Source organism: Sciurus carolinensis, chromosome X (assembly GCF_902686445.1).
Source record: "Sciurus carolinensis chromosome X, mSciCar1.2, whole genome shotgun sequence".
NCBI lineage: Eukaryota > Metazoa > Chordata > Mammalia > Rodentia > Sciuridae > Sciurus > Sciurus carolinensis.
In genome coordinates this window covers 58,670,658-58,742,746 of record NC_062232.1, presented here as the reverse complement: position 1 = coordinate 58,742,746, position 72,089 = coordinate 58,670,658, and the positions used below count along the sequence as shown (strand labels likewise).

The 72,089-nt window shown below is 35.6% G+C and overlaps 1 long non-coding RNA gene and 1 pseudogene across 1 annotated transcript; both read left to right on the top strand.

Annotated features, from left to right (window-relative positions):
- Positions 1–31,177: 31,177 nt before the first annotated feature.
- LOC124972358 (uncharacterized) lies at positions 31,178–39,706 on the top strand. The gene is made up of 3 exons (XR_007106452.1): positions 31,178–33,468; positions 37,543–37,656; positions 39,101–39,706. It is a non-coding gene; the product is annotated as an uncharacterized LOC124972358 (long non-coding RNA).
- Positions 39,707–66,508: 26,802 nt separating this feature from the next.
- On the top strand, positions 66,509–68,884 carry LOC124971512 (fragile X mental retardation syndrome-related protein 1-like; annotated as a pseudogene).
- The last annotated feature ends 3,205 nt before the right edge of the window (positions 68,885–72,089 follow it).

Sequence of the window (72,089 nt, the reverse complement as noted above, 5' to 3'; positions counted from 1 at the left end):
CTCTAGAAACCTGTCAATGTCTTTGAGATTTTCTATTTTGTTGGAATATAGATTTTCAAAGTAGTTTCTACTTATGGTTTGTATTTCAATAGTATCTGTCATGATACTTCCTTTTTCATCACGAATTTTAGTAATTTGAGTTTTCTCTCTCCTTCTCTTCATTAGTGTGACTAAGGGTTTATCAATTTTGTTTATTTTTTCAAAGAACCAACTTTTTGTTTTGTCAATATTTTGAACTATTTCTTTTGTTTCAGTTTCATTGATTTCAGCTCTGATTAGCTATTTCCTGTCTTCTACTACTTTTGGTGTTGATCTGTTCTTCTTTTTGTAGAGCTTTGAGCTGTAATGTGAAGTTGTTTATTCGTTGACTTTTTCTTCTTTTATTGAATGTGCTCCATGCAATGAATTTTCCTCTTGGTACTGCTTTCATAGCATCCCAGAGATTTTGATATGTTGTATCATTGTTCTTGTTTACCTCTAAGAATTTTTTTATCTCCTTGCTGATGTCTTCTGCTATTCATGTATCATCCAATAGCATATTATTTAGTCTCCAGGTATTGGAGTATTTTCTGTTTTTATTTATCATTGATTTCTAATTTCATTCCATTATAATGTGATAGAATACAAGGTAGTATCTCTTTTCGTATTTCCTAAGAGTAGCTTTGTGGCATAACATATGGTCTATTTTAGAGAAGGATTTATGTGCTGCTGAGAAGAAAGTGTATTCACTCATTGATGGATGAAATATTCTATATTGTCTGTTAATCTGAATTATTGTGTTATTGAGTCCTATGGTTTCGTTGTTCAATTTTTGTTTGGAAGATCTGTCTAATAGTGAGAGAGGTATGTTAAAGTCACCTAGTATTATCGTGCTGTCGTCTATATCGTTCCTGGAATTGAGAAGGATTTGTTGGACGTACATGGATGAGTCATTGTTTGGGGCATAAATATTTAGATTGTTATGTCTTGCTGATTTAAGCTCCCTTAAGCAGTATGAAATGTCCTTCTTTATCCCTTCTGATTAACTTTGACTTGAAGTTCACTTTATCTGATATGAGGATGGATACCCCTAGCTTTTTAACTGAGTCCCTGTGTGTGGTATGCTTTTTTCCATCCTTTCAACCTTTAGTCTGTGTGTATCTTTTCCTATGAGATGAGTCTCTTGAAGCAGCATATTGTTGGGTCTTTCTTTTAATCCACTCTGCCAGTCTATGTCTTTTGATTCATAGGCTTAGGCCATTAACATTCAGGGCTATTATTGAGATATGACTTGTATTCCCAGTCATTTTGTTTATTTTTGGTTTTTAACTTGGCTTGGTTTCTCCTTTAATCAGTATTTCTTTAGGGTAGTTCCTCCCTTTGCTGACTTACATGGTTGTTTTTCATTTCTTCCTCATGGAATATTTTGCTGAGAATATCATGTAGTGCAGGCTTTCTATTTGTAAATTCTTCTAACTTTTGTTTATCATGAAGGGATTTTATTTCATTGTCAAATCTGAAGGTAAGTTTTGCTGGTATAAGATTTTTGGTTGGCATTTGTGTTCTTTCAGAGCTTGAAATATATTGTTCCAGGTCCTTCTAGATTCTTTGTTTTGGGCCGAGAAATCTGCTGATATCCATATTGGTTTCCCCCTATATGTAATCTGATGTTTTTCTTAGCAACCTATAAAATTCTATCTTTATTTTGTACATTAGGTATTTTCATTATAATGTGCCTTGGTTTGGATCTGTTGTAATTTTGTACATTTGGTGTCCTGTAAGCCTCTTGTATTTGATTTTCCATTTCGTTCTTCAGATTTGGGAAATTTTCTGATATTATTTCATTGAATAGATTATTCATTCATTTGGTTTGTATCTCTGTGCCTTCCTCAATTCCAATAATTCTTAAATTTGGTCATTTCATGATAGCCTATAATTCTTGGTGGTTCTGTTCATGATTTCTTACCATCTTCTCTGGTTGACTTTATTTTCAATATTATATATTTTGTCTCAATTGCCTGAAGTTCTGTTTTCTAAGTGATCTAGTCTGTTGGTTATTCTTTCTATTGAGTTTTTAATTTGGTTTATTGTTTCCTTCATTTCAAGGATTTCTGTTTGTTTTTTTTTTCCGAATTTCTATCTCTTTATTTAAATGATCGTTTGCTTCCTGCATTTGCCCTTTTAACTGTTTATTGGTGTGATCATTCATTGCCTGCATTTGCTCTCTTATCTCATCCTTTGCTTCTTGGATCATTTTAATTATGTACATTTTGAACTCCCTTTCTGACATGTCTTCTGCAATGCCATCATTGGATTCTATTGATATAGCATGTAGGTTTTTTTGGGACAATTTCTTCCCTTGTTTTCTCATGTTATTCATGTATCTTCTCCTCTAGCAGTGTGAATCTGAGGTGTTGCAGTTTCCCCCCTATAGACTTATTGTATCCCTGCAGGTTTCCAATACCTGACCTTAAAGAGGGAGATCAATATTAGCAGCACACAATACAAACAATATGTATCCTTAACCCAAACAGTCCCTACTAAGATATTAACCTTATTGTCTTAATAAACAGAGATGATAAGTTCAGTTATTATCTACAGCATAAATAATAGGTTTGCAATAAGGACCACAATTTCTAATGATGGACAAAGAGGATGGGGAGGGGTATAGGGTGTAATGTTAAAGAGATAAGAAGTGAGTTTATAGAGGTACTAGGTTGTAGGAATAGTGAAAACAGAATTAAAAGAAGTTGGTTGTTAGCATGACAAAAGGGAGAAGGAGTCTTCAAGGAAACAGATAAGAGGAAAACAGTGAGAAAAATATTAATAAAAGAAAAGAAAAGTAGGTATAATAGGAATAATCATAATAATACTACTAATAAATTCTATAATAAAACTATACAGTACTTTTCAAACCTCCTAGTCTTCAGTAGTCTGATGCCTGAGAGGTACTTGATAATGCAGTGTCCCAAGAAGGGAGCTGCCCCACTAGGGATGGTGGCCTCCAGGTGGGGAATAATCCATGCTAGCAGGCAGAGCAATCCCGCATGTTGGTAGATGGTCAGTCGCAGTGTGGGCACTAGACCACATGGGACAAGACTGGGGGCTGGACTGGGGCTTTGCTGGAGACTTTGGGTGCTGGAGTTATATGTGGGCGCTGGGACGGGGGCTAGGCCAGATCAAGTCCTGGTCCCTTTTAATAATTTCAATCTTGTTAATCATATTCTCATTTTGTTCATATGTTGTGTTCCTAGTTCACTTTAGTTCTTTGTCCTTGATTTCCTTTAGTCTTTTGAATATATTTAAGATAATTAATTTAAAGTCTTTTCCCTTGTAAATTAATGCCTGGACAGTTTCAATTAATTTTTTTCTTTTGAATGGGCTCTATTTCTGTTTTTCTGCATGCTTTCTGATTTTTTGTTGAATAGGGGATATTCAAATATTAAGAAGCAATAACATTGGAATTCAAATTCTCCCCTTCCCCTCAGATTTTGTGTTCTAAGTGTTCGAAAGCTTAGCTTGTGTTCAACCCTGTTGTGACTGAAGTTCCTGAGCTTCTGTACCTTAAAAAGGAAAAAAAAAATCACCTTTCTTAGTCTTTGCAGATTAACTCTGTTCTGGGCACTCCTGTAATCCTTAATGAGACCATTCATAATTCTGTTCCACCTTCACTTCCTGATTACACTGGACATATAGAATGGCCAATGGTGAGAACTTAGGGTACTTTCAGTTCTTTTCTGAGCATGGTTACTGTCCTGAACAAATGTGTGGCTTTCTAAATTTTTCAGTGTACATGAACAATTTCTAATGCCTTAATTTATCAAAGAAGTTGACTTTTCCCCCCAGTATGGGTGGATTTTGTATATCTTACTTGTAATTTTAATATATGATGCTCTTGGTTTTCAATTGCCTTATAATACTTTCCAGAAACACCTGCTCCTTTTCTGTGGATTCACAGGTAAAAACAGAGCCAGTTGCCTTTTTTCACTCCTACACATATGCCCCAGACAGTTAAGAACAGAGAAAAACAGTAATTTGTGAAGAGGGTCTGCTTGACTCCCTGTAGAGCCAGAGACAGTGGTCCCATTCTAGGAAGATGGACACCCATCTTCAAGACCGCTGACAAGTTTATGGAGGGGATTTGGTGAGAGCAAGGGCAAATGAAAACATCAGAATTTTCCTGCCATTTTAAAACTGCCTTTTTCTTGATTCAGCATTTGCCGATTTGCTATAAAACTTCATTATTCAGGGTCTGACAGTTTCTGCATTTTTCCCTTTGATGTTTCTGTTTAGGGACAAGAGTTTGAAGCTGCCTACTGGCAGCTGTTGTCATTCCTAATCTCTGTTTAAAATTGATGTATTTATGTTTATATGTAAAATGATTATCAAAATGCTAGGACTTAAATATACCATTATATTTTATTTTCTCCACCATATTGTGGGTTATTTGAACTTTTTTAGAATTCCACCCTCCATATTACCTGTTTTAAGAAAGAATGAAGCCGGGTGTGGTGGTGCACACCTGTAGTCCCAGAGGCTTGGGAGGCTGAGGCAAGAGGATTGCAAGTTCAAAGCCAGCCTCAGCAACTTAGTGAGGGCCTGAACGACTCAGCGAGATGCTGTCTCTAAATAAAAATATTTTTTTTTAAAGAATGGCTGGAGGGATGGGGATATAGCTCAGTTGGTAGAGTGCTTGCCTCACAAGCACAAGGCCCTGGGTTCAAATCCCCAGCACTGCAAAAAACGAACAAACAAACAAACAAACAAAAAGAATGGCTGGATATGTAGCTCAGCAGTTAAATGTCCCTGGATTCAATCCCCAGTACAAAAACTAATAATAATAATACTGATTTTTCACTACCATGTTTTCCCAACCACATCTGCTCTAATATAAAAGAAGTTTTTTCACCTCTGTTTCTTTTTCAGCAATATTTAAGGAAGAAAAAACTGTTTCCTCTAAGCATCTTAGTGAGACTGCTGGAAATGTGGCTCAGTGGTTAATTACCCCTTGGTTCAATCCATGGTACAAAAAAAGGAAAAAAGTCAACAACAACTCTTCCAATTTTTAGTGCCAAAAGTTATATTGATCATGAAAGAAGTATTCCACACCTTTGGCCGTATCTTCTTTGAAAAGGAAGACATTTTTAAAGTCTATTCTTGTAGAAATCTCTGTACTTTTAGTCAAAATTAGCTTTTCATATCTGAACCTTTCCTAAATGTATATTTTAGGCCCAGAGAAGAAATATTTCAAATCAATATCTTCCATAACAAAGACCACGTTTAGATACATGTCGTTTCCCAACCATAGCTTCTTTGATTTTACATTGTTAATTATTGAACTTTTCCAAGTCTATACCTTTTAAAGTCATAACTTTACTTGTAATAAACATCTTCCCTTTCTCACCTTCTGCATGAAAGATACTTTGTTAATAAATGTCTTCTATCACCATATATTCATTGGAAATACTGGCTTCAATAATGAAAAATACCATCTGATTCTATGTGCTTATCAATAATAGCTGATTTGGTGATAAGTCTTCCATCTTGATTAATGACATAGCAATAACTATTCTGACATTAAAATAAGTTTTCCATGACCATGGTTTCCTCAACTGATGATTTCTTTCTTTTTAATTATTTTTTATTCTTACAGACTGCATTTTGATTCATTGTACACAAATGGGGTACATCTTTTCATTTCTATGGTTGTGCACGATGTAGATTTCTTAATTTAAGAAGTCTTCTAAGACTTTCTTCCTCATAAAAATTATTTTCATGAAAAAAATCTTTCACCTCCTTTTACTTCCCATCAAAATCTGTTCTTTTATGAGTTTTATCTACCAGCTTCATGTCTTCTATGGTCAGAGGAATGTTGGTGGAAAAGTACTCATCCAATTTAATATCTTTTCTTCCATCATGTTTTGAATATGAAAGATTTTCATCCACACATCATTTCATCTTCCTAAACCACAGCAGCTCTGGCAGTGACACATGCCTTCAAATTATCATCTTCCCTTACTATAATTGATTAGGTAATGAAATAAATTTTCCACTGTCATGTCTTCCCCAACAACAATTGCTTTGATGATGCAAATAACTTTCCATCTCCCTATCTGCCCCTTCCATAATGGCTTTGATGATATAATGTGTTTTCTACTTACCATGTTTTCTTTAACTGTATCTATCTTGGTCAAGAAAGAATTCCTCCAGCTTTGTGTGCTTCTCAACCTTTGCTTCTTGACCAAAAAGTGTCTCTCACCTCCAGATCCTCCTCTGCCATAAGTGGTCTAACAAAGAAAGGAATATCTTCTCTTTGTGCCTTCCCAAGGAAAAACTTCCTTGGAACTTTTTAAATTAATGTCTCCCTGTAATTATCTGCTTGGAAATTAACTAAGTGTTCCAACTCCATGCCTTTCCCAGGCATAAATGCCTTGATTTCCATGACCTACTCATCTATAGGAATCCTCTGGCAAAGGAATGCTTTCCATGCGATGCTTTCCATACCCAGAGCTGCCTTAATCATGAAACATATTCTCTGTAATCTAACTTTTCAGCTCTTTCTGCTTTGGTAATTCAAAAGGGTTCTTTCTCCAGTTTTTTCTATTCATTTATGCTATGGCCAAGAAAAAAAAATCTTTCAACTCCACCTCTTCCAAAGAGATCATGTTTTGTAAGTTGTGAACAAACTTTATAATTTCCATATCTTCACCATCTTTAGAAAAGAAAGAAATCTTTTAGTTACATGTTTTCCATAGCTGTATTTATTTTGGCCACAAAAGAAGTCTTCAATCCCCATGTTTCCATAAGTTATAGCTGCCTTGAATTCATAATATTTACTTCATATTCTTGTCTTTCCCAGGTAGTCTTGCTTTGATAATTATTGAAATCTTCCATTTCCATATCTTTGAAAACCATAGATTCTTTTCCTACAAATAACTCTTTGGTGATTTGTTTTGCCCAGTAATAACTTCTTTGGTAATGCAAGATTGTTTCCATCTTCCAGCCTGACTCACAAAATGTCATCTACAATCTGTATTTCCCGCCATAGATGATATTGTCAGGAAATATGATTTCCACCTGTTTATTTCTTAACCTTAGTACCTTGATTTATTAAAGCATTTCATATCAATATATTCCTCAGAACAACTACTCTGCCTGTTAAAGAGGTATTCCAATGCAGGGTCTTATATAATTATTAAGGACTTTGATTGCAAAACAGGTCACCCACTACAGTGTTTTCTCCACTTAGTTTTTGGATCATGGTAGAATTTTTCTATATCCCACAGCCACTCTGGCAATAAATGGAGTCCTCTGTATCTGTATCTTCCCCTATTATTGCCCCTTTGGTAATGAAAGAAATCATCCATCACTGTGTCTTCCTTAGCCATGTACACTCTTTAGAAGAAAGAGGTGTTCAACTTCTCTGTCTTCTCAAGCAGCGTATGGCTGTAGTTATGAATGTCTTTCAAATCCATTTCCTCATAAATTGAAACTGCTTGGTAATGAAGGATGTCTTCCATTGTCATGACTTCCAAATCCATATCTACCCTGCTCAAATAAATCTTCCTACATTTCATCTTCCACAGGCTTAGCAAAGTTGATCAGAAAAAAATTTCCTACCTCCGGCCAAGAAATAAATCCTGTACCTTCATGCTTTTCCCAGGCACATCTGCTTTGATAATGAAAGAAGTCATTCATTGCTCATGCCTTTCAAAGTCTTTGCTCTGGTTATGAAATAGATCTTTAAATACCGTATCTTTTACAGCTTCTCACATTAAAAAAAAAAACTTACAACCTCTTGTCTTTTCCAACTATAACTGACATTATCATGGAATTATTTTTCCACCATTAAGACTTCTCAGGTCATGGCTGCTTTGATCATAAGAGCAGACTTTCCACATTCCTTGCTATTTAGAATTTAAGAAGTTTTCTAAATCCCTGTCTGTCCAGCCATATCTATTTTTGTCACACTCAAAGTTTCCAATTCCCTATTTTTCTCAGCCATAAGTACTTTGGCAACCAAACAATTTGCCTAAATCTGTGATTCTCCCAGTCACATTTGCTTTGATCATGAATGAAATCTGTCTTATAATCACAAAAAAGTTCCCTCTATTTTTGCTAGGCACTTCTACCCGGGCCACTGAAAGATTTTCTGCTCATATGTCTTACATGGCCATAACTGCTTTTTGATAATGGAAGTCTTTTCATGTCTTTATCTTCCCTGACCCTACCTTATTTAGTCAAAGATGCATTTTTCCTTACCTTCTTCTGTTGTACCTGCTTTTTGAAAGTACTCTTTCACTTCTTTTCTTGCCACAGCTATTCTAGTCATTGAAGTCATCTCCTATTTCCATGTTTTCTCCAGAAATAATTGCTTTGGTCCTGAAATAGACTTTACAACATCATGTCTTTCCTAGTCTTCTTTGATCTGAAAAGAAAGAATTTTTTTTTGACCTTCATTCCATACAACTCCTCCAAGCATCTCTATTTTGTAGTTACTTTGGTTAAAAAGGAAGCCTTTCACCTCCCTCTTTGCTTCATTCATAAGTATATATTTTAGAAAATAATTTAGCTTTACCGTCTATGTCAGTAATTCTCAAAGTATGATCTGATATTCCCTAGGGGTTCTTGAGACCCTTTTAGGTAATCCACAGACTCTTTTAAAACTATGCATCTGTACAAAACCAGATTTTTTGTAGTTTTTTTTATATACCAAAATAACATTATACTATATTGAATATAGGAACAAATATGAGAATCTGTTAAGCCAGGCACTAAATAGATACATAAAATGTAGAGGAATTCCACTCTCCTTACTTTTTAAAGATAATATATTTATTTTTAATACAAATGTTGCTTACATTAACATGTAATGGGTTTGGAAGTTATTTTAAAGAAATTGATACTTAAATATTGTTTAAAACTTCAGCCTTCATTTCTACTTTCATAAATTCCAATAGACATAACTCATATAAACATCCATATTTTTTAAGAGTGTTGAAGGATTCTGAGAGCAAAATGTTTGGGAACTGTTGTTCCATGCCTTCCTTGACCATAGCTGTTGAATTTAAAAAATAATTCTTTATCTTCAAGATTGATATTGACCATACGTTCCTACTACCCTGTCTTTGCCAATCTGGACTACTTTATTCACTCAAAAGTCTTCTACTTTCATGTCAGACTTGACTGTGGCCAGACATTTCTATTTTTTAAACAAAGAATTGTTTCATTTCGCTGGCTTCAAAAGCCATAAGTACTTTGTTATAAGTCTTTGATTTGTAAGCCTTTATCAGTGAACATGATTCAGGAAAGAAATTTCTATTTCCTGGATTTCAATGGTCCAGGTTGCATTGTTCAGATGAAACAACTTTTTTTTACAAATATATTTTTTAGTTGTAGATTGACACAAATAACTTTATTTTATTTATTTATTTTTATGTGGTACTAAGGATGGAACTCAGGGTCTCATGTGTGCTAGGCAAGCACTCCCCCACTGGGCTACAACCCCAGCCCAAGGAAAAACAACTGTTCCAGGAAAAAAATTACCTCTTTTTCTACAATGGTTACATATACATAATTTATAAATTTTATCATTCTCTCACCCCATTTACCTTAGAGATACCTATTCTATTTAAGAAAGTTTTCCACTTCCTTATATGCTCTGGTTATAGCAACCTAACACAATTTATTTCAGTTTCTAGCTTTCACTGGAATAGCTAGTTTGTTTATGACAGATGTCTTCCAACCTTCTTCCCTGCCTGCTTCAGCCACAGTTACTTTATTAATGAAAAATTTCACATCATTATGTCTGTACTGGGCATAGACTCCTCTTCTTTTACATTAAAAAAAAAAGAATGGAACCAGTCTTCCTGTTCTGTCTCAACAGTAGTTAGTTTTCTCTCAAAATGGCATGGTTACTACATTCTTTTTTTGTTTCTTTGTTTGTTTGTTTTTTGACTTTGTGTGTGTGTGTGTGTGTGTATGTGTGTGTGTGATTTTTTTTTTTTTGCTACTGAGGATTGAATTCAGGGGCACTCAACCACTGAGACACATCCTCAGCCCCATTTTGTATTTTATTTAGAGACCACCATTGCTCACCATTGCTGAGGCTGGCTTTGAAATCATGATCCTCCTGCCTCAGCCTCCCTAAACTCTGGGCTTATAGGTGTGCACCACTGCACCCAGCTTCCATATCTTTCTTGACATAAGCATGTTGTCCAAAAGAATAGTCTTCTAGCCTTCATATCTGTCCAGCTGTTGTTACTTTTTCATTCAAGAAATCTTATAACTCATTTGAACCTGTCACAGAGAACCACCTGTTCATTAAAGAAACCTTTCTCTTTTTTAGTACCATCCATGGACAACATATGTAGAAATTACTTCCATTATATCCAACCTCTCTATCTTCATGAGCCACCACAGGCTTATCAACAAAAGAAACCTCTCCTTTCCATATTTTCAAGGGACTTATCTACATTATTTAGGAAAAAGAATTACATATCCATGTCACTTTGGAAATAAATTCTCCCTCTCTTCCCTTCTCTCCCACCCCACTCACATTTTTATACCTACTTGGCTGACACAATGATGACTCAGTATTGATGTAAGAAGTCTTTGTCTCCTTTCATGCTCTAGCCATAGATGCTTTGCTTTTAGAAGTTTCCATTTTGCCTCCTTGAAATGGTCACAGCTACTTTTCCCCCTAAGTAAGTCTCCTACCTTCCTGTAGAGGAATTATTGCAGAGTGGTTAGGAGCAGTGTATGTATGAATACTGTTTGGATTTGAATTATGGCTCTGTCACTTACTAGCTGTATAACCTTGATCAGTTCATTGAATTGCCTCAGGTCTCAGATTTCCTATTAATGGTCAAATTATGCATAAAAAAACCTTCTAATTACACAGTTACTCTGTCCATAAGAATTATATTTGTTCATCTCCTTTACCACATATGCTATGACTACTTCATTCATGAAAAAAATCTTCCACCATCATGGTATTCCTAACTATCACATATTGACTGGGGTGTCTATTGCATGTTTGAATCCTGCTGATGAAACCTTGCGTGTTTTATGTCTTTATGCCCTTTGTCAAAACTCTATAGGCAAGAAGAGCAGACCAACACCAAAAGTAGTACAAGTCAGGAAATAATTAAAATCAGAGCTGAAATCAACGAAATTGAAACAAAAGAAACAATAGAAAAAATTAACAAAATAAAGAGTTGGTTCTTTGAAAAAATAAACAAAATTGATAAACCCTTAGCCACACTAACAAAGAGAAAGAGAGAGAAAACTCAAATTAATAAAATTTGGAATGAACAAGGAAATATCACTATAGACACGAGTGAAATACAAAACATAATTAGAAGCTATTTTGAAAATCTATATTCCAACAAAACAGAAAACCTTGAAGACATGAACAAGTTTCTAGAGACATATGAATTACCTCAACTGAACCAGGAGGACATACACAATTTAAATAAATCAATTTCAAGCAAGGAAATAGAAGAGGTCATCAAAAGCCTACCAACAAAGAAAAGTCCAGGACCAGATGGGTTCTCAGCCGAGTTCTACAAAACCTTTAAAGAAGAGCTCATTCCAATACTCCTCAAAGTATTCCATGAAATAGAAGAGGAGGGAACCCTCCCAAACTCATTCTATGAAGCCAATATCACCCTGATACCTAAACCAGACAGAAACACATCAAGGAAAGAAAATTTCAGACCAATATCCTTAATGAACATCGATGCAAAAATTCTCAACAAAATTTCAGCAAATCGCATACAAAAATGTATTAAAAAGATAGTGCATCATGATCAAGTGGGTTTTATCCCAGTGATGCAAGGTTGGTTCAACATCAGGAAATCAATGAATGTCATTCACCATATCAACAGACTTAAAGTTAAGAATCACATGATTATTTTGATAGATGCAGAAAAAGCATTCGATAAAATACAGCACCCCTTCATGCTCAAAACACTAGAAAAAATAGGGATAGTGGGAACATTCCTTAACATTGTAAAGGCCATCTATGCTAAGCCCATGGCCAATATCATTCTAAATGGTGAAAAACTGAAAGCATTCCCCCTAAAAACTGGAACAAGGCAGGGATGCCCTTTTTCACCACTTCTATTCAACATCATCCTTGAAACTCTAGCCAGAGCAATTAGACAAACCAAAGAAATTAAAGGGATATGAATAGGAAAAGAAGAACTCAAACTATCCCTGTTCACTGATGACATGATTATATATTTAGAGGAACCCGGAAATACCACCAGAAAACTTTCAGAACTCATAAGTGCATTCAGTAATGTAGCAGGTTACAAGATCAATGCTCATAAATCCAATGCATTTTTACACATAAGTGATGAATCTTCAGAAGAGAAGTTAGGAAAACTACCCCATTCACAAAAGCCTAGAAAAAAATAAAATACTTGGAAATCAATCTCACAAAAGAGGTGAAAGACCTCTACAATGAGAACTACAGAACACTAAAGAAAGAAATGAAAGAAAATCTTAGAAGATGGAAAGATCTCCCATGTTCCTGGATAGGCAGAATTAATACTGTCAAAATGGTCATATTACCAAAAGTGCTATACAGATTCAATGCAATTCCAATTAAAATCCCAATGGCGTACCTTACAGAAATAGAGCAAGCAATTATGAAATTCATCTGGAAGAATAAGAAACCCAGAATAGCTAAAGAAATCCTTAGCAGAAAGAGCAAAGCAGGGGGTATTGCAATACCAGATCTTGAACTCTACTACAAAGCGATAGTAACAAAAATGGTATGGTATTGGCACCAAAATAGATGGGTAGATCAATGGTACAGAATAGAGGACATGGAAACAAACCCAAATAAGTACAATTTTCTCATACTAGACAAAGGGGCCAAAAATATGCAATGGAGAAAAGATAGCCTCTTCAACAAATGGTGCTGGGAAAACTGGAAATCCATATGCAGCAGAATGAAATTAAACCCCTATCTCTCACCCTGCACAAAACTCAACTCAAAATGGATCAAGGACCTCAGAATAAGACCAGAGACCCTTCATCTTACAGAAGAAAAAGTAGGTCCAAATCTTCAACATGTCGGCCTAGGATCAGACTTCCTTAACAGGACTCACATAGCACAAGAAATAAAAGCAAGAATCAACAACTGTGATACATTCAAACTAAAACGCTTTCTCTGAGCAAAGGAAACTATCAGTAATGTGAAAAGAAAGCCTACAAAATGGGAGAAAATCTTTGACACTCATACTTCACATAGAGCACTAATTTCTAGAATATATAAAGAACTCAAAAAACTCTACACCAAGAATACAAATAATCCAATCAACAAACGGGCTAAGGAAATGAACGACACTTCACAGAAGAAGATCTATAAGCAATCAACAGATATATGAAAAAATGTTCACCATCTTTAGTAATAAGAGAAATGCAATCAAAACTACTCTAAGATTCCATCTCACCCCGATTAGAATGGCGATTATCAAGAACACAAGCAACAATAGGTGTTGGCGAGGATGTGGGGAAAAAGGTACAATCATACATTGCTGGTGGGGTTGCAAATTAGTGCAGCCACTCTGGAAAGCAGTATGGAGATTCCTCAGAAATCTTGGAATGGAACCACCATTTGACCCAGCTATCCCACTCCTTGGGGACTTAAAATCAGCATACTACAGAGATACAGCCACATCAATGTTCATAACTGCTCAGTTCACAATAGCCAGATTGTGGAACCAACCTAGATGTCCTTCAATTGATGAATGGATAAAGAAACTGTGGTATATATATACAATGGAATATTACTCCGCCATAAAGAATGATAAAATATGGCATTTTTAGGCAAATGGATGAAATTGGAGAATATCATGCTAAGTGAGATAAGCCAATCTCAAAAAATCAAAGGACAAACAATCTCGCTAATAAGCAGATGATGACACATAATGGGGGGTGGGACGGGTTAGTGTTAGGGTTAGGTTTAGGGTTAGGGTTAGGGAGGGTGGCAAGAATGGAGGAAGGAAGGACTGTATAGAGGGAAAAGAGGGGTGGGAGGGGTGGGGGAAAGGGAAAAAATAACAATGAATCAAACAACATTACCCTATGTAAATTTATGATTACACAAATGATATGCCTTTACTCCATGTACAAACAGAGAAACAACATGTATCCCATTTTTTACAATAAAAAATTTAAAAAAAATTCTATAGGCTAATTTCTGTCAAACCAGGTACTAGAATATGACTCCTGCAATGTCTCCTAAGGATAATCTAACTGGGTTAATTATCTTATTACCATCATATTCTCTTTAAAAATAAATTTTATTATGTACATTTGAGATTTATAATATGATGTTATGGAATACATGTAGATAGATAGTAGAGTAATACTATAGTAAAATAAATTAATGTACACATCATCTCACATAGTTACTTTTTTGTGATAAGAGCAGCTAAAATCCACATATTTAATAGAAATCCCAACACAATACATTTTTACTAACTGTACTTCTCATAACTGTATATTAGATCTCTAGACTCACTCATTATCATTTGTTTGCACTTTGCTATTCCCTTTTAACAACTCACTGCATTTGACCACATTGAAGATTCCCTTCCAGATCAATTGTGATTGTCTTTACTGATACATCATTATATCTCCTAGTTACACCAATATCTTCACAGTATATAAAGAGACATATAAAGAACATGTTAATCAGTACAAAGTCATAGGCAAGGGGTCCCAAGTGGGAGACCCCTTTTATTCTGCTCCCTGCAGTTTTGCATTTATATCTATGCCAACTCATATGCATTTATTCCAGTTTTCTTGCTTTTTGATATGACTTTCCATCATATATCCTACTGATTGTATTGAACCAAAGAAGGAAAATCCAAGTATAACATGTAAGTGATGTTATAATCATGGTGAGGTAATGACCAATTCAACACCTGGTCCTTCAAAAGAGATGCAGATCACAAAAGCAATCAATGAAACTCCAGCAAGCTCAGGAATGCACCAGAATGCATTAAGGTTTTCTATGATTAAACATGGAAAAAGCAGCCTCTGCCTAAGAAAGGGGATCTTGGAGATATACATCCATCCCAATTCAACTGGATCAAACTTTCCAAAGGAACACAGGTTTTTAACTTGTAAATAATTACCTATGTGAGAGAATCACAGCCTTTGGGATTGGAGTGCCCTGTGTTTCTCCTTTGCTACCAAAGCAATAAACCTTTTTCCTTTTTCTCAAAACCATGTCCTGGTTTTGGGATTGGTAGTGGGGATAAGGACTGAGCTTTCAGCAACAAATTTGGTGACCCAGATGGGACCTGAGGGCAGCCCCCACTCCAGACTTCTTGGCCTGGCTTTCCAAGGAACCCATTTCCATGCTGAGGATTCAAGGTGCTGGAGAACTTGTTGAGAGTCAACTGCAGGATATTTAGGAGACATTCAGTTTGCCTCAAGTGGAACCAGAGGACCTGTTCCTTTGAGTAAAAAGAGGGACTGAGGGACCATGCCAGCAGCTGCTTGCGTTCCTTTGCTTTGGGGAACTCCTACCTTCTCTCCCTGAAGGGTATAGTTTGCTCTATTGTAGTGTATTTTTTTTTAAGATTTTTTTTTTCGCAGTACTGGGGATCGAACTCAGGGCCTTGTGCTTGTGAGGCAAGCACTCTACCAGCTGAGCTATCTCCCCAGCCCCATTATAGTGTATTTTGAGAAAAATGAAACTGAACTCAGTAAAGTCACAACAACTTTGGCCATTTGGTAAATCCCCCAATGTGCATGCCAAGACCCTTGATTCCATACACCTGGTTCTTCTTTGTGGGAACATCTGGTTCCTCTTTCTGGGCACATCTGTGGCACCACTGGTATAGGAGTCACAGTTAAATGGGACTCAGGGACCTAGGGGTATATACTCCCTTCTGATCTGTTCTAGGTTCTCATCTGTTTGTTGGCCTTGAGCTTGGGAATTCCCTCTGGTTCTCTGTTTTGTTTGTATCTGCTACTGACCCTTTTAAGACATGGCAGTACTGCATTGATTCTATATGTAGTGTCTTGGGAAAGATCTTGGATGGTCAATTTAAAAGTTTCCATCTGCCAGTCATGGTTTTGGGGCTCCTCTCTGGTTATCTCTCTGTTTCTTTTTGTACAATCTTGCAATTGGAGTTGATCTGTCAGAGGTAAAATGAGTTGAAGAAAGGGCCACCTATAAGCCTGTCTAAGATAGTGTTTTACTGTAATGATCTGGGTTTTTTAAATAGCTTTCTGGATTATTGTACAATCTTGTAGTTGGAGTTGGTCTGTCAAAGGTAAAGTAAGTGGAAGAAATTTGTACATGCATGTCTGTCTGTTTTAAAGGTTCCTGTCTGTCAGCCCTGGTTTCAGTGAGTCTCTCTTGTCTGTGTTTTTTGTATCTGTTACTAGCCCTTTAAGACATGGGCCATGCTGCATTGATCTTACTGGTAGACTCTTGAGCATGGAGATCTTGGCTGCATGGGCCATCTATAGGAATAAGCCTGTCTAAGAGAAAGATGGTTTATCATAACACCATCTGGACTTTGAATGATTTTTCTGGAATATTATATAATCTTGATGTTGAAGTTGGTCTCTCAGGGGTAAAGTATATGAGAGAGATTCTGTATGTACAGGCATTTATTCAGTTGCATGATAAGGGGTCTGAACCATCAGGAACTAAGTTGAAGGTGCCAAAAGGCCCTGCCTCTGGTGTGCAAGGATAGCAGGACACCAGAAGAAAGAGTTAAAAAGATTTAAATCTTTTAAACCCAGTGCTGGCACTCCGAGCACTGTTTCTTGGTCTGGCCCCAGGAAGCCACAGACTGTGGGTTAAAGACACCAGCCCTAAACTGGGGAAAAAAAATCCCCAAAGAGCTGCCTGGGCTATAAAAAATGGCCAAAGAGAACCTGGCCTCTGCCCTGCTTTCTAGCCCCTTTTGCCCCTGGGGTGTGGAGGCTGCTGGCCACAAAGAATATGGCAGCAGTTTCCAGCACTATCAGTTTATGACCTGGGAACAAGAGTAGTTTCCACTTTTAAGATCTAACAGGACATCCCATTTGGCCAGGGGATATTCATCACTGGGGCAAAGCAATTTTTGATATAATAGTATCCCATCAAACTCAATGCCTGGGCAGACTGGCAGGATAAATAACTGTACCAAGAAAAGAAAAAAGACAGAAACTAAGGCCAACTTGTGTTTTATAGGCAGTCTCTGCAATGGGATCTTCAAGGAAGCCTAAAGAAAAGGATGGAAAGGGCCTCCTCCATTGCATATCAATATGCATAGTGTAAGAAAAAGACCCAAAAGGATCTTCTAGATACAATTGACAGTGGGGATGTCAAAGTTGATGGCATTTTGCTAATGATAATGGAGACAGGTCAGGCTCAAAAATATCCTGTGCTCCCAACCCTTAAATGCAACCTGGGAGAAAAAAGATTAAGGCATAGCTTCTCTTTTTGTGTGTGTGTGTGTATGCTAGATTATCCAACCCTCACCTGGGATGAAATTTGTTGTATAAATTAAATGCACAGATAATATTCATAAGGTCTGTTTCAGAATATGAATTGAAGAAAAGGTCCAAAACTAGAAAAGATAAAAGAAAATTACAAGTATGAGAATATATATATATATTTTAGCATGGAAAATTGGAAGGTTAAAAAAAATGTTTCTGGATGAGAAAGTATTTTGTTTGGTAAAGTAATATTTTGGGGCTAAAGTCCAAAGGGAAAGAGGACAACACTAAGGATGTAAAGTTGTGAATGTTTAGTTAACTTGCAGAAGGTTTGTGGAAGGCAAATCCCAAAAAGTTTATGTATGTGATTAAATTGGCTATGATTAGGACAGTCAGTCAAAGTTGTTTGAACTTTAATGTACTGATATGAAGCAAAGTCTGAAACATTGATCTGGTCTTATCTATCAAGAATATTTTCTTGTATTTGTTAGGTTTTATTACTTGGGGAAACTAAGTCTTAAAGGATTTAGGACTTGTACCTATTTTAAAGTTTTAAGTGGTTACTTTGTATCTGATAAACAAACATTATTTAGGTTATAACAATATAGTTGACAACCTAAATATATATGACTAGGTATATGCTTATATCTGAGAACTATATCTGTCAAATCCTTGTGTAAGTGTTATGTAAAAGTATATAAAATGAAAGTTTATGTAAGTTTACTGGCAAGGTAACCAATAAGTGCTCTCTTTTATACATTGTATCTGACATAGAAGGACCACACTGTCATTTGAAGACCTGTCTTATATCTGTTTGCTTCAACTAAGTCAATTTCTGATCATTAACACTGTTTCCTAAATGTATAAGAGATTTAAGGGTATCCTTTGCTATTTTTTAACATGTAGACCTGTGGTTATTGTTACCATACACTCTGGATTCTAAATGATACTTTAAAGTTAAAATCAGTTAAATGTAAAGCATAGGAGAGCATTTTGCCAAGTTGGTGTCATCCAAACTAAAATTATCTATAGCAAAAGTCTTGGATTTGTACAGAAATAACAAATTTGGTTGATATTTATTCATGGAATTTGATATTTTATAGCTAAAGTAACCTGTTGTCCATAAGTTATATATAAAATTTTGTGTTTTTGGAAGATAATAAGGAGAACCTGATCTGTTTAAAGATGACAGTGTAAAACATGGAAGCATTCTGCCACTTTTTCCAAAAAAGAAAGTCAAAAAACTTTCTTAGCCTTTCTTTGATTCATGTTCCAGATGCAATGTTGTATTGTGTTATTTGTGAAGAGCCCCACCTTACCTGAGATAAGGCTCTGCCTCCCACCGTACTCCATGTTAAAATGGTTCCAAAATAAGCCAGGCTTCAGCTTATTTAAAGTTGTGTGCAAAAGATTAATTTTTGTTTTAAAGATTACTGTGATCTCAAACAGGGATATAATGTATAACTAAGTAAGTGTTCAAGATTATAAAAGTCATTTTCCTTGGTTTCTAACTATTAAACAAACTGAATGTGTTTTTGTTCTGTTAATTTCATTTTGCATTTTCCTTGTAGACTTTATAACTGTTTTGCAGTGGTACTGCTTCTTAAAACAAACAAACAAACAAACAAAAAACAACAACAACAACAACAAAATAAACCTGGGTTAATTTGAGATAATAATCCATCACCTACAGGATAGATAGTATATAATGTTGACTCCCAGAACTAATACTAACCACAATTAAATGAAAGGGATATCTGTAAAATTATAGATATTGAAGTTATAACCTGTTATTCCCTTTTAAGACTGATGAAACTGGCTTGCTGGGTGTTTAAAACCAAAATATTGGAGACCAAAGTCCAGGAAGTAAAGAGGCCAAGGAAAAAGCAGCCAACATTTTGACCCTTCCCCTCTAAGTTTAGTCAGAATGCAGAGAATGATGGGACCCCTTTCTGGTCCCTGTAACTCTGGTGAGTCCCCCGATCTGCTAATCAGGGAAATAGAGAGGACCCTACAGAAAAGGAAGCCAACCAGTGCACATTCTGCACTGGTTCATTGGAGGATCATTGGAGATGGAAATATCTCTGATGCTTCCAAGAGAAACCACGTATGGTCAGCCACACCTCAACCCATCCTGGCAAGTGGCACCACATGTGGAGGAAAGCTAAAGGAGCCAGGAGGCTTCACATGTGTCCCCAAGTGTGCTCTCTGAGGAATCTCAGCTGACTCTTAAGAGTAGATAGGCACAAGGTCAGTTTTGAGCAACTTGGTCTTAAACACCTGACAGGAGAGTATAGCCTAAAAGCACAGTCCTATGTGGGCATTTAAAAGGAAAAACAATGTTTTTTTATAACTTTAGATGTATACTTGTGTCAGCCCTACCAAAAGTAAGTAGAGCTGGAGGCTATAAAGGAAGGATTCATGTGTGAGAGTGCCTAATAATAACAATCACAAAATTACATGTTTGTCCTGTGTTAATTTGAGTCTGCTCTCAGACCTACAAATCTTTTTAACCTCCTGCATTGATAAACTCATCTGTTTTTCACTGATAACATTATGAATTACTGTCCTCATTGTTTTCAGAGACTGGCTGAAATGTTAATGGTTTCTGTGCTAATTATTTACAAAAATGTAATGCTTTGCTGTCTTTAGTGTTGTCTTAGCATGATCCCTGCCCTATGTATGCCTTGTCCAGTCATGTGTCATCTACCACTGTGGACCTGGACTGCTCTGATGCTGAAAGCCCCTATCTGTCTACCTCCCACCTGATAGAAAACAAGGACTTTGAGTTACTTACCCCAACTTCACCCCCTTTTACCAGAAAACAGTCTGGAGTTGTTGTAACCCATTTTTTCCATAGAAATGGAGTGTAGAAATTGACAGTGGGGAAATGTAATAGTGATCCACTTTATGCTGTGAATACAGCCCTTGCTGCTTTGCCACTGCAACTTATTTTTTAAATGGACATGTTTCTTTTTCTCTCCCTTCCTCCTTCCTAATCTCTCCCCCTCTCTAATCTCAGGGGAAAGAGGATTACTTTTCTTTCCCATCCTAGGCAGAGTTATCTGTCCTTGAGCACACATCCACCATAGGAATAAAGTAATCCAGACTTTGGGGATGGTACCAGAAGATCTCAGAAATGACTGTCTCCCAAGTTAACAAGTGAATTACAACTCCAGACAGAGAACACATGGAATGTAGCCTTGGAGTCACCTCTTTAAAAATATCCTGTTCCTGCCGATAGGCAGAATCACAGCCTTGGGGACAGGAGTCCCCTGTGCTTCTCCTTTGCTATGAAAGCAATAAAACTTATTTTTCCTTTTTCTCCAAAAGAGTCACCTATGTGATATGTTCATTTTTTGAGAATAATAATGCACCACTTCAGCTCAGATCTATAGTTCCTTGTCTCTAACATCCTGGTTCACTAAACCCCATTAAAAGTCACATTTTAGCTTCTGATCCTCAACTGAGGCCCACTTTAATGCTTGAGTTTCTTTGGACTTGTGTATCTGGCTTGACTTTGGTACTTTCCTTCAGACTTCAAGTTTGGTGTTTTAATCTAGGTCTACACACCATAACTGTAGGTTCTTTTGATTTTTCCCTGTGTTACCTTTATGCTTAACCTGTCAACCATATGAATTAATTAGAAACTTGGATATTCTGTTCAAAGAAAGGACAATACTGAACTATATGGGGAAGTACAAGCTAACTCTTAGACAAGAGAGCTAGAGCCAGTCAACCTGTATCATTAGGTTCTTCCTTCCAAAGACCCACTGCGACAACTTCAATGTCAATCCAACTCCATCTCTGAGAAAATAAAACTAGGAATTACATATGGACTGGCTTTCTTATAAAAAATTATAAAGCCTGTACAGTTGAAAATACCTAGGATACACAATTCCTAAGAAAATATGAAAGATGGCATTTCTAGAAACTTGATAACCAAGGGAAGGGTTAAGTGACCCTATTCATTCCATAGTACATGGGAGGATTTTTTGTTTTCAATTGGCCATGTAAGGATTATTCCTGGTAATGTTTGTTCATCCTACTCAGGTATTTCTGACCAGAGCTGCCATGCATTAGCTCTGACAGAAGGAACACCCAGTCAGCATATATATTTTTACATTCCAACAACTTACCTAGGAACTGTCCACAAGTCAAAATCTCAAGACTATTTGGACATCAAGCATATTACCATAAATGCAAATGCTCCAGTAGCATGACAAAGAAGTAAATAGGGAAGTCCCTAATAGGTCTCTGCATACCTATTTTATTTCAGAAACAAGAGGAATGCAGGAATGCGTTGCAGGACAAAATGGAGAGTATCTCAGTCACAATGGAAAATAGATTGAAATATATAAGATACCAAGTGAAGGGACATGTATATGGGGTAGGGTCATAGGAAAACCCTGGAAAACAGTGGTGCCAATATAGCAAATTCTAAATTTTTCTAAAATACATAGTTACTTAGGTGCTACTCTAAAGGGAAGAGATATTCTCCATAGGTGGTAGATTTATTAAGTGGGAAGATATTATGAATTGATTGATACTTCTTTTATCTCTTTGATATTATCCCCCCTTCCTTTGACCAAATAACATTAAGTCTCCTTATAGACTATATTTTCTAATGACAGTATAGCTCTAGTAATTCCACCTTTGCTTGGGAGATGCTCTTATATAATAGATGGGTCTGTCCACTATTTCAGGAATCAGCTTTAGTTCAGAATTTTATTTTGTTTCAAAGCTTTCATGAGAATGGAACTGATGTTATTTTAAACTCCGGTAGCAAAACTTTTTTCCTGTTTCTCTAAAATTAGTTAATTGGCATAATAATTGTATAAACTTATGGGGTACACTAAATGTTTTTGTATACATATACATTATGTATAATCAAATCAGGTAAATAGTGTATTTATCACCGTAAACATTACCAATACTGAATCATGAAGAAATAGAAAAACAGAACAGATCAATAACTAGTAATGAGATCAAATCAGTAGTTAAAATTCTCCCATCAGAGAAAAGTTCACAACCAGATGGCTTCAGTGCTGAATTCTACTAGATATTTAAGGAGGCTCTAGTACCAGTTCTTCTGAAATAATTCAAAACAACTGAAGTAAAGGAAATTTGTCCAAACACATTTTACAAGGCCATCATTAACTTGATACCAAAACCAGACACACACACACACACACACACACACACACACACACACACACAAAAGAATACTATAGGCCAACATGACTGATAATTGCTCTTAAACTTTAGAAAGCTAGGACTCATGAAAAATTTTTGGAGGTGCTTTGTCACTTCCAATGACAGAAATTCCGGTTTTCTGTTGCTGAAAATCTAGGATCTAACCAAACTCACGAGACGGTAATCACTCTCCCTGGGACTGAGTATTTTAAATGAAAGCTTTGTTAAAAGTCTTGTATATACATACACTAGGACTTTGCTTTAGCTATAGGTATTAGAGCCTGATTTGACACTAGGAAGAGACTTGTATAGAAATGTTAGGATGCCAGAAGGGAGATTCCTAGTTATCAGATCAGGAAACTTGAAAATTGCAGGACACATGAGAGACTTGGTTTGAAATAATATTACAGCAGGACTCACCGTTTATACCAGAGGACACCTCTGTCTATAACTGAAGACAAGACCTAGACTCCAACTAGGGAATGAATAATTGGATCTGAGTATACTGAGAAGGTAGTGGAGGGGGAGGGGAGATAAAGGAAGAATTTTTTGTAAATATTCTTGAGTTTAATTTAGTTGAAAGACATTGTTGACTTGATAAAAATGGGTTCATAGTTTCAAATGTTGATGTCATATGTTATTTGAGTTTGAGTTTGATGATGCTCTATTACAGTCTGAAACATGCAAGCTGTGTGTGATGGTGTGTGTCTGTATTCCCAGCTACTCAGGAGGTTGAGACAGAAGGATCACTTCAGTCCAAGAGTTTGAGGCCTGCCTGAACAACATAGCAAGAACCCATCTCAAAACAAAGTAAAAAACAAACACCAAAAATGAAATGAATATTCTTTCTAGTTAGCTTGCTAGGGTAATAGATTAAATGTGAAGGGGGTAATATCATTAATATTTTATATCGATGGTATTATAATATTTAAGCTATATAACAATATTCATTCTGAACAACATGTATTCTTCTTGAGTGATTTTTTTGGGAAGGGAGGAGTATTTATATGCTTAAATGTGAAGAGGAACTATTTGTGGCATTTTAGAGTGATGATATTATCTGCAGTATAATGATGTGTTTGTAATGTAAAACCTTTGCATTAAGTTTTTATACCATTGGTAGATTATAAAAAGATATATTTAGTACCTATTCCAGTATCTTATAGTATAAAGCATTTAAAATTTTTTATTGAATTAATGAGCAGTCAATTGAATAGTTTCCTGGTATTTCCTGTCTACATCCCTGGAATGCCAGTTAGTACTGGCTATTTCTGTGGTCAGCATCTGAAGGAAAATTTGAGTATTCAGAATATGAAGTTGAGAACTGTGGGACAGAAGGAGATTTGATGTTGGAATATAGGTAAACCTTAAAGATATCATAGGTTCAGTTCTAGACTACCCCAATAAAACGAATATTGCAGTAAAACAAGTCACACAATTTTTGGGATATAATTTTTTGTGCATTTAAAAGTTATGTTTACATTATGTTATAGTTTAAATGTGAAATAAAATTATGTCTAAAAGAATGTACATACTTGAATTAAAAGTACTTTATTGCTAAAATATGCTAGCAATCATCTGAGCCTTCAGTGAGTCATAATGTTTTTTACTGATGGAAGGTCTTGCCTAAATGTTTATGATTGCTGACTGATCAGTCATGGTTTATGAGTTCTGGGGTGACTGTGGCAATTTCTTAAAATAACATAATAATGAAGTTTACCACATCAATTGATTCTTTTATGAAAGATTTCTTTGTAGTATGCAATCCTGTTTGATAGCATTTTATGCACAAATAGGACCTCTTTTCAGAATTGGAGTCAACTTGCTCAGATCCTGCTGCTGTTTTATCAACTGAGTTTATGTAGCATCTAAATCCTTTGTTGTTATTTGAATAAAGTTAAAGGCAACTTCAGCAGGAATAGTTTCTTTAAAATATTTTTAGTTGTCAATGGATCTTTATTTTATTTATTTATATGTGGTTTGAGAATTGAACACAGTGGCTGACACATGCTAGGCAAGCACTCTATGTCTGAGCTATAACCCAGCCTGCCAGAAATAGTTTTCTTTTCAAGAAACCACTTTCTTTGCAACTACTTATCCATTCAAATTTTATGAAATTGCAACAATTCAGTCACATCTTCAGGATTCACTTCAAATTCTACTTATCTTGCTATTTCCACTATTACTACATCTGCAGTTGTTTGCCCCACTGAAGTCTTGAACTGCTCAATGTTGTCCATGAAGATTGACATCAACTTCTTCCAAACTCCTGTTAATGTTGATATTTTGACCTCCTCCCATGAAACATGAATGCTTTTAATGGTATCTGAATCCTTCCCAGAAGGTTTTGGTTTACATTGTCCAGATTCATCAGGGGAATCACTATCTATGGTAGCTATGGCCTTATGAACTATAAATAATAATACTCAAAAGTAAAAATGACTCCTTGATTCACAGACTGTAGAATGGACATTGTGTTAGTAGGCATGAAAACAGTCTCCTTCGATATCTCCATCAGAGTTCTTGGGTAATGGGGTACATTTTTAATGAGTGATAATCTTTAGAAAGGAATCTTTTAATGTATGCATATGTAACAACAAATCCCATCAATATGTACAACTATAATGCAACAATAAAAAATGTGGAAATAAAAAGAATATTTTTTTCCTGAGAAGTAGATCTCAACAGTGAGCTTAAAATATTGAGTGAACACATGTGCTTTCCTCCAGGCTTTATTGTTCCATGTATGGAGGATAGACAGAGAGTTAGTATAACTCTTAAAGGCCCTAAGATTTTCAGAAAGGTAAATGAGCACTGGTTTCAACTTAAAGTCATGAGCTGCATTATCCCCTAACAAGAAGGGATAAACTTCTCTTCTTCAGCTATGAAAATTCTAGGTGGCATCTTTTTTCAATATAAGGCTGTTTCTTCTTCATTGAAAAAAATGTTTAGTGTAGTCACATTCATAAATTATCTTAGCTAGATCTTCTGAATAGCTTGCTACAGGTTCTAAATCTTACTCCCTCCTCTTGCACTTTTATGTTATGCTGAGGGCCTCTTTCCTTAGACCACATGAACCAACCTCTATTAATTTTAACATTTCTTCTGTAGCTTCTTCACCTCTCTCAGCCTTCATAGAATTGAAGAGCATTAGAGCCTTATTCTGGATTAAGCTTTGGCTTAGGAGAATAATGTTTTAGTTAGTTTTATCTTCAACGCAAATCAATAAAAATTTTTTTATTAAAGATAAGCCTGTTTTGCTTTCTTATCTTTTATGTGTTCACTGGAGTAGGACTTTTAATTTTCTGAAGAACTTTTGCTTTGCATTCACAACTTGGCTATTTGGTGCAAGAGGGCTAGCTTTCAGCCTATCTCAGTTTTCAACATACCCTCCTCATTACATTTAATTGTTTTTAGCTTTTTGTTTAAAGGGAGAGATATTCAAATCTTACTTGAACACTTGAAGGTCACTGTAGGGTTAGTAATTGGTCTGATTTCAATATTCTTGTGCGTCAGGGAATAAGAAGGCTGGAGGAGACAGGGAGAGATGGGAGTGTTCTATCAGTTAAAAAATAAAAACAACACTTACCATAAAGTGTTCCATCTTACATGGGTATGGTTTGTGGTACATCAAAACAATTATTATAGTGATATCAAATATCGCTTAGCACAGATCACCATAATGGATATAACATTAAAAGGTTAGAAGTACTGTGAGAATTACTAAAATGTGACACAGAGGCACAAAATGAGCACATGCTATTGGAAAAAAGTGGTGTCAATAGACCTGCTTGGCATTAGATTGCCATAAGCCTTGAATTTATATTTTAAAAAACTTCAGTATCTACAAAGTACAATAAAGTGAAGCATTCCTATAGCAAAAATCTGTGGTTAGATTGTAAAGCTGCCTTACTTCTGGAAGATGACTCAAATTAAAGCTGCGGAAGAAACAGGTAACAATTAGGCAACCCTCTGAATTGGACTGAGTGGAAGAAGTTGATGGTGGTATGGTAGAGGATATTTTAAACTTGTGACCTTGCATTTCCCTGGAAAATGACATTCCCAAGGTACATGGCCACAGGAATGGGTTCCCAGTGTCACGATTCAATAACATACTTTTTCTATGACCATAATTGATTGAATCAGAGTAGATAGCAGACTCCACTCAGCTATTCAGTCTCTTACCTGAGAATTTAAAATAGGGGTGGATGGAGAAAATTTTTCTGTCACCAAGCTTATTATATGTATAGTAAATATTACTCAACTTCACAAATGGATGTGAAAGAAATGCCACATTATTATATTTTAGTTTAATTAAATCTGACTCCAAATCTCTACTCTTTTGAGCTAGTGGAAAATTAAATCCATGTCATTTTTGTGGGCCTTTCCCACCTATGAGTCACGGAAAGATATGAGAAGCTTCTATGGTCCTTGAATAATGGAAAATACCCTAACCTTTCATATCCCAGAGCAGAGTACAGATGAAGAACATAAAGGACTTGGCTACATTTTTGGAATGAGGTAGGACAAACTAGATAGAGATGGAAAAGTCCCACAAATTATAACTTAAATTTTACTGCTACATGTTAACTTTGGTGCTGTGGAGTGGACATTTTATGGCTATACTTAGGGTAGTCTCCCCAACTCTCTGAGATTCTTCCTTTTTTGTTACTATACTGTTCTAATCTACAGAGCTGAGTCCAGAGATGCCCCTAAATGTCATGGTTGTTTTTATGTATCCACTTGGGTAGGCTACAGTTCTTCAATATTCAATCAAATGCCAATCAAAAAAGTACATATACAACTTACAGAAAGGGAATCATATTTGCAAACTATACATCCAGCAGGGGAATGATATCCAGATTATATGAGGAGTTTTAATAACTCAATAACAAATGAAAGAACAGTTTAAAAATGGGCCATAAATCTAAATAGACATTTCTCAAAAGAAGGCATTAAAATGGCAAATGAATACATGAAAAAATGCTCAAAATCAGGAAATCATCAGGAAAGTGCAAATAAAGTGCAAATAAAAACCAGAATATCACATCATTCCAGTGAGAATGACTATTATCAAAATAAAGATAACAAGTGCTGGTGAGGATATGGAGAAAAGGGGCTCTTGTACACTGTTGTACACTGAAAACAGATCTACCATATGATCCAGAAATCTCACTACAGGGTATATATCTAAAAGAAATTAAATCAGTATGTTGGAAAGACATCAGCATGCCCATGTTCATTGCAACATTATTCACAATAGCCTAGAGATAGAAATAATAAAGGTGTTCATCAATTGATGATTGGACAAAGAAAATGTGCTACATATATACAGTGAAATAATATTTAGTCACAAAAAGAATTAAATCTTGTTATTTGCAACAATGTGGATGGAACTAGAGATCATTGCATTAGTGGAATATGGAAGGCACAGAAAAACAAGTACCTTATGATCTTACTGCTATGGAATCTTCAAAAGTTGATCTCATATAAGTTGAGAGCAAAAGGGCATTACCAGAGGCTGGGCAAAGTTGGGGAAGCATGAGGAAAGATTTATCAATGGGTACTAAGCTACAGTTAAATAGGGGAAAGTTCTGGTGTGCTATTATATATCAGGGTAGCTGTTGATAACAATGATGTATTATAAATTTTAAAAGGCTAACCAGGTACAGTGGCACATGCCTGTAATCCCAGCACCTCTAGAGGCTGAGGCAGGAGGATCACAAGTTCAAAGACAGCCTTAGCACCTTAGCAAGGCCCTAAGCAACTTAGCAAGGCCCTGTCTCTAAATAAAACATAAAGAAGGACTGGAGATGTGACTCAGTGGTTAAGTGTCCCTGAGTTCAATCCCTGGTACCAAAATAAATAAATAATAAAAAATAAAAAGCTAGAAAAAGAGATTTTATAAGTTTCTACCACAAAAAGATGATTAACAGGAGAGATATATTTAACCTGATTCAAACATTACATGATGTATACATACATTGAAACATTACATGGTAACCCATTAATATGTACATATTTTATATTTTGTGTATCATTTAAAATAAGTTAAAACTTTAAAAAATTAAACACTAATGTAGTTATTGCTATGAAGGTGCTTTGCAGATGCAGTAAAATTCTAAATCAGTTGACTTTAAATAAGGGAGATTATCCTGGTAATCTGGGTAACTTTTATCCAATAAATTGGAAGGCCTTGCTTAACACGAAAGCTGAAGATTCCCTGAAGAATGAATGCTGCCTGTGGGTAGCAGCTTCAGCTGTGCCTAGGAGGTCTGGCCTGTCCTCTCTGATGGTCTGCCCTATGGACTTTGGATTTGCTGTGTCAGTCTTCACAATCATGTAAGCCAATTCCTTACAATAATTTTTTTAAAATATACTTATGTTAGCTATATATCTCTACACATATCTATTATATAGATATTAATATTTACAGTTATTATGTGATTGAGTTCCACTTTTCTCAGCCATGACTGATTAGTTCAGGGATAGCTAGACCTAATCTTAACTGGTCAATCATATGCCCTCTATTGTAAAGTTGTAATTTTGAACTTAGACACAGAGAAACTAAACGTGGTTAAATGTATTACTTCAATGGGACTGTATTACAAGGACAGCTCAACTCCTATTGCTGAGGCCCCTAACTTTCTGTGGTAACCTGAATTCTGTCACATATCCCAGTTTCATTCTGATAGATTCTACTTTCTCTTTTTCTTAAGTAAGATAAAATTGCTTTCTGATTTTCACAATTTGACAATTTTAAGTGGCAAGATACCAGGCAGTACTAGGAGGAAGTGGAGTTACTAAGACTATCACAATTAGAAAGTATTATTTCTCCTTGCTATGCCACTTTAATTTTGACTGATAACTATATATAATTGAAACTAAACATCTAAAGAGTAATATGAATAATCAGAATAATAAGAAATGAAATTCTACCTAGAAAACAATCATAAGGTTTTCTAATAAATCTTGGAAAATATCCTGAAAGAAATGTGTGATTGGATATTAAGGGTTATCTACCAAGGAATGTAAAAGAATTTTGGGTTGGGTTGTCACTCACTAGACATTTCACTCAGTATGTTACTGCAGGACAGAAGCTAAAGTTTTCATAATTTCCTGAATTAGTTGATACAAAACAGGTCCATAGCTGGCTATTCTGGTTGTCATTGAGGGCTCAAATATCAGTTGAGAGATTGAAGACCAAGTAAAGAAGGTGTTATAGGTAGCACCACAGGCCCATCTCTCATAAGAAACATCAAATTACTGAGCAAAAATGTGTCAATCGACTTTGTAAGAACTCTGGAAAATAGTCAAAGGTTTATAGCAACCAAGCAAATGCTGAATCAAGAAAAAGGCAAATTTAAAATGGAGGACAGCTTTGTAGAGGGTTTTTTAAAAATCCCTACCCTAACTCCTTTTCAGCTCAGCTGTAGTCTTGAAGAGAGAAATCTGCATTCTCAGTATAGGATCTGGTCCCTGACTGAAGAGAATAGAGCAAATATTATTCTCAAATTTGTCTGTCTACATCTGAGTGGGAACACCTGAGGGACTAATAAAAGGGGATCATCTCTGTTTCTCTTCTTTGGGAGCTTACTCAATATGGAAAAGTATATATGCAAAGGGAACTTTCCAAATACACTCTAAGGCAAATAAACAGTGTACTGCCACTTGGAAAAAAAATACAGTTGAGGTTGTTAAAGAAAAAAAAGTATTTAAAAATATTTTAACTTAAATTTTAAAAATTGATTTAAAATTATTCATGCTACCTGTTAGATACATTTAAATTAGAGGTAATTTGATTCAGGGAGATCATGACAATGAGGTTCTGTAGAAGGTAAGAAAGATTGGGCACAAGTCCAAATATGACAAGGACAAGTGGAGATTTATAGCTGAGGAGAAGGATGGAAAATGGAAGCAACATCAGGGTAGGGGGGATTCTGGCTAAACCAACTTGACAGAATTATTATTGAAAGCAGGCCAGGATAATAAGATATTGAAAATGGGTAATAAGGAATTCAATCAAATATCAATGATGAGGGCTTTTCACTAAATTAACCCAGCAGGATTCTTTCTAAAACTGTGCTAAGCAGGCAAAGCTACTAAACTAAGGACAGAGTCCAAGGTTAGGAATCAGATTGTAAGAGGACCCAGAGTACCCTGACTTAAACCTGATCAAATAAAAAGGTCTTTATCAAGGTGATCAATAGGTTGAAAGACTGGGGGGAATATGTGTTTCCTTGCAAGATTAAGGGATTCAAAAGCATGTACACGTATTTGGGAATTTAGAAAGACATGCACATAACCAGTACCTATAAGACCTGAGAAGACCCTGACCTTTCAGCTCTGGCTTATCTCTATTCTCAGTACAAGCAGTAGGTAAAGGATAAGTCAGAGTTGTAAATGGCTTGGCTAAGTGTTGAATAAGTTCTCAGTGCAGAGCCAATATATATTATCTGGAAAAAATTCTTTTTTATCTTGCCTTAATATTTTCCTTTTTTCTTTAACTCCAGGCATTCAAGGAAATCTCTGTAAAAGAATACCGACCACAAGTTATACAAAAAGAGACTTCAGAGACCACACACAAAAATAATGTAGGCTTTACAAAAATAGTTTAGAAACATCACTAAGAAAACAACCACAACCCACAGCAAGCAACAAAAATAAACAACAAAAGGGAACATAATCTAATACATAGACTTAACCTATTGTAACATTCAAAATTTCCACATTTCAAAAAAATATTATGAGGTGTGCAAATGAACAAGGAAGTATAGCCTATTCACAAAACAAATTAGCTAAAATATTCTTGAGGATGCATAGATGTTGAGTTTATTAGACAAAGATTAGTAAATCTATTTTAAATACACACAAACACCTAAAAGAAACCAGGAAAAGGATGTTTCAACAAATAGAGAATATAAATGAAGAGATAAAAATTATAAAAAGGAACCAAGCAAATTCTGGAGCTCATAAGTGCACTAATTAGAATTATATTGAAAAAATCCAATAGACAGTTTAAGTAGCAAACCCTCAGCAAGCAGAAGAAGAAAAGAGCAAATATGATGATAGGACAAACAGAATGATCCAATTTGAGGAGCAGAAATAAAAAAGAATGAAGAAAAGTGAACAGAGTTTTGGAGTCCAGTGGGACTCTACCTTTAGACTCAAAGTGAAACATTGACTTTTCCTGAATCTTGAGCATACCACCTTTCAGACTAAAATGAAACCATATGTTCTCCAGCTTGCTGACACACCTTGCTAATGTTGGGACTTGCCATCCATAAATGTGTGAGCCAATTCCTTGTAACGAATTATAATTATAATATGTAAATAAATCACAATATATAAATAAATTATAACTTCCTCTGAAGAACCCTGAGCAATATAACTACTATAAAAGAAACAGAAAACAAAAACCAAGGAAATAACAAGTGTTCAGTGAAAATATGGAGAAATTGTACACTTGTATGTTAGAATGTAAATGATGCAGTTACTATAGAAGACAGTATAATGATTCATTAAAATATTTGGAAAAACTATCATATGAGTTAGTAATAAAAATTCCGAGGATTCATATAGAAAAAGTTCAGAGCAAGATCTCAAAGAGAGATATTAGTATACCCTTGTTCCTAGTAGCCTTACTCGCATTAGATAAAAGAGGAACAACTCAAATATCTATCAATTGATGAATATATAAACAAGTGTGGTATGCACATATAGCATATTGTCCAATCTTTAAAAGGAAGAAAAATCTGACACATATTACAATATGAATAAACTTTGAAGACATTATAAGGGAAATAACCCCATCACAAAAATATGAATACTGTATGATTTCATTAAGATAAGTATCTGAAGTAGTCGAATTCATAGAGGAAAAAGTAAAATGGTAGTTACCAGCAACCTGGAGAAAGAGAAAAATGGAAATTTTACAGGATATAGTGATTTAGTTTTGCAAGATGAAAAACTTCTGGAGGTCTATTTAAAAATAATGTGAATATACTTAACACTACTGAAGTATGCATTAAAAAGTGTTTAAGATGGTTACACTCATTCCATTTGCCACTGACCTTAAAAAAGGTCTACAAAAATAGTTGGAAACTTTAGTACAATAGTTTAATCTACAGAACAACTAGACAGAAGATAAATAGAGGATTTAAACAACACTATAAACCAACTAGACATAACATATACAGAACATTCCACACAACAGTACTGGAACACATAGCTACAGTATTTTTCTTTTTGTGTTCATGGTGCTGGGGATCAAACCCAGGGCATCACACATGCTAGGCAAGTGGTCTACAACTGAGCTACACCCCCAGTTATGGAACATATATATTCCTCAAACTGCATATGGAGCATTCCTCAGGCTTGACCATATGATAGGACACAAAAGAAGTCTGAATAAATTAAAAATGGAAATCATACAAAGTACATTCATCAAATACTATGAAGTGAAACTAGAAATGGATAACAGAAGGACATTTTAGAAATTCACAAATATGTAGAAATTAAACAACACAATCTTGAACCATCAACAAATAATTGTTCAAAAGAGAAATCACAAGGGAAATTAGAAAATACTTTGAATCAAATGAAAATGAAAACCCAACATACTCAAAACTTAAATAATATAGTAAAAACAGGACTTAGAGGAAAATTATAGTATAAATGTCTACATTGAAAAAGAAATAGTAAGAACTTTGGATAAGCAAGATGGTAGAATAGGGCTTTCCAGTGCTTATCCACTCACCAGAAACATCAATTTGAACTACTACCAATGCAGGAAAATATGCTTACAACAGCCAAGGAAATCAGGTAAGTCATTATAGCACCTGACTGTAGTACAGAAATAAGAAAAGACATTGAAGAGAGTAGGGAGAACAATTTTGTATTGCCTGCATCACCCTGTCCCCGACCCTATGCAGCAGGTCCTGAATAGGGACCTGCTTGAGGGAAATGAGCATTGACCTTTGCCTTAGACTTCAATACTGGACCTGCCCTAGTAAAATAAAGTGCTGAGAAGACACCCCCCCATGGCCCCAGATTCCAGATCAGTAACCTTGGACTGAATCTTCAGGTATTCTCCAGTACCAGATCAGATTCCACAACCCTAGGTTCCAGATCAACCTTGTGAACATTGTCTTTGGGATTACTTCACTGCCAGACTGACCCTAACTAGCCCCAGGCTTCAAACTGGCCTTAGTACTGGGCTAGCTGCCATATCCACAGGCTCCAGGTCTGCCCCTGTGGATATAATCTCCAGGTCTGCCCAGTGTCAGGCCAATCCTTTGGATCCAGGCTATAGGCCAGTACCAGTGAACTGAGCCTCCAAGCCCCTATTACACCAGGTGACATTCCACATTCCCCAGGCTCTAGACATGCCTGGTGGAGTTTCTTGGCTGCCACAGTGAAAGGCTGAAGCCAGCAGCTCCAGGCTCTGAACTGGCCACAACACTGGGATAGCAAACCAATGGCTTCAGACCAGAACTTCCAGATGGGTTGACTGGTAAAGGCCTTTCCTGGGCAAAGACAGTCTGCAAAGACTGGGATAAGTCTATATTTTTAAAGGCACAGACATCAATGAAAGGTAATAAAAGCTAAGGAGATGTAATATCATTATCAGTACAGAATAATATCCCAATAGCTGACCCCAAAGAATTGGAGATGTGTGACTTTTACCTACAAAGAATTCAAAACAATTGTCTTAAGTAAGCTCAGCAACCTTTAAGAAAATAGAAAAATAATTCAATGAGGTTAGGAAAACAATTAGTAACCAAAATGAGAAACTTAACAGAGACATTGAAATTATATGTATAATAAATCAAACATTCTGGAGCTAAAAATGCCATGAACAAATTGAAAAATGCAATAGAGAGTATCATCAGCAGAACTGATCCAAAAGAAGTAATTGCCATTGAACTCTAACACTGGTTATTTGAAAATAGAGTCAGATGAGAAAAGAGCAAGAAGGAAAAAGAATGAAGCAAGGTCACAAAATTTATAAGATATCATCCAAAGGGCAAATGTTCAAGTTGTAAAAGTTCCAGAAGGAGAAGAGAGAGACAAATGAGCAGAAAGCTTATTTGAATAAATGGAAAATTTTTCAAATCTAGGGAAAGACATAAATATGTATGAATAAGAGAGACAAAGATCTTCAATACAATTAAATCCAAACAAGACTATATCAAGATATATAATTGAACTATCAAAAATCTAAAACAGAGAAACCTGAAAGCAGCAAGAGAAAAGAAGCAAATAACATAGCACATTTCTTAGCAGAAACATTACATGTCAGCAAAGAATGAGAATATTTTTGAAGTGCTGAGGATAAAATAAAAAGAAACAATTCTGTACCTGGCAAAGTTTTCCTTCTGAAATGTAAGAGATAAAGGCATTTTCAGACCAACAGAAGTTTAGGGAGTTCATCACCTCCAGACCTCTTACCCCCCCCAAAAAAAAGCGAAAAATATGCTTAAAGAAGTTGTTCAGATTGAAAGAACTGTATACTAATTAGTTACATAAACACATATAAAAATATAAAACTCACTTATAAAAGTAAGTACATAGTCAAGTTCAAACTACTCTAATACTTAATGGTGGTGTGTACATCAGTTATGGCTTCAGTGTGAAAGACAGAGCTATTCAATATAGCAGTAGCTACAATAATTTGTTAAGGGACATATGATATAAAAAGATATATACTGAAAAATACATCAAAAGGGGAATGTGATGGACTGAAAATGAGGGTTTTCTGTATGTGGTCGAAGTTAAGTTGTTATCAACTAAAAATTGCCTGTTATAACTATAAGACATTTTATGTAAATTTCATGGTAACCACAAAGCCAAGAATTATAGTAGATACACAAAGAATAAAATAGTAAGGAAACAAAGTTTATCACCATAGAAATCACCTAATCATAGAGGAAAACAGTAAAAGAGGTAGAAAGAAACAAAGGATCTACAAAACAACAAGAAAACAAGAAATTGGCAGTAGTAAGTTCTTATCAATAATAACCTTGAATGTAAATGGATAAAATTCTCCAATCAAATGATATAGTGTGACTGAGTAGAAAAGAAATCATTACTCAATTATATGCTGCCTACAAGAAACTCACCTCACCTGTAGGGAAGCACATAGGCTGAAAATGAAATGATGGGAAAAGTTATTCCATGCAAATGGAAACCAAAAGAGTGGTAGTTGCTATAAATATATCAGATAAAATAGAATTTATGTTAAAAATCTAAACTGAGAAAAAGAAGGTCATGGACTGGGGTTGTAGCTCAGTGGTAGAGTGCTTGCCTAGCACGTGTGAGGCACTGGGTTTGATCCTCAGCACCACATAAAAACAAATAAATAAAATGAAGGAATTGTGTCCATCTACAACTAAAAATATTTTTAAAAAGAAAAAGAAGGTCATTATATACTGATAATAGGATCAATTCATCAAGAGTATAGAACAATCTTAAATCACTATTGTAAACTATACTTTAGACCAAACGGACCTAATAGACATATAGAACTTTCCATGTAAAAGCAGCGTAATTCATATTATTTTCAGGCACATATGGAACACTGTCAGGATAGATCATATGTTAGACCACAAAACTAGTCTTAACACATTTAAGAAGATTAAAGTCACATCAAATAACTCTTCTGGTCACATTGGTATGAAACTAGAAATCAATAGCAGGAGGAATTTTGGAAAAGTCACAAATATGTGAAATTAAATGTCATGCTCCTAAAGAATCGGTGGGTGAATGAAGAAATTAAAAGGAAATTTTTTAAACTATTGACACAACTCAGGCATGGTGATTCATGCCTGCAATCCCAGCAACTTGGGAGGTCAAGATGGGAGGATTCCAAGTTTTAGGCCAGCTTCAGCAACTTAGTGAGACCCTCTGTCACAATAAAAAAAAAATAAAGGACTGGGTATGTAGCTCAGTGGTAGAACACACCTGGGGTCAATCCCCAGTACCAAAAAAGAAATAAAAGGGCAATATTCATGATTCTACACACAACAATGGACTATCCAAAAAAGGAATTCAGAAAAACATTCCCATTCACAGAGCATAAAAACAAATTAGATTTGAATTTAATCAAGGAAATGAAAGACCTGTACACTGAAGACAATAAAATACTAATGAAAGAACTGGAAGACTCAGATAAATGCAAAGATATCCTGTGTTCATGGATTGGAAGATTTGTTACTGTTAAAATGTCTATCACTTCAATGCAGTCCTTATCTAAATTCCAATGATGCCTTACCAGAGATAGAAAAACAATCAAGTCATTTGGAACAACAACAACAAAAAACTCTAAACAGCAAAAGCAATCTTGTGTAAAATAAAAGTGGAGTCATCTTACCTCTTGACTTCAAAATATAATTCCATGATACAGTAAACAAAACAGCATGGTACTGGCATAAAAACAGACAATAGAGCAATAGAACAAATGGCAAATTCAAATATAAACCCACAAATTTAAGGTCATTTGGGGTTTTTTAGTGGTGCTGGGAGTCAAACCCAGAACCTTGAGCATGCTAGGCAAACACTCTGCCGCTGCCACACATCCTTTGATATTCAGCAAATGTGCCAAGAACACACAACAGGGGAAGATGGTCTCTTCGGTAAATAGTACTGGGAAAACTGGTGCTATGATTTGGGAATGTTTCAAGTGTCCTCCAAAGGTCCACTGTAATTAAAGGCTTGGTCTGCAGGGTAGTGCTATTGGGAGGTGGTGAAATCTTTCAGAGGTGGGGCCTGGTGGGAGGTCCTAAGATCTTTGAAGATGTTAGGTCTTTCTCATGCGACCCCTCTTCCTATAAGAGGGTTATTACAAAAGAAACAAGGCTGACCCCACCCATTCTTTTTCTCTCTGCTCTGTTTGAGATGTGACTGTTTTCTCCTACCTGTGCTCTCACCATGACATGCTACCATCTCCTGCTCTCACCAGAGGCCAAAACAATGGGGTTGCTTGAGCTTGGACTTCTAATTTGCAAAACTGTGAGCTAAAGAAACTTCTTTTTTCTTTTAAGTAGACTATGTTGAGTATTTTGTTACCACAATGCAAAACTAATACAGAAAATTGTTTCTGAGGAGTGGGGTCATTACTATAACTATACTGCAAGATGTGGAAGAACCTTTGGAATTAGTTAATAAGATGTTGGAAAAATTGGGAGGATCAGACTCGAAAGTGTCTAGAATGCTGTGAGCAGAGTGTTATGGGTGATTCTGGTGAAGGATTTGAAGACCAGAATGCTCATAGAAATGTGGACAGGAAAGGCCATGCAAATGAGTTCTCAGATACAAATGAAGATTCTATTGGGAATTGGAGAAAAGGTACTCTTATTACACTGTGTCAAATAACCTGGATGCATTGTGTTTGTATTGAAAGTCTTTGTGGAAAGCTAAAGCTAATGCTGATAGACTAGTTTATTTGGCAGAGGTAATTTCCAGGCAACGAAGCATCCAGGCTTCAACATGAGTGAGTATTATTGACCCAATTTTAGTGAGTTTCACAGTGACCAAAAGGAAGCAGAGTGGAAAGATTTAGAAAATTCATGGCATGTCCATGGAAGAAGCAAAGAAATTAGGTAAGGCTGTAGTCAAGGAGTGGGTAGTTGAACAGTGGTTTACTAAAAAGTGATTAGTAGGAATGCTAATCAACAGGACAATAGGAAAGATGCTTACAGACCATCTTGGAAGTCTCTGGGGCTGCCTCTCAATTCGCAGACCCACCAGAGGCCTACAAGTGCAAATATGTTGCATAGCTCCTCCAGGGAAATATTATTCCATGAAAGAGCCCCAAGTTTCCCTATACCAAGGACTAGCTCAGATTTCAGCCTGCCAACAAAGTGTTCCATGGCTTCTGCATCCATGATTCAAGTGGGCTCAGGTACAACTCATGATGGAGGTAGATTGTGGCATTGTTTACATGGTGGTGATGCTGATTTTACATGTATGAAGAATGCAAGGGGTGTGAGGGCATGACAGCATTCACCCAGATTTGAAAGGAAAGCCAGAGAAGCAACGTAGTGTCCTATAGGGTTGGAGTCCCTGCAGGTAGACCCTTGAAGGATGATGCCCTGTAGAGCTGTGGGAATGAAGATGAAGTGGAGAACCCAGGAAGGTAGATGTGCCAATAATGTGCAACACCTACCAGGGAAAACTGTAGGCAGTATGCAAAACCAACCTTAGAGAGTGTCTATGTGGGCTGTGACCAGAGATGGAGCTACCCCAAAGCCTTGATGAACTGCTCTCCACTGTAGTGTTCCCAGGATACCAGCACTGAAACTTTAGAATTTAATGCTTGACATGCTTGGTCTTGCTTTGGACCAATTCTTACTTTCTACTTGCCTATTCTTACTTTTTCGGATTGTAATGTTTACCCTCTACCACCATTGTATATTGGAAATACATAACTTGTTTCTTTTTTTAAATTTTACAGGAGTTCACAGTTGAAAGAATTTGCCTTGAGTCTCAGATGAGACTTTGGACTTGGAATTTTGAGCAAGACAGGAACATAAGACTTTGAGACTCGGGAATAGAATTGATGCATTTTGCATTGTGAAAAGGACATGAGCCCTTGGAGACCAGGAGTGATATGTTATGGTTTAGATGTGATAGAATGTCCACCAAGAGTCCACTGTGATTGAAGATATGGTCTAAGAGGTGGTTCTACTGGGAGATGATGGGTCCTTTGGGAGGTAGAGAAGATCCTTAGATCACTGTGGGTGTGTCCTCATGCAACCCCATCAATAATTCTCACAAGAGGATTGTTATAAAAGAAGGAAGCCTGGACTCACCCAATCTCTTTCTCTTTGCTCATGTTTGAGATATGACCTCTTGCTCTTATATGTATTCCCACCATGATATGCCACCATTCATAAACTTTACCAGAGGCCAAACTTAATGGGGTCACACAATCTTGGATTTTGTGCCTCCCCAAATATAAATTAAATAAACCTTTTATTTTTATAAAGTTACCTGCCTCAGATATTCTGTTATAAAGATGAAAATCTAATACAATTGAATATTCACATGTGGAGGAATAAAATTGGACACTTTTCTCTCACTAGAAAGAAAAATTAACTCAAAATTGATCAAAGATTTAACATAAGACCTGAAAATTTAAAACTACTTGAAGAAAACATAGGGGAAAAGCTCAATGACATTGATTTTTGGGCAATAATTTTTGGATATGAGCCCAAAAACACAGGCAAAAACCAGGAAAATAGACAAATAGGATTACATCAAATAATAAAGTTTATACAAAATGAAGAAAATAACCAACAGAGTTAAGATACAATTTGTGGGATGAGAGAATATGTTTGATAAAGGGTTAATATAAAAATGAATTAGGAACACAAACAACTGAACAGCAGAAAACAACTAACCTGATTACAAATTGGGCAAAGGATGTGAGTAGTAACTTCTCAAAAGAAGGCATAAAAACATCCAACAGAGATATGAAAAAAAATGTTCAACATCACTGTTCATCAGGGAGATGCAAATTAAAACTACCATGAGATATTAACTCATGCCTGCTAGAATGGTTTCTACTAAAAAGTCAGAAGACAAATGCTGGTGAGGGTGTGGAAGTAAGTGAACCCTGGGAAAATGCTTGATGAGAATGCAAATTTTCAGAGACATTATGGAACATAGTACAGAAGTTCCTCAACAAATTAAAAATAGAACATCCTATGATCTAGCCATACCCCTACTGGTATATGTCCAAAGGAGATGTTAGAGACATCTGTACTCCCATGTTTACTGCATCATTATCCACAATAACCAAGATATAAAAGTGAAAAGATAGCACACAGAGTAGGAGAAAGTATTTTCAACTCATATATCCAATAAGGACCTAGAATCTAATATATATTAAGAATGATTATAATTCAACAACAAAAATATTTTAAAACCCAGTTAAAATTGGCAAAAGACTTGAATTTTTCCAAAGAAGAGATATAAAAGACCAGTAAGCACATGAAAAATAATCAACATCATTAGTCATCAGGGAAATACAACTACAAACCACAATGAGATATAATACAACTCCCAGTATGGTGGCTATAAAAAAAAGAGAAAATAAGTGCTGATGTGGATGTGGAGAAATTGGAACTTTGTACATTGCTGATGGGAATGTCAAATGATATAGCTGCTATGAAAAGTAGTATGGTGGCTCCTTGAAAAGTTAAACATATGATTACCATATGATTCAGCAGTTCCACTCCTAGATATATATCCAAGAGAATTGAAACTAGGCACTTGAGCAAATACTTGTGCATGAGTTCATAGCACATAAAAGTGGGAAAAAAATCTGAATTTTCAATAGATGAATGAACAAACAAATGTGGTATATTCACATAATGAATTATTATTTAGTTATAAAAAGACTGAAACATGGAGACTTGCTAAAATGTGCATGAACTTTGACAATATTATGCTAAATGAAATAAGGGAAAAAGTCACATGTTGAATCATACCTTGAAATATCCAAAATATGTAAATCTATAAAAATAGAAAGAAGACTGGTTTTTATCAATGGGCTAGAGACAGGAAAAATTAGATATATGTGTTTAATGGGTACAGAGGTCTCTTTTAAGGTAATAAAGGTATTTTCAAACTTGGTATTCACACAATATTGTAGATTTACTAAATGCTACTACATTGTAAACTTAAATGATTAATTTATGTGAATCTTAAAAAAATTGTAAATGGAATCAAGTGAAATTGGATTTATCGTTTGCCTTTATTATGTGCATTTTATGGCCCAGAGGATTCTCCTTTTTACTTTCTGTCCCTTCCATTAGGATTAGATTGATGAGGAAAAATTAAAGTCTTTGAGAGTTTCTTCCTCAGCCTTTCTTTCCAGGTCAGGTATGTTGTTAATGATAGGGGCTAGGCCCCGGTAGAATCACTGACCTCAGTGAGAATATAATTACATTGAATGAATAAAGCTGGTAGGTTGAGTGGAGAGGATAAATAAAACATAGGAAGGAAATAAATTTCGTTTTGAGCAAGCGGGTTTATGAAGTTGCCACTTAAATAAGTAGGAAAGACTGAGAAGAAGGTATGGGTTTGGTGACCAAAATTCTTGAGTTCTTTTTTGACCTCATTAAATTTCAGATGCTGATAAATCAGTGGACATGTTAAATATACAATTAAGTATATGACATACCTATTGCCCTACAGAGGAGGTTTAATTTCTAGAACTCTGTCTTTAAAACTTTGGTGAGCTCTTGGCTTCTGAAATAATTTTCTCATCAGCCTGTCAGCCAGCATGTGGCAGATGTGTTAGGCCATTGGGATACATAGATTAAAGACACAGTCTCTATCCTTGAAGAGTTAATGGTGGAGTGGGGAGAGAAGTACACAAAAGTGCCCATTATAGAATAGCATGTCACAAACTACAAAAAGGTGAAGTACAAAGTGTGTTGGGGCCTAGGGGAAGGAACAATTAATTGTGTCTCTAGGAGTCTGGCAAGAATTCACAGAGGAGGTGACATTTGTGCACAGCAGGAGCTTTTTTAGGACAATGCTCTCTTCACTTGTATAGTAAAATTACAGTGGAAGCCTATTGACAAGAGAAGTTATTCATATTCAGAACCAATATTTGGGCTCAGAATTCCCAGGGTTCAGGCATTAAAAATTTCTCAGGTGGTTCTAATGTCAGAGGTTTGTGAATCACTGGTCAGTGTAGTGGTGGATAGCATAGTATAGTATATAGCATGTATAGAAGAAAGGGACCAGGGAATGATATCCATGAAATAGGGAAAATTTTAACTGCTTAAAATCCAGTGTGTGTCTGAGCAACTATCATTAGATGAGGGTAGAATGGTAAGGTAAGCCCAGCAAATGAGATATATCAGGAAAGCCCTTTGGAGCTTGGAAGGGAGATCCTAGTTAGAGATTTCAATTTGAGAGTCATCTTCAGAGAAAGTGTATTTAGTTTAAATTCATGGGTGTAAAATGGATCATTTAAGTGGAGAGTGTAGCAACAGAAGAAAAGAATCCAAGGACTCAGCCTGGGTTACTTCATACTTAGAAGTTGAGTGGACAAGAAAAGCAGCAAATAAGACAGACAACATAGAAGGAAACTCATGAGAGTGTGGTGTCCCAAAATCTAAGAGGAGAAAATAATTCAATGAGGAGGTAGTGGAAAGTTGTGCTTAATTATGCTAGTAGGTTGAGCAAGAGGAGAAATTGTTCACTGGATATGGCAATATAGATTATATTGAGAAGTATACCAGAACAGTTTCATTTGAGTGGTGTGGTCGAAAGCCTAATTGGTGACATTTTGAGATAATGAGAGAAATGATAGCTAGCAAGTAACAATAACCCAGTCAAGAAAGTGCTATGGAGTGTAGACTAAGATGAGAATTAAAAGAAAGAATTGGGTGAAGGGAGTGAATGTTATTTAAAGATGAGAGTTTGTATATGATAATGGAAATGATGTGAAAGAGATGGAGAAATTGATGAAGCCATTAAAGGAGGAGATAACTGTAGGAGTGAAGTCTATGAGAAAGTGAGATGAGTTGAGACCTACAGGACAAGTGGAGGACTTGTCCTTAGAAGTAGGGACTCATCCTCTAGTATAACAGAATAGAAGGCAATGATCTTGACTACAGGCACAGGTACTTTTTCTGGGGAATCATGGATGGTGTTTTAGTCAGCTTTTTGGCTACTATGACAAAAGGACCCAACCAGAAAAATTATAGAGAAGAAAAAGTTTATTTGAGGACTCATGGTTTCAGAGGACTTAGCCCATAAAAGGCCAGCTGCATTCCTTGGGGCTCAAGGTAAGGCAGGACATCATGCTAGAAAAGTGTGGCAGAGGGAAACAGCTCACATGTTGATCAGAAAGCATAGAGAAAGAGATTCCACTCATCGGATACAAGTATATACCCAAAACCACGCTCCAATCCCACCTCCTCCAGCCACACCCTATCATTTTTGTTATCACTCAGTTAATCCCTATCAGGGGATTCAATCACTGATTGGGTTCAGACTCTCACAACCTAATCACTTCCCCTCTGAACCCTCTCGCATTGTCTCACATGTGAGGTTTCAGGGACCACCACATCTAAATCACAACAGGTGGTCTACTTAAGCAAGTCCCAGATCTTCTGAGAAATCACCTGCCTCACCCCTCAAGAGTTCCAAGTCAGTGAGGATGACTTCCCTTCGAAGGCGAAAGGGTTAGGGCAGGTGTTGGGAGCAAGGACCTCTCCCCTAAGGTCTCAGTAGCCTGTCTCAAACTACCCTTTCTCTGAGAGCGCTTGGTTTGACATAGGCTGTATAGGGTAGTCCTCTGAGTTTCTACCCTCTGAAAATATAGTAGGGAAGGAGGGTAAAGAAAGAGAGGCACAAGAAAGGCCCTTTCTTCAGAAACTGCCACGTCACTGTGACAAAATACCCGAGGAAATCAAACTAAAGGAGGAAAGATTTATTTTAGCTCATGGGTTTGGAGATTTTAGTCCAAGTTGGATGCCATTGTTTCTGGGCCTACGGTGAGGCAGTACATCATGGCAGAAGAGTGGGATGAAGCAAAGCTGCTCATCTCAGAGCAGCCAGAAGGCAGAGAGAGACAGACAGAGAACTAGGGACAAGATATACCCTTACAGAATGTATCTCCAGTAGCATACTTCTTCCAATTAGGCCCCTTCTACTACAGTTTCCACTACCTCCCAATAGTCCATTAATTATGAATTGAGCAATGTTTTCATCCATTGGTGAGATCACAAATCTCATGATCCTACCACTTCCCAAAGTCTCATCTCTACACTGGGGAGTAAGCCCTCAACACACAAGTTTTCGGGGGACATTCCAGATCTAAATCATAATGGTTGCCCTGTGTTATGAAGCCTTGACCTTCTTTGACCACAGCTTAGAGAAGCTTCCCTGCTCATGAGGACTGCAGACAACATGGTACTCTGAGAAGCTCCCAGTTTAGATTTCTCTCCTAACAGACAAAAAGGGTACTGACTAGGGAGAAGCTCATTGTTATTCAGCCAGTGAGAGAGACAATTCTGAGATATAGCTAAGGAGGCTGGCTGTGGAAAACTGGTTCAACATAAGACTGTGCCCATTTCTCTATATTGGGGTGTGTGTGTGTACAAGATCTAGGAAGATGGGACTAAGGAGAGAGATTCAGGACAACTGTTAGTATCAGCTATTTATTTAATATCTCCTTACACAATGTTATGGAGTATGCTGAGTTCCCTACCCATTCACATGTCAAAGATCTAACCCTCTGTATCTCAGAATAAGACTGCATTTGAACATTGAGCCTTTAAAGATATGATTAAGTTAAAATAAGGCTGTTAGGGTGGGCCCTGATCCAATCTGACTGATGTCATTAAAAGAAGAAATTTAAAACTGAGCACAGTGGCACATGCCTATAATCCTAGAAACTCAGGAGGCTGAGGCAGGAAGATTACAAGTTGGATGCCAGCCTCAACAACTTAGTAACACCCTGTTTTGAAATAAAATATAAAACGTAAAAAAGGGCTGGGGTTGTAGCTCAGTAGTAGAGTGTCCCTGGATTCAATCATCAGTATCACAAAAAGAAGAGAGGAGGACTAAGATGAAGACAAAATAATAATTTTGGATCCACAAAGAAACACCAGCAAAAACTTTTATTTGCTGCAAAGAAGATAACATGCTTAATTTCACATATCAAATTACTCTTCATGCTAATAATGTGCCTGTGTGGATATTTTAAGTAAAATCTTGGGTTATTTTGAATTAATAATATATTCTCATTTTTCTGATATGTATGGCTTGGATTTTAAGAGTCATAAATTCTCATTAGAACTTATCAATACAATAGCAGAAATTTAGGTAATCTGCTTAATTCATCCTTTACATGTAACAAAGGTTACATATAGGCATATAAAACATGTTAACTGATTCATGTGTATTTCTGAATTTATATATATATAATGCAAACATTGTATACAGAAATAATTCATGTTATTAAATACTATTTTTATTAATTTACAAAAACTATATCGAATTTCAACTTCTTTCCTACAACTTCTTTTTCATTTTTTTCAGCTTAATGGAAGTTAAATTGACAAATGAAAAATTGCATATATTGGAGGAATGGTGGAATGAAATTGACCAAATTGTGCTATGTACATATATGAATATAACACAGTGAATTTCACCTTTATGTATCTCTATAAAGCCCCAATTTTTATAAAGCTATAAATAAATAGAAGGAAGACCAGTAGAGTAGAGGAAGGGAAACACAGGGAGGGAGGAGGGAAGAGAAGGAGGTAGTACTGGGGACTGAAGTGGAGCAAATTATATCCCATGTGTGTATGATTATGTCAGAATTAACCCTGATATTATGTATAAATAAAATGCACTAACAAAAACATAAAAATTGAATATTTCTCATGGTACAAAATGTAATGTTTTGATATATACATTGTGCAATTATTAAATCAAGCTAATTAACATATCCATTACTTCACATACTTATGTGTGTGTAGCAAGGGCATTCAAGATCTGTCTTAGCAATTTTCAAATATGTAATACATTATTGTTAACTATACTGTCACCATACTGTCCAATGGATCTCCAGATCTCCTGTTTAATTGAAAATTTGTACCATTTGATTACTATGTCCCTCTCCCCATGTAACCAAGGAAATCTTTTTCTGTTGCTGCTTGATAAGGGGAGGAGTGATGGGAGAAGAAAGAGTTTGTTTAGTGGCCAAAGAATGAAGAAATGGGAGCTCTACTTGTGAATAAATTTCTCCATTCCAGAGGGTTGAGAAATTATAGATTTAGCATAGGAATAATGAGGGAGAGAGCTAAGGCAATGAAGGGGAAGAATATTCATATTTCGGGGGGAATAGATGGAGATCTTCCAGGTGCCATCTCTTTTTGCTCATTTCATGGTCTGGTGTTTCTGATCATGGTGACCGGTAGGTGTCTTTAGTTTCAAAGTGGGGAGAGAGAGACTAGGCAAGTGTAGGTCAAGTTAAGACTGTATCATAGTTCTGGACAAAATATTTGTCAAATGATCAACATCTCTACATGCAGAACTGAGTAGACTCCAACCCAAAGGTTAAGCAAAGGAGATATCATATTTTCATATTATATTTTTTTCCTTTGCTACCTTAACCTTGGGGTAAGATGCCAACTTTTGGGTTAAAAGATGTCAAGACTTTTCCTCCCACTTTAATCATCCACCAGATATCTGCAGACCCAAGGCAAGAGTCACTATTTTCAGCAAAAAAATGATCTTCATGTCCCTGAAAAGTAACAGGCAGTTGTTATTATCATAATGCTCACATCAGAGTTGTTATCTATAGCAAAGTTAGTGGGAAACTAATACTGTATTGTCCATCTGTGTGACCTCCAAAATTAGTCATTTTTGCATCAACTAAAGGCAAGTGAAGCTAGAGGGTTTATCTAGGTTTTTCACAGTAAGACCCCTGTAACTCCAGTCTCTGGTAGCCACCATTCTACTCTCTGCTTCTGTGAGTTTGACTGTTTTATGTTCTACATGTAAGGGAGATTCTACAGTAGTTATCTTTCTGTGCCTGAATTGTTTCACCTAGAACAATGTCCTCCAGTTTCATTCATGTTGTTGTAAATGGCAGGATTCCCTTCTTTTTAAAGACTGAAGAGTAGTCTATCTATATTCAATTTCTTTATTCAGTTATTGATAAATAGATTGATTCTATATCTTGGCTCTTGTGAATAATGTTGATGTCCTTTTTGTTAAAATGTAAATATTCATGAACTCAAAAGTTTTATTTTCATATATTACAGCACTTATACAGGTAATGTTGACAGGTAGAAACATGCTCAAATTATTTTCAGAGAAATCAGCTTATTTCTTTGTAGACCTATGTGCTATAAACACTTCAATATGGATACCCATATACTAAAATATGTTGTTTTATCTTTCAATAACATAAAAATAGTCTTTAATGATAAGTGATTCCTTTCTTGCCTCTGTGGGTAATGGTTGAGAAGCTTCTCTTTTGCAGAACTCCTCATGTGAAAACGAATGAGCTACACATATTGCTTTTAGCCAACTCATCTTCCACCTTATTCATTACTTGTATACTCTTGAAACTTAGAACTTAAATTCTGTTGCAATAAAACCACTTCATTCCCAGAAGATATTATGACATTGGATCTGTAATTATTGAGGAAACTATATGTAAAAATTAACTATATTTTCCAAAAACAAATGACACAAGGAGTGCTCACACAGAGGAAAGAACATGTGAGGTCACAGCAAGGAGGCAGTTGTCTGTAAGCCAAAGAGAAGCTCTAGGAAAAATTTTACCTACTCACCATTTGACCCTGAATATCTAGACTCTAGAACTGTGAGAAAATAATTTCCGTTGTTTAAGTCATATGGTATGTTGTTATGGTAGTCATAGCAAATATATACACAAATACCACAGACCTCATTTTGGTTCCTAATAGGTACAAAGGACAGTAGTCAGAGACCCGCTGGGTGAAGAGAAGTAGGGCTCTAAGACACCTTAGGTAAAAAATGGCACTAATACCTCTTGTCTTCGTGGCTTTTATTGTCATCACTACTATGGAATAAAGCCTAAAATGTATGCTAATATTATGGGCTGCCTTAATACCTGATATAACTGGAGGCCCTTGTAAGTTCCTCTCCAAACTCTGCTCCTGGGTTGGTCTCCTAGCCAACCTACCCTCCTTTTCCAGAGGACCAGACAGTTCCCAATCATCCCTATTGTTTAAACCATGGAGTCTTTTGATTTCTTGCCAGTCTGCTAAATTTTTTGAACAAGTTAATCACGTCCTTTCATGGAGTTGGGGTACAGTTAATCCCTTCAATTCTATAAACCTGTATCCCACAGCCCCTGCTGTTCACTCTTTTCCCAAGTGCAACACCCATGTGGTTCTTGGTATGCAATGCCCTCTTCACATGGGCTGTGAGTTTGGGTGATTACACTGATCACCTATGTTCAGTGTGAGGTGTTAGGGGTTTCACCACCTCCATAACCCTAGGGTGGGAATCCCTCCCTAATGAATGGAATGAATAGGAGACTGTTGAAACAACCACTCACAGGAAACCTGATCCAGCTTAGTTCAACCTCTATAGCCATGATATCAACTGAGTCCCCTGTGGTACCCAAGACATAGTTACACTGGTCAATGCTTAGATATCAGACTTGTCCAAAGGCCACCTAGCCAGTTCAACTCTACAGGCAAACACAGAACATCTACTGTGTGTTGGCCTTGTTTTATTAAGCACTGAGTATAAGGATGAATCAGAAATCTTCAAGGTGACAAATATGTAACCTAACTTTTAATACAACACAGTAAAGACTCAGGGAGAGTTGTGTAGGATGAGGTGGAACCACAGAGAATTTTCTGGAGGAGAGAACATTTGAAGAACAGAAATAACAGAAGGAAGATAAGGTCAGTTTGGGAGGTAGTTCAGAGAAAGACTATGGGGATCAAGTTTGCAGAACCTATGAGTGTGACCCTAAGAAGTAACGTGGTAAGTAGTATGCTTTGTCCCTCACTCTGATCCATCTGTCTTACCTCATTTATTCATTCATGTAAAGATGCTTACTGAATACTCACTGTATGCTAGTCAACATTGCAGTTGCTGGAACTTACATCTAGTAGGGAGAAATAAAAACAAACATTTAAGAAAAGTTTAGGATAGGATTTAAGCAATGATTGAAATGAATTTAATGATGTTATAGAGAAATTAGTTTTGGGGACATGAATTTAGATAGATTGCTCATGGAAGGATTTTTTTTAGTTTGAGCTGTGTAAATGATAAATGACTTATTTATGGTAAGGAATAAAAATCATATACTATTCTATATAGATCTGGAGGTTGATTGGCATAATTAGCTCTTCCAGTTTCTCTTGGTATTTCTATGTGGTTTCTCCACGTGGTTTCTCCAGCATGGTGTTTTTAACATAGCTGGACTTGTTACATGGTGGGACAGAGTTCCAAGCAACATGTCCCTAGACAAAGGCATATGAAAGCTTTCATATTTATCCAGAACCTAATCATAGAGGTCACACAGTGACACTTTTTGCTGTTCGTTGAAACAGCCTCAAGGATCTACCAAATTTTGAATGAATGGGACAGAGTCTCTTGTTCTTGATAGCAAGAGAATCAAAGAATTTGAAAACATTTTTCAAAACACCCTAGATGGACTCACTGAGATGGTAACATTACTGAGAAATAATGAATCGAACTGTGAGAAATCTTGGAGAAGAGCATCAGGTTAAAAGAAAATGAAGACTCAAGCCCCAAAGACAAGAAAGGAACAGAAAGGAGGCCATTGTTCCTCTATAGCAGGCATAGAGGAGAGTAGTAGGGTTTGAAGCCCCTGATGGACTTGGTTATGTAGTCTATGAAAACAATTTGGATATTATTCAAATACAGGGGAGAGCCAATCAAGAGTTTTAAGCAATGAAGTGACATAATAGGATTATATGTACACACAGTATTAGTATTGGTATTTGTCTTTCTGTGCCTGGCATATTTCACATAGCATAATGTCCCCCAGGCTCATCCATGTTGTATTTACTTCTGTAATAAATAGTATTTGGTATATATATATATATATATATATATATATATATATATATATAATAGTATTTGGTATATATATATATGTATATATGAAGAAATAAAACAAACTCTATGTATTCATTACCCACCTTAAGAAATAGAACACTGTAAGTAACCTTAAAGCATTATGGGCACCCTTTATCTACTACCCTTTCACTTCCCCAGAAGAAAATCACTACCCTGATTTGTGTGTTGATCATTGTTCCTGTTTTTTTTTTCCTTTACAGGTTTACCATGTACATGTGTATCCCTAAACAATTTATTGCTGTCGTTTGCCTATTTTTTGACATTTATCCTCATGAAATAATAATCTATGCTCTATGTATTCTGACTTGCCCTTTTTGCTTTACATTATTTTAACCACCATTATTGAGGTATAATTTATATGTAATACAATGCACCTACCTTAAGTGTACAGCTAGATGAACTTTTGAAATGTATGTACTCATGCAACCAGCAGCACAACTACTATACAAACATCTGCATTATCCAAACAACTTCAGCCATGCCCCTTCCCAGTCAGTATTTACCTCCCATTTCTGGTTCTAGGCAACCACTGATTGCTTTCTATGGCCATGGATTAGAATTTTATTTTTTAGAATTCTAGATGTGTAGGATCATATGGTAAGTGTTCTGTGTCTGACTTCTTCACTCTTCCTAAAGATTTTATATTCATTCATATTACATGTGTGAGTAAAATGTTCCTTTTTATTGCTGGGTACTAATCCATTGTTTAAACAAAGCAAAATATGCTTAATATTCACCTATTGATGGACACTTGATCAGTTTCAAGTGTCTGGCTATTTTGAATAAAGCTGACGTTGATATTCACAAACAGACAGGCATGGTGGCACCTATCTATAATCCCAGTCACTCAGGAGGCTCTGTAGAAGGATTACAAATTTGAGACCAACCTGGGGAACTTAGTGAGACTTTGTCTCAAAACGAAAATTTTAAAAAGGACTAGGACAGAGTGCTCGCCTAGCATGGATCAGGCCCAGCCTTTAATCCCCAGTGCTAAAAAAAGTCTCATGAACAAATCTTTGTATAGACATGAGTTTTCAGTTCTTTTGTGTTAATACCAAGGAGCAAAAATGTCTGGACAATTTGATTTTTAAGAAACTGCCAATTTTCTGAGTTGGATATGGAATTCTATATTTCAAAATTTGATTATTTGTATTAGCATTGAACTGGAAGAGTTTTAAAATTTATTTTGGATGCACAACCTTTGTCCAATATGTGTATTGCAGATATGTTATTCTAGTCTGTGACTAGCCTTTTCATTTTCTTAATGGGATCTTTTGAAGAGCAGAGGTTTTGCTTTTGATGAATATCAGCTGTTTTTATTTAACTTTATAGTTTGTGCTTTCAGTGTCTTAGAGAATACTTATCTGTACCAATATTGTCCAGCTTTGTGTATTACATTTTCTTCTACAAGTTTTAGTGTCTTACCTTTTACATTTAGGTCAATGATGTATTGTGAATTAATTTTTGTATGATAAGAGGTAATGGTCAAGATTCAATTTTTCCCAGAGGGACACAGTTAACTCTAGTATAAGTCATTAAGAAGATTTTCATTTCCCTATTGAACTTAGTACTATGGTTGAAAATCAATTTACTCTACACATGAGTCTATTTTTGTATTCCATTTTGTTCTACTGTATGCCATTATCACACTGTCTTATCTATGATAATCTTTTTAGTATGTCTTCAAATTGGGTAGTGTAAAGTCCTATAATTTTTTTCTCCTTTTTTCAAAATTGTTTTGGCTATTTCAGATTTTTTGCCTTTTCACATACATTTTAGAATTTTGCTTGCAAATTTCTGCAAAAGTAATTACTGAGATTTTGGTCAGAATTGAGTTGAATCTTTAAATCAACTTTGGAGAAACTAATATCCTGATAATATTGAGTTTTTCAATGCATGAATATGGTTTAGCTATTCATTTACTTATCCTCTTCATTGTTCTCTGAACAGCATTTTTTTTGTTTTCAGGTTGTGCACATATTCAGTTAAATTTACCCCTAAGTATTTCACATTTTTCATGCTATTTTAAATTTTAATTTATAATTGTTTATTGCTAAATATAGAAATAAAATTGACTTTGTGTGCTGATCTTGTATCCTGTGACTTTTATTAAATTCACTTCTAATTTTTAGTTGTTTAACTTTGTAGGTATTTTCTATATAAAAAATCATGTGATTTAGGCCAGGCATGATGGCACACTCCTGTAATCCCACCAGCTCTGGAGGCTGAGGCAGGAGGATCACGAGTTCAAAGTCAGCCTCAGCAACCGTGAGGTGCTAAGCAACTCAGTGAGACCCTGTCTCTGAATGAAATAGAAAATAGGGCTGGGGATGTGGCTCAGTGGTCAAGTGCCCATGAGTTCAATCCCCGGTACCAAAAACAAAACAAAACAAAAAAACCTTGTGATTTGTAAATAAAGAGTTTTGTTCCTTCTTTTCCTGCTTGCATTCTTTTTACATATTTATTTATTTATTGCTTTTATTGAACTGTTAGGAATTCCAGCACAATGTTGAATATGAATGGTGGTGGTGGTTGTAATTGCTTTGTTCTTGATCTTCGGGGGAGGAATATTCAGTCTCTCACAATATTTAATTATGATGTTAACTGTGGTTTTTTTAAAAAATAGATGTACTCTCTAATGTCAAAATCTAATTCTAATTTGCTGAGACTTAGTATCTTTAAAGGATGTTGAATTTTGCAAAGAAAGTTTTCTGAATCCCTTAAGATGATCACGTGGTTATCTCCTATATTTACTTAATATGGTAAATTAAAGTATTTTTAATGGTAAGTATATCTCATAATCCCAGGATAAACTTTACTCATGGAGTGTTATTGTTTTTTATATATTGCTTAGTTTGCTTTACTAAAATCTTTTTTTTTTTGAGTGCTGGGGATCGAACCCAAGGCCTTGTGCTTACAAGGCAAGCACTCTACCGACTGAGCTATCTCCCCAGCCCCTAAAATCTTTTTAACATTTGTTCATGAGGGCTATTAGTTGATAGCTTACTTTTCATTATGACTATATCTTTTTTGGTGTCAGTTTAAGGCAGGCTTCATAAAATGAATTTGTGTAGAACTGGCTATGAATTTTTCCTTAAATCAGCAACAAAGCCACTTCATCCTGGAGATTTCTTTATTCCTTCACTCCCTCCTCTCCTCTGCCCTCTCCTCTTTTTGGTATTAGGGATTGAACTCAGGGTTGAACCCAGGGTCTTGCTGTGCTATGCAAGTGTTCTACCACTGAGTTACATCCATAGCCCTTTCTAAAATTTTGTTTTGAAACAAGGTCATGGTAAATTGCCCAGTCTGGCCGGGAACTTGCAATCTTCCTACCTCAGCCTACCAAGTTACTGGGATTACAGGAATGCACCACTGCACCTGGCCCAGATGTTTTTTTTTTTTTTTTCCTTAACCTGATCAAAATTTTTTTTTATTGTAAACAAATGGGATACATGTTGTTTCTCTGTTTGTACATGGCGTAAAGGCATACCATTTGTGTAATCATACATTTACATAGGGTAATGTTGTTTGATTCATTCTGTTATTTTTTTCCCTTCCCCCCACCCCTCCCACCCCTCTTTTCCCTCTATACAGTCCTTCCTTCCTCCATTCTTGCCCCCCTCCCTAAACCTAACTCTAACCCTAACACTAACCCCTCCCACCCCCCCCATTATGTGTCATCATCCACTTATTAGCGATATCATTTGTCCTTTGGTTTTTTGAGATTGGCTTATCTCACTTAGCATGATATTCTCCAATTTCATCCATTTGCCTGCAAATGCCATAATTTTATCATTCTTTATGACTGAGTACTATTCCATTGTATATATATATACCACAGTTTCTTTATCCATTCATCAATTGAAGGACATCTAGGTTGGTTCCACAATCTGGCTATTGTGAACTGAGCAGCTATGAACATTGATGTGGCTGTATCTCTGTAATATGCTGATTTTAAGTCCTTTGGGTATAGGCCAAGGTCTTCTTTTTAAATTAAATTAAATTAAAATTTTCTGGTGCTGGATATTGAAACTAGAGCCTTGAACTTGCTAAGCATGTGATCTACCACCCAGCTAAACTCAGTTGCCTGGTTTTAGTTTTAATTGATAAATAATAATTATATATACTTATGGAACACAATGTGATGTTTTGATGTATATTTACAATGAATAATGACTAAATAAGAGTAATTAAGCTAATCACCATGCATACTTATTGATTTTGGAGTGAAAATATCGAAAATTCATTCTTTTAAGCAATTTTGAAATATACAATGCTTATTGTTATCCATTACAGTCACCATTCTGTGCAGATAACTAAAAGTTATTCCTCCTATCTAACTGAATGTTTGGACCCTTTACTCAACATGTTTCCACGCCCATGCTCCTCCCCTAACACCTGGTAAAACCATTCTATCTATTTCTATGAGTTTAAATCATAGAAGTAGAAGTTTTGTTTGATTGTTTGTTTGTTTGTTTTGATCAGGCAGTATTAGTCTTTCTGTGCCTGGCATATTTCACATAGTGCTGTGGTTTAGATTAGGCATCCCCCAAAAGCTCAGGTGTGAGACAATGCAAAAAAGCTTAGAGGTGAAATGATTGGGTTATGAGAATCTTAACCTAATCAGGGTTAATCCATTGATAGGGATTAACCAGTTGGTAACTGTAAATAGGTGGGTGTGGTTGAGGGACATGGGTCAATGGGGATATGCCTTTGGAGTTTATATTTTGTCTGTACTGAGTGGAATTCTAGCTCTCTCTCTACTTCCTGGTGCCATGCCCTGAGCTGCTTTCCTCCACCACACATATTCACCATGATGTCCTGCCCCACCTCGGGCCCAGTGCAATGGAGTTGGCCATCTGTGGATTGAGAACTCTGAAACTGTGAGCCCCAAAGTAACTTTTCTTCTCTAATTGTTCTTGTCAGGTCTTTTGGTCACAGCAGCAAAAAATGCTGAGTAAAACACATAGCATAATGTCTCCAGGCTCATCTATGTTGTCACAAGTGGTAGTATCTCCCCCATTCTCTTTTTAAGGTCAAATAGAATCCTATTGTGAAGAGTTACCACATTTTCTTTGTCCATTCACATGATGATGGATACCTAGATTGCTTCCATATCTCATCTATTGTGAATAATGCTACAGTGAACATGGGAGTATATATATCTCTTCAGCACACTGATATCAATTCTTCTAGATATATACCCAGAAGTGGGGCTATTGGATCATATGGTAATTCCCTTTCCTTTTTTTAAGGAAACTTCATATTGTTTTCCATAATGATGTATTAATTTACAGTCTTACTAACAGTGCAAGATTTCCTTTTACCTATATGCTCACTGACACTCATTATCTTTTGCCTTTTTCTTTTTTGTTTTTAATATTAACCAATCTAGAAGATATGAGGTGAGATCTCATTGTGGTTTTAATTTTTATTTCCCTGATGATCAGTGTTATGGTTTGAGGTGTCCCCCAAAAGCTCATGTGAGATAATGCAAGAAGGTTTAGAGGAGAAATGATGGGGATATGAAAGCCTTAACCCAATCAGTGAATTAATCACCTGATGGGATTAACTGAGTAGTAACTAAAGGCAGGTGGGATGTGGCTGGAGGAGGAGGGGCATTGGGGTGTGGCTTTGGAGTATATATTTGCATATGGAAATTAGATCTTTCTCTCTCTCTTTCTCTCTCTCTCTGCTTTCGGATCATCATGTGAGCTACTTCCCTCCACTGCACACTTCCACCATGATGCTTTGCCTCACCTAGAGCCCAGTGGAATGGAGCCTGCTGTCTATGGATTGAGACCTCTGAAACTGTGAGCCCCCAAATAAACTTTTCCTCCTCTACAATTGTGCTGGTTGGGTCCTTAAGTTATAGTGGGAAAAAAGCTAACTAAAACAATGATAATGAGCATTATTATACAAATGTTGATATTCTGTATAACTTTTTTGGCTATATGTCCATTTAGGTCCTTTGCCACTTTTTGATTGCATTGTTTCTTGCTATTGAATTGTTTGAGTTCCTTATATATTTTTAATATAAGCTCCTTATCAGATGTATAGTTTGTAAATATTTTCTCCCATTCCATGGGTTACCATTTTACTCTGCTAATTATTTTATTTGCTGTGTAGAAACTTTGTAGTTCAATGTAATCTCATTTGTTGATTTTTAGCTTTCATTTACCGTGTTTTGGGGATAATAGCCAAGCAATCACTGCCCAGAGCAATGTCACTTAACTTTTCCTTTATGCTTTCTTTTAGGATCTCCGTAGTTTCAGGTCTTACATTTAAATTTATAATCCACTTTGAATAGATTTCTGTGTACAGTGTGAGATAAGTATCCAATTTCATTCTTCTGCTTATGGTTATCCAGTTTTCTCAATATCATTTATTGAAAATACTGTCCTGTTCTCATTGTGTGGTCTTGGTCCCTTTGTCAAAAATTAACCCACTATACATGCATGACTTTATTTCTGGGCTATTTATCCTATTCATAGTGTCTGTTTTTATGCCAGTATTTTGATTGCTATTTTTATTACTATAGCTTTTAATAGATTTTGAAGTCAGGCACTAAACTTTATTCTTTTAGGTTGAAATTGCTTTGACAATTTGAGGTTCTTCTGTGTTTCCATACAAATTTTAAGGTAGTTTTCCTATTTATGTGAAGATTGATTTTGGAATTTTGATAGCAACTGTTTTGAATTTGTCAATGACTTTGGGTAGTATGAACATTTTAGCAATATTAATTCTTATCTATGAAAATAAGACATCATGTATTTGTGTCTTTAATTTTTTTCATCAATGTTTTATTGTTTTTAGCACGCATATCTTTCACTTCTTTGGTTGAATCTACTAATATTTTTTTTGGTGTGATCATAAATGGGATTATTTTCTTAATTTGTTTTTTGATAATTTGTTGTTAGTATATAGAAATGCTATTGATTTTTATATTGATTTAATATCTTGCAACTTTACTGACTTTGTAAGTTTTAATAGTTATTAAGATTTTCTGTATATAAGATCACATTGTCAGAAAACAGAGTCAATTTTACTTCTTCCTTTCCCATTTGTTTCTTTTCTTTTTCTTGTCTAAATTGTATTAGATGTTTGTGCTCCTTCTATTTCTTTTTCTTGTCTAATTGCTCTGCCTAGCTTTCATTTACTGATTAAAACTTTTTACTTATTAATCTGTTTATCTTTGGAAGAGGGTCAAAGCAGTTCCTTGGGAGGGGGATAACTTGACTCAGGATACATGAGATCCTTAGCATATGTGACAGGAAAGAATTTCAGTATGTGCCAGTCATAGACAAGGGCAGAGATTTATTTAAGAAAGCAGATACACATTCAAGGGAGACTGTAGGCTATCACAAGAGAGATGCACTTTGGGGATAAAGCTAACACATAAGCAAGAGAAAATTCTGGTCATTTTGAGAGTGAAAGTGCTTTTGGAGTTCTCAGGCTCTTCTTTTAAAGGAAACTTGGTAAGGGGTGTGCACTGGAAGGTATGTGAGTATGACATCCGTCTGTTTGTTCTCAGGATCCTTAGACTGATGTGGTCTCCATTATCTGACAGGTAGGTAACATTGGAAAGTTCCCTAAATTATAGGCTTCTTAAAATATTATATGTGTCATTGCTTAATCTATTTATGGGTGGACTAATTAACAGTCCATAAGATAATCATCATAAGTGAATGAATTTACAGTAACTTTAAGATTATAGATTTCTGCCAGGCATGGTGGGTGCATGCCTGTAATCCTAGCTGCTCAGGAGGCTGAAACAGAAGGATCCCAAGTTCAAAACCAGCCTAAGCAAAAGTAAGGTGCTATGCAGCAACTCAGTGTGAGACTGTCTTTGTAAATAAAATACAAAAAAGGGCTGGGGATGTGGCTTAGTGGTTGAGTGCCCCTGAGTGAGTTCAATCCTTGGTACCAAAAAAAAAAAAAAATTACAGATTTCTAAGAAATTTGATAGTGATAGGCTGGGGAGAAAGATTGTTTTGGGGAATGACAGGCCTGGAAAGGTATGTGGAAACTTAAATTAACATTATATTTCCTTGTCCTTCCTTTTGCTGCCTTTCTATTTTTTATTTCTTTTATCTTACCTCATGTTCAGATTTCCTATTTCTTTTTATGCATTATATATTTTCCAATGTTTTTTAAAATTTGTTGTTTTTAGATACACATAACAGTAGTGTGTATTTTGATATATTACATGTACATGGGGTGCAACCCATTAAAATTTTGATCCCATTCTTGTGGTCGATTATGATAACTTGGATGCTTATAAAAATTTGTGTACTTATCATTTGTGTTTAATCATTCATAGAATCCTTTTGCAATCATTTTAAAGATCAATAGTAATCTCACCACTTCTTTTTCTATTTATTAGTAATTTCAATCTTTTTTCTTAGTAATTTAGATAAAGCTATTATTAATTTTCTTGGTTTTTCAACAAACCAACTTTTGTTTTCATAGATTTTTTCTCTAATATTTTTCCACATGATTTTTTCAAAATTTCTGCTGTAATCTCTTATTTCTTTCCTTCTGCTTACATTGGGTTTGTTTGTTTGTTCTATACATAGTTTATACATAGTTTAGTGGTTGCTCTAAAGTCATTATTCCCAAAACATGGTTTCATAGATCTGTTGCAATAATACTACCTGAATACTTGTTAGCAAAGTAAATTCAAAGACCCCTTTCATCCTAGGGCCACTTTACCATTTAACTTCATCCCCAGTCTTTTTTAGGTTTTATTTTGAGACAGGGTCTCTCAAGGTTGTGCAGTCTGGTCTCAAACCTGTGATCCTCCTGCCTTAGCCTCTTGGGCCACTGGGATTACAGATCTGCACCACCATGCCTGCCCTCATCATTCTAATTTTTAACAAAATCTCCAAGTGATTCTGATATAAACAAAATTTTGGGAAAGTTAATCATCTAACTTATAATATATGAGTACAATCTATCACTGTACTTTCAAATGATACTGTACTACTTCATGCAAAATGGCAGTACTTTACAATATACTTCTCTTTCCCCACTTCCATCTTTTGTACTATTTCTGGCATCCATTTTAATTTTAGATATGCTTTAAGTTCCATAATATATTGCTGCTTTTGTTTATATAGACAAGTCTATTTTAAAGACATTAAAAACAAGAAGAAAGCATTTACAATTTTTCTCATATGTTTGTAATTTTATTTCCTCTTCATTCATTTGTGTAGATTAATGATTCTCAGGTGATAACCACTCCCACAGAAACATTAGGCAATATTTGGAGATATTTTTGGTAGTCACAGCTGGGAAGTAATGGTAGCACCTAGTGTATACCTGCAAGGGATATTGCCAAATATCTTACAATGAATAGGATAGTTCACAGGACAGCCCACAATAACAAAGAATTACCTGGCTGAAAACGTCCATTGTTTAGAAAATCCTAATGTAGATCAAAGGCTCCATTTATATTACTTTCCTTCCTCCTGAAGAAATTCCTTTATTATTTCATCTGCTAGTGATGAATTCTTTCAGGTTTTCTTTGTCTGAAAAGTTTTTTACTTGTTTCCCACACTTAAAGATATTTTTGCTACTTATAGAATTCCCAGTTGACTGTTAGGTTTTTCTCTCAGGATTGTAAAATTATTGTACTATTTTCTGATATACGTAGTTTCTATTGGAAGGCTATGATCATTATTATCATTGTTCCTATGTACTTAATGCATGTTTTCTTTCTTTGATGGTTTTTAAATTTATTATTTATTCATGGTTTTCATGAATTTGATTTTAATGTGCCTTGGTGTGGTTTTCTTTCTATTTATACTGCTTGAGTTTTGTGCTTGTTTGTTTGGTTTTTGGTACCTGGAATTGAACTCAGGGACATTCAACCACTGAGCCACATCCCCAGCCCTATTTTGTATTGTAGTTAGAGACAGGGTCTCACTGAGTTTCTTAACACCTTGCTTTTGTTGAGGCTGCCTTTGAACTCAACGATCCTCATACCTTGGCCTTCCAAACTGCTGGGATTACAGGTGTGTGCCACCATGCCTGGCTATACTGCTTGAGCTTTGTGGAGGATCTTGGAGCTATGGGATCATACATTTCAAATTTGGTAAACTTTTGGCTATGTTTTCATCAAATTTTTTCATTGTTTTGTTTTGGGACTCCAATTACACTTATTTTCCATTATTTTGGTCAACAAAGCTCTGGTTGTTAGTCTTTTTATTTCTGCTTCATTTCAACAATTTTCAATTGCTTTTTTTCAAGTTTGTTGATCATGTCTTTTGCAGTGTCTAATATGCTCTGTCTTTTTTAAAGATGTAGATAGACCTTTATTTTATTCATTTCTTTATACATGGTGCTGAGAATTGAACCCACTGCCTCACACATGCTAGGCAAGTGTGAGTCACTGAGCCACAACCCCAGCCCTCTAATATACTCTTAATCATGTTCAGTGAATTGCTTCTTTCAGATACCGTATTTTTAACACTAAAATTTCATTTTGATTATGTTTTTAAATTACATTTTTCTCATCACCGTGTTCATGGTTTTCTTAGACTATTTGAACATTGCTTGTAAATTACTATTACCTGCTAGAACCATTGCATCTGTCACTTGAGATTATTTTTATTAACTGATTTTTTTCTTTATTGTAAATTACATTTTCATGCCTTTGCACTTGTAATAGGAGATTGGATGTTTAAAATTTCATACTGCAGTTGGACCATTGGCACACACCTCTACATTTCAGTGATTCAGGAGGCCGAGGCAGGAGGATTGCAAGTTTGAGACCAGCCTGAGCAACTTATCGAGACCCTCAGCAACTTTGTGAGACCCTGTCTCAAAATAAAAAATAAAAAGTTATGTGGATGCAACTCAGTGTTAAAATGCTCCTGGGTTAAATCCTCAGTACCAAAAAAAATAAAAAAATTCATGCTGTAGAGTGTTGGGATTTTGCTGTCTTCTTTAAGGAGTGTTGAGCTTTTTTCTGGCAATAGTTTAGTTCCTTGCTTAGTTTGAAATATTTGAGGTTTGCTTTCATACTTCCTTAGTGCAAGTTTGGAATACCCTTTATACTAATGAGGATTTAGCCACATTACTAAGGCATGGTCCTTTTGTGGTCTCTTCTGAATGTTCTGTGTGGTTTACAAGGACTCTTCATTCTTGCTACTCATATCTGTAATGTCAGACAAACTGATGTGAGCTCTTTACCCTATTTCTTGAAGTTTTGCTCTTTGCACGCATGTCTTAATATTCAGCATAAACTCAAGGGGATCTCTCTGCAAAATCTGGAGTCCCTTTTTGCATTCTTATGGAATTGTGACCTATAGTTTCCAGTTGTGTTAGCATTCCTCAACTCTGATCTCTCTAGTTCTTCAACTTGGCCATTTTACAATACCCTGCTTGAATAACCCTTCCTGCTCCAGGTTCAGAATGCCTGTGCAATTCTGAGATTCATCTCAACTTTAAATTTTCATTCATGTATCATAGTGCTATACTGCCTATTGTTTAATGTCTGAAACCTGCTGTTTTGTATATTTTCATAGGTTTTCTATATATGATAAGAGGACAAATCTCTTCAATGTTTATTTATCATGACTGGAGATGAATAGTAACAACATTATCTTTTTTAGATCAATCTGTATCACTATTTGTAATTTTAGTTAATTTTTACCCCTATAGAGTATTCCAGTATACAAATGTATATATTTTAATTTATTATTCATTCTTCTGTTGCTGAACATTTCAGTTTTTTCCAGCTTGTTGAAGTTAAAAGTAATTCTACTTAGAACACTTGAATAAATGTATCTTGGTGTACATGTGCAAGATATTCTCTAAATCCACAGTTCTAAAAGTGTTATTCATAGACCCTTGGGGTTCCCCAAATTCCTTTCAGGATGTCTTTAAGGTCAGAACAATTTTTATAATAACATCAAGGTGTTATTTGCCTTTTTCTTCTGTTGACATTTGTGCTCATACTTTAAAAGCAATGATGGGTGAAACTGGTGCTGTCTTAGCATGAATCAAGGAAGTAGCACTAACCTGCATTAAAAATCATCTTATTCTTTACCACTATGCACTTGCAAGACTCACACAAAAAATATGTCTGTTAGATTTAAGAATGTCCTTGATGAAGCAGTAGAAGTTATTAATTTTATTAGATTTTAACACTTGAGTGAATGGTTTTTTTAAAAGTATTTCATGTGATGAAATAGAAATTATCCATAAAGCACTTCTGCATATTGAAATATAATGTCTGTCTTGAGAAAACATATGTAAACACTTGAGTTTTCAGATGAACTAGTAGCATTGGTTTCCTGGAATTCATGTTTTAAAAAACTTGAAAAAATAATGTTCATGCAAACTATGGATATTCGAATTTGTTAATTTGGCAAATGTTTTCTCAAATGAGGAAAGTTGACTTATCACTTCAAGAAAAAAGTTAGTATTTGATGTCAATGATTACACTTCTTGAAATAGTATATCTGCCATCAGAGCTCGACAGTTTCCCAGAAATTATAGAGGTTTATTTTTTTAAAGAGACTGGTAACAACAGCCTTGAATTATGCTTTATTTATTACTTGTTTTTTTAAAAAACAGTTTAATTGAGTTTTGGTTTACATAACAGATTTCATTTGTTTTATGTGCGCCATTCAACGTATTTTTATGTTTACATAGTTCTATAACCATCAGCACAAAACAATTCTAGAACATTTTTATTGTCAACAAAATACCCTCATGCCCATTTGCATTGACTCCACATTTCTACCCCAGTCCTCCAGGCAACCTCTAGTCTATTTTTTTTTAATCTCTGTAGATTTTCTTTTCTGTACATTTCATAAAGACAAAATCACATACACAATATGTGATCATTTGTGTCTGGCTTCTTTCACTTAGTATAGTGTTTGAGGTTCATCCATGTTGTGGCACACATCAGTTTTTTATTTGTTTTTATTGGGAAATAGCATTCCTTTGTATAGATATGTCTTTTTTTAACCATTCACCAGCGAATAGACATTTGAGTTATTTATAGTTTTTATCACTTTTGTGGTACTATGAATAATGCCGCTATGCAAATTCATGTACAAGTCTTTGTGTGTATGCGTTTTTTGTCTTGAATAGAAATCTAAGAGTTGAATTAACTTACTTTGGTTGTAGAGGAATCTCAGGCCCCAAGAGGACCAGAACCTTGTTCTTGATGACGTAGGGGATTATTAGTTAAATACAGGATCAGATCCCAGCTCTCTTGCTTTCAACATTCTCTCCTCAGGGCTAAAACCACAATGCCACTTTTTTATGTATGTACATGTATGATTACATGAATGGTGTGAATCTACATTGTGTACAACCATAGAAATGAAAAGTTGTACCCCATTTGTGTACAATGAATTAAAATGCAGTCTGTAAAAATAAAAAATTTTAGTTGCTGATGGACATTTTATTTACTTATATATTTAAGTGTGGTGCTGAGAATCGAACCCAGTGCCTCATGCATGCTAGGCAAGCACTCTACCACTGAGCCACAACCCCAGTACAATGCCACTTTTGACATGTGCCCTGGGATGCCGTCCCATGTATATTCAGGTAAATGCCTATGTTGCTTGTATAGTTTGTATTCATAAAGCTTACCCCTTGAGTTTATTTTTTAATGTTGACATGAAGGTTGGGACTCAGATAGTCATTTGAATGACTTCTTTTTATTTTTACACCTACAGTTTAAAAGGACAACCAAGGAGAGGTTAAGAAGAGGTGAAGGAATGTGACAGGGTTAAGGAAGAGTCATAGCATGGTAGGAAACCAGAAAGCATAAATCTCAGATTATAGTGGTTTAGGCATGTCATGTCACAAACATAGATACTGAGGAAAATGACAGTTGTTATAACAGTGGAACTAAAGGGTGCCTGATCTGTAGTGAGTCTGGAGGAGTTGTCAAAGGGTAAGTTCTGAAATGACTTATAAGCCATACAGGGAGTTTAGATTGCAACCTGGGGTGGGGAATGGAAGACATTAATGTGTTCTAAGGTGTGATGTGGCAAAAAGTACATACTTCGAGTATAAAAATATAGAATTAACAGTAAAAAAATGATATTGTAAGGGATGAAGAAAACTAGGGCAAAAATATCGAGCCAAAATGACCACACACACACACACACACACAGAGCCTTGAGACAGATTAAGCAACTACCCACAGACTTGCATAGGAAAAGTTAACCAATAATTGTTGGAGATTTTAACATATTCTCAAAATCTGATGATCAAACAGATTAAAAAATTAAGCAGAGATGGGAACATGTCACATTACAAGACACAGGAGCCAGACTTAAAAGAGCCCCCAATACCTAAATCTGGAATAATCTGAGCTATAAAATAAATACTAGCCAGGTGTGGTGACACATACCCTTAACCCCTGTAACCCCGGTTACTTAGGAGGTTGAAGCAGGAGGACTGTGAGTTTGAGGGCCTCCTGGGCAACTTAGTGAAAACCTGTCACAAAATAAAATTTAAAAAATTCTGGGGATATAGCTCAATGGTAGTGTGCTTGCCTAACAAGAGCAAAGCCTTGGGTTCCATCCCCAGTCCTGCAAAATAAATAATAATTCTGGTATCCAGAGGACAAAGTATCCATGAATCTATACCAATATGAAAAAGATTAAAAGAAAGAAGTAATGAATAAATTAATGGATGAGTAAAGACAAAAAGGATACATTTTCCTTACCAAAGAATTCCAACAAATAAATGTGGAAGAAATTAGTGAAATAGAAAAATCACCATAAGAACATAACAGTAATAAATGCTGGAGGCAATATTCACTGATCAAAGCTAAAAGTAGTGGGAGAAACTGGTTCTGTTTGCATAGCCTCAAGGTGTATATTTTTCAAATTTATTAATTATTATGGTGGTTTTAACAAATGTCCACAAATTCTGATAATTTTACTTCAGAACTGGACCTTAATTTCTCTTTACAGTGAGGCATAGTTGCACACTCTTGTAATCCCAGGAGCTCAGAGGCCAATGCAGGAACATTATATGTTGGAGACCAAGCTTGGCAAGTTAGTGAGGCTCTAAGGACTTAGTGACACATTCTCTAAATAAAACATAAAAAAGGACTATGAATGTGGGGATGTGGCTTGGTGGTAAAGCACCTCTGGGTTCAATCGCTGATACCAAAAACATATTCTCTTAAATTGAATGTGAACTCATCTTAAAGAGATCCACTTCTTATGAAAAGAGATTGGCCAGGGAAAAAGAGTGACTTAATATGTTGGTATCATGTACCACCTCATATGATGTATTGAGAAAGGCATATCAGAGACATAAGAAAACATCAGAAAAACCCTTACTGAGGGACATTATACAATATATCTGAACAGTTTTCTTCAAATTGTTCAAGGTCTTGAGAGACAACACTGAGAAAGTTGCCAATTTGTGGAAACTAAGGAAACATGATTACTACATGCAGTTATATTATTGGACTATGGAACAAAAAAATAAGACATTAACGAACAAGGCAGAATAAAGTTTGTAGTTTAGTTAATAGTATTGTACTAATGTGAATTTATTAGTTTTGGTAAATGTATTATGTGTATAAAATATTAATGTTAAGGGAAGCTGGATAAAGGGTACATACCCAAGATTTCTGTATTATCATCTTATAAATTTTACCGTGAATTCAAAATTATTTTAAAAAAGAAAATTTTAAAAGCAAGCACAAAAAGTAAATAGATATACTGAAGACTTGAAGAACGTATGAAATAAGCTTAAATTATTAACAATGTAAAGTTCTGTTCCCTCTACAACAAGTAGAAAATGTTTATTCTTTTAGAGCACACAAGGAGTATTCCTAAAAACCAAAAAAAGGCCACAGGTAAAGACTCAGAAAATTCCAAAAGGTCCATGTCATGCTGTTTTTTTTTTATGATAATGCAATAAAATTAGAAATATGTAACAAATAATAGCTTAAAAACTCCATGTGTTGATTTACTAAATTCCATTTTACTAAATAATCCTTTAACATTTTAAAAAAGAAATTACAAAGGATATTAACTAAATATTTAGAACTTTATGATAATAAAAACATTACATGTCAAAATTTATCAGACATAAATCAAGCAATATTTAAAGAACAATGGGTGCCTTTAAATGAACACATTTTTAAGATCCACAATACTTAAAAATAAATTACATAAATATTTGACCCAGGAAGGTGGAAAAAGAATAACAGAGCAGATGTATGTAAGAAGGGAGGAAATAATAAAAATAAACAGAAATAAATGAAATAGAATAATAAAACTCAGAAAAATTAAAATACAAAATTATGACTTTTTAAAAAGTAGTAATAAAATAGATGAATCTGTGGTGAAACATACCAATATAAAGATAATATTCAAGGTCTGGGGATGTCACTCAGTGATAGAGCATTTGAGTAGCATGCATGAGGCCCTGGATTTGATTCCCAGTTTGGGGGTGGGGGAAGGAAATATGTAAATAAAACTTATATATACTTTTGGTACAACAGATATTTAAAAGTAATCGAGTAACATGAAGAAACAAATGCTGACAGTTCTAATGTGACAGAACTGATGGTGAAGTTTCATGGCTCCAGCAGGACTTTCTACAAGGTATCTATAAAAGATGTTCATGAAGACTCCCTCACAGTTGTTTTTGAAAATAATTGGCAACCAGAACACAAGATTCCATTTAATGAAGTTAGATTGCCACCACTACCTGATATAAAAAAAATTAGTGAGGAGATGAGGTAGAGGCATACTCAAGAGCAAATGACCACGAACCATATTAATGGTGTTTGGTTAATGTTGGGATGATGAAAGGTGAATTTTATGTCATTGAACATGTTTCTTGTGATGCCACTTACAATGAAGTACTCACATTTCAACAGACCATGGCCTGTCAATCTGTCAATCAAAATAAAATTGTCAAACAAAATACCTTCTTCAAGTGTATAGTGGATGATCCTGAGGATTTGAGAAAGGTGCAAGTTAACAAAAATGCACATAAAACCAGGTGCAGCGACACACACTTGTAATCCCAGCTACTCCGGAGACTGAGACAGAGGAGAGGATTGCAAGTTTGAGGACAGCCTCAACAACTTAGACCATGTCAAAATAAGATAAAAATAAAAAGGGCTGGGAATGTATCTCAGTAGTAGAGTATCCCTGAGTTCAATCCCAAGTGCTGCAAATAAAAGTATAAAATAAAACATGATCTTTCTTTAAAAAAGAAAAGAAAAAAAATGCATTTAAAGGTTTTAAGGAAGCAGTAAGAACATGCAGAATTTTTTTTTACTATCTAGAAATCACACAGCTAATGATACTATCTGTTAGTGAAGCAATTGTGAAGAGAGTAAATATTTTAAGTGATATGCATTTGCAAGTTATTCATACAAAGTTGATGTTAATGTCCAGGAGTTAAAAGGTCACTAAGAATTTAGAATGCACAAAACAACCTGCAATGGCATTTCGTGAGGAATTTGTTGTGAGAGAAGATTTAATGGGCCTGGTAGTACCAAAACAGTAGTAACACACAACAAGCTAGGAAGTTTCCTGGAATTACCACTATTGAACTAGATGAAGATACTAGAACAATTAGAATCTATGGAGAGAGTACGGATGCTGTCAAAAAAAGGAGGGGCCTAGAGGTTTCTCAGAATTTGTGGAGGATTTTATTCAAGTTCCTAGAAATCATGTTGGAAAAAATAATTGGAAAAAATGTAAAAATTATTCAAGAAATAGTGGACAAATCTGATGTGGTTCTGGTGAGAATTGAAGGAGACAATAAAAATAAACTACCTAGAGAAGATGTGATGTTTCCATTCATATTTGTTGGCACTAAAGAAAGCATCAGAAATGTACAAGTTCCTTTAGAGTCATATTGCTTATCAAAAGGAAGTGGAACGGCTAAGAATGTAATGCCTGCCAGTTGATGAACGGCTTTGACAGATTGGTTCTAGGTTTTATAGTGGAAGAGGCAAAGGTCACTGAGACCCTAGTTACATCTCTGGTTATGGTACAAATTCTGAGTTGTTTAACCCCTCTTAAACAGAATCTGAATGTAAAGATCAGCTGAGAAATTGGTCATTGGTAGGAGATGATAAAGAGAGCAGATATAAGCATGGTAGCAAGAGACATCCAGAGGAAGAGGCAGAAGTATTTCAGAGGGTGGAGGTCGTTGTGGAACACTTGGTGGCAAATTCTCCACCAGTTCTGTGCTGAAAGATTCTAAAAACAATCCATACAGCTTACTTGATAATGGAGAAACAGATCAGACTCAAGTAAATGATGTTAACAAACCTCAACACAGTAGTAACTATCATAGGCGGGTCTCTTAGACAAAGGACTGATGAAGATGTTGTTCTGATGGCTGGAATAATTGAATTTTTTAAATTTATTTTTTTATTGTAAACAAATGGGGTACAACTTGTTTCTCTGCTTGTACATGAAGTACAGGCATACCATTTGTGTAATCATACATTTACATAGGGTAATGGTGTTTGGTTCATTCTGTTATTTTTTCCCCCTTCCCCCTTGGAATAATTGAATTTGATATAGATTCCGTTAATGAAAATGGGTTAGGTATGTAAGGGCTTAGGGAAAACATAAAACATTTGTGTATATATACATATACATACATAAAATTGTGAAATACTGTTAATGTATGAAGCTTTTTAAAAAAATATGCAATTCACAAATGACTTTTCTTAGTGTTTCCAAAAAGGTAGAAAAGTGTTGGTGAGGATGTGGGGGGACTCATGTGACTGAAAATTAGTACAAACACTTTGGAAAGCTGTATGGAGATTACTCAAAAAACATGGAATGGAATCACCATGTGACCCAACTAACCCACTCCTTGGTATTTATCCTAAAGAACAAAAATCGCACTATAATGATACATGCATACCCAATGTTTATAGCAGCATAATTCACAATAACCACATTATGGAAGCAGCCTAGGTGTTCCTCAAAAGATGAATGGATAAAGAAAATGTAGTATATATACATGCAATGGAGTTTTACTCAGCCATAAAGAAGAATGAAATTATGTCATTTTCTGGCAAATGAATGAAACTGGAGAGTATCATATTAAATGAAATAAACCAGAATTGGAAAGTCAAGTCTGGAATGTTTTCTCTCATGAGCAGAAGCTAAAGAGAAATAAGGAATTTTTAAAAAAGGTTATTTCATGAAAATAGAAGGAAGAATCCTGGTATAGAGGAAGGGAATTGAGGGAGAGGGTAGAGGGATGAGGAAGGGGAGGAACTGACCAAATTATGCTAAGTGCATGTATGGATATATCACAATGAATTTCACTTTTATGTCTAACTATAATGCACTAATTAAAAAATTAACAGAAGGAAGACCAACAGATTAGAGGTAGGGATTTGTGTGAGGGAGGCAAAAGAAGGGGCTTGCTGTGAGGATTGCAATGGAGTATATTATGTTATATGAATTTATGGATATGTCAAAATGAACCCCACAATTATGTGTAACTTCAATGCACTAATAAAAAATTAAAAAGCAAGGTAGTTGTTAGTATGTTTTAAATGTCTAGTTTTCAGATTTGTCATACTCAAATTATTTGAAACTAGTAAGTTTTATTAAAATGCCTTTGGATGCCACTAAATCAGTACAAATATTCAACTGCTCTTACTGTTCTTCAGAAATTAGACTTTCAGCTTTGCCTCCTTAAAATCTTTATAAATGGTTTTAGTGAACGTATGGCTATCAAGAGTGAGCATTAATTTTCAAAGGGCTAAAATGTCATTAACTTTGGTAAAAACTAAACCATATTAGTGGGAGAAACTTTATCTCTAAATAATGGAAATTTAAGTTCAAGAGTTTGTTTTATTATGAGATAAAACCCTCTTAATTTTCAGATGACAATTCTATCTTTATTCTAATTGGAATGCTTTATTCTATAAAGTGCTTATCCTGTCAGTACAGTATGTTTTATCTTTGATGTTTAACTAAAAACTTTCTCTTTCCCCTTTCTTATAAAAAGGAAGAAGTTTTTTGTTTTTTGTTTTTGTTTTTTGTCAGAATAGTTCATGGTAAGCTTTGCAATTAGAAATGATAGTGAAAACACTCAGTGACACAATCACAGTCCCAGTCACCATTTCAGGGATCAGGCAGAAGATAGACAGTCAAGTAATTTGTGTGGACATGTTGACATCAGGTCACAAGCAATGAAGAAAAAGTGCCACATGTCTACATTCCAAATATATTTATATGTACACATATGTGCATACATACAGTCAAAATTTGCATTGCATAATTTTTTATTCAACTAATAAGACTACTACTTTTTAAGAAGGTTCATTCTTCCCTCACAGTGTAAATGTTTAGTAACCAGTTTAACTGAACTAATGTTGTGCTTTAATTTTTCACATGGACATACTGTTGAGAAGACTATTATTTTGTTCAGTTGGCAGATTCTTCACACTTGAGTTGGGGCCTGCCATCCCAGGCACTAAGATGTACATTGTGATTGAGACTGATTAGCAAAACTGGGTGGTTTTGCACGGTTCCTGCTTACTATATCTATTCAGCACCTCACTTTTGTGGGAATTATAATAACCACAGTTTTCTGAAGTATAAAGAGAAAATACTTAAGTGGTTTTTTCTTAATAAAGGAATGCATGTTATGTTTTATTGGCATGCGATGCCTCTTCCTTTATTCCTACTAACTATTCAAGTTAATAGTGTTTACTTAGTATCAGTCTTAGTTTATTTTACATAGTCATAATTTTTGGTAACTGCAAAGAAACTTGTTTGCTTTGTCTATATTATATTTTAACAATTCCATTTCCTGAATACAGAGCATCACATGTGTATTCACCATGAAGAAATTGTGTGCTCCATAAATAAGCTGCTTCAAACTAAAAGAAAGAAATGCATATAATTTGAAATGTTAGGAGAAATGGATATGTTACTTGAAAAATAAAAAATGCCAAAATTGACTTAAGAAAAAATAAATAATTTTAATAGACAATAAATATTGAAGAAGTTGATATGCTAATGTGACTTTCACCAGGCTGCTGCCCGGGTGGGCCAGCTGCATGTTCAGGGTTCTGTCCAGACTTAAGAAATGGCATTCTGAAACACCTGGACCAATATCACCTGGCCTGACCTAAGGCTTGGAAAGGGACTAAATATCTTAGGCTCTTAGGAAGAGAAGGCTTCCCTCTCTCCTTGTTCCAAGGCCTTTATTGCGGGATTGAACCGTCTTTTCTTTAATAGCCATGTACTCACCGCACGGCCCAGGGTTTCTGGAAGTAACTTGAACAGATGCTCTCAATTAACTTGTGCTTTTGGCGGTACAGTCACCTTGGAGGGAGCACGCAGGCACCAAGGCAGCCCGGGCTCTGCACATATATTATGAGCAGTGTACTCCAGGGCACCTACCTTGCGATGCATTTTACCAGACCTATAAGGAATGTGTCTCCCTTAAGCATTCACGACTTTTTGTATTAGCCACAAATCAGATTTAATTTCAACTCATGCTTATTGAACACAGTTGATATTTTTTGTATTTTTATTCCTGTAACAACCTTGTGAGAGAAGGATTACTGTACATATTTTTCAAAGGATAAAATTGAGGCAGTCACCTGATGTTGCTGAAATTCACTCCCATTCATTCCGTATTAAGTGTCTGCTATTGATTGGGGATGGAATCCTTTGCGAGTCAGTTCCTGCATTCTGACGGAGACAGAAATTTAAACACCCAACACTGCAGAGTTGCAGAAGCACATAGCATTTTCAGAATGCAGGCAGGAAGAAGGTGGAGTG